The sequence below is a fragment of the Pseudorasbora parva genome, chromosome 18 (assembly GCF_024679245.1).
Source record: "Pseudorasbora parva isolate DD20220531a chromosome 18, ASM2467924v1, whole genome shotgun sequence".
Classification (NCBI taxonomy): Eukaryota; Metazoa; Chordata; class Actinopteri; order Cypriniformes; family Gobionidae; genus Pseudorasbora; species Pseudorasbora parva.
The window spans coordinates 44405902-44477990 of record NC_090189.1 but is presented as its reverse complement, the minus strand read 5'-3'; the positions used below and the strand labels follow the sequence as shown (position 1 = coordinate 44477990).

Below are 72089 nucleotides of genomic sequence, written 5' to 3'. Positions count from 1 at the left end.
TTAGATTGTACAAGTACAAAACCTACCTGCCACCACAAACATGTGGCTGTCCAGGAGAAACGGAGATGTTGATGGAGTCAGATGGTCTGGCTCGCCTTCAGACAGTTTTGTTACCGCTGTGTTTCCTGTTCAGAAACAAAAAAACAGTTGGTTGACACATACAAAGTATTTAATATGATTTACATCTGAATGGTCCTGACATCACTTCATGAATTAGATATTTTACCACATACAAGGAATGTTTATACAATAAAGGGATAGTCTGCCAAAAAATGAAAACTGTCCTTTACTCATCTGAAGTTGTTCCAAACCTGTCGGTGTTTTCTTCTGCTGAACACAAAAGAAGATCTTCTGAAGAAAGTGAATAACCAAACATCTGATTGGTCCCATTGACTTATATATGATGATTTGTTTCGTACAATGGCTGCCGTGAACGGTTTGGTTACTAACATTCTTCAGAATATCTTCTTTTGTGTTCAGCAGAAATAAAAAAAGGATATAACTTGTATATGACGAGATGCATACACAACTCAGATTGAATTGATAAATCTGTGTTGATACCCAGCCACAGAACACCAAGCTATTTAACAGTTTAAAAGTGCATTTATAAAATAATTAGACAGTATTATTAATAAAAAGTTAGCTAAATCATTATAACTATACCAAGATTAAGATGAAATCCGCACTGAATTAATGATAGGCACTTTGAGAAGAACAATCTGCTCACTCCTTCCCCAATTGCAGTATCTCCTGTCAAATAATGGACATTTTAGCCAAACATACAATCTTCAAGAAGTCTGGAATGCATATGTGATCACAATTTAACACCAATTTAATTACCATGAAGTTTGCATTCCAAAGGGCAGGCCCATTCCATATTCGATGGCTTATAAAAAGATATCAGGTGTCTTTCCTGATCTCGGATTTCGTCTCTTAGGTCCAGAGTCGGGACTGATGGCTTCCCAAAGTCATGAGAGGATGGCAGCTCGGTTCTGAAAATATGAACTGCCTTTCTGGCATCTTGTTCTGTCTTCCAGTCTAAATAAGACAAAAAGAGAGAGTTAAATATACACAGTAATTGGATAGTAATAACACGGATTGGTTTTAAGTCTTAAGATACGGGCAGTAACAAACAAAAGGAGAAAAAATGACGGGGTTAGAATCATTCGCCTCCCTTCGATAGCTAGTTAACCCAAAAAATTGCACTGTCATTGTCATTAAATTCCCCCAACTGGGTATTTATTAAATGCTTTCTTCTGTAGTCATGTGGGTTTAAACTGCCATAAATGCCCCTTTTTTGTGAACTCTACTTTTAACAGTTGTGAACTTCTGTCTCTTCTTATACTGTCGGAGAAAGAGTAAACATGCTGATGTAGCATTTAGAGTACGATTGAGTAGAGCTGTCCAATAACAGAGACCGCTGAAATGGTATCAATCAACAGTTCTAATAGAAATCAAATATGAGTTAGAAATACACACTTCATCATTTATTGGCACATTTTAGACTCCTATACTTCAGAGCCATGTTTGATCCACAACACTGCCCTGATTTATTCCTATTCCGTCTACCTGAAGCAGTTTCTAAAGCAGCATCTCTTTGAGTTGGCCATTGTGATGAACATGATGGTCCCTCAGAAACCTGTCCCTCAGGCTCAGCAGTCACGTCTGATATCTCCTGCTCTGATCAACTCAAAAGGGTCATTGGGTAATAAACTCTTTTGTAACATAGAAACAGGAAAAACAACAACAACCACAAACAAGCAAACAGAATAGACCTGCACAATTATTTGGTAAAGATCGCAATCTTCATTCAAAAACTGAAAGGGTTAGTTCAGCCAAAAATGAACATGTGATGTTGATCTGCTGACCCCAGGGCATCCACATGTAGGTGTGTGTGTTTCTTCAGGAGAACACAGATGAAGATGTTTAACTCAACCGTTGGTGTGTGTCGGTCATATAATGGGGTGAATAGGGAACAAGTCTATGAGAGCAAAGCAAACAAACAGAAAACATGCTTAGATAACGCGCACAAAAACACTGCTGCTCCTATCTCTGACCGCACCCGCTTGACCTCACTAGACGGAAGTGACACCCGATCAGTGTGTCGTCAGGAGCAGCAGGGGTTTGTGAAAAATGTATTTATAATATATTTACGCTGTAAAATGTCATTAGATGAGTGTACTTAGAAAACTAAAGGAAAACAATCGCCTTCATTTCTCAAGGATGTTATTCTTAAAGTTTCTAATCTAGAAAAAAATACAAAAGAGTGTCGGGACAATGACGGTGTGCATTTATTTGTGTTTATTAAAGTGAAACTTACCTGAATATACCAAACTGATATATGAATAATCAACTTAAAGAAGTTTCTAGAAATGACTGCAGGATATTTCTGCGGTTTAGCTCAAGCCTCCGGCAACATGAGCAGTGTGTGTGTGTGTGTGTGTGTGTGTTCTGCAGACTCCCAGAACTCAACAGAGACACTTTACATCTCAACACAACACTAAACACCAACAGATCTCTCCAGAGCTCAGCAGAGAAAGATTAAACACAAACCGCATTACTAGCTTCACGGATTGAAAAGAATCGAGCTTTAACCCGTTATGCTGAGCTCTGGAGAGATCTGTTGGTGTTTAGTGTTGTGTTGGGATGTAAAGGTTTTCTGTCGAGTTCTGCGGCTCAGCATTGAGCTGAAGATCAGAGCCTGAGCTTCAGTCCAGCAGAAGACCAACACACACTGCTCATTAAGCCGGATGCTTTAGCTCAAAGCCATGGACGACAGACATTTTTCTTTGCTTTTTAAAAATGTTTATTGTCTGTTCAGTTCGGTTTCACACATACACAAAGTATTTGCAGTTTAATAAATACAAATAGAAATACAGTCTATCGTTGTTCCAACACTCTTTGTGTGTCTCTGCATTAGAACAATTGGACAGAGCGGCAATTTCTTCTCTATTATTCTGAAGAGAGTAATATATAAATGCAATATTATTTCACATATCTTTCAGTATATTTACACCATATAATAATATTGATCATACATATATGGAAATATATTTTTGTTCTGCTGTTCATAACATTTCTGCTGTGTGAACACACTAAGAAAATGCAGATTTGACTAATAATACACTAGTAAAATACTGGGGTTTGGCTCTTGGTTAACATATTAAAACTGCCATAAACAGCAGTTCAACTAGAGATAGCAGAGTTGGAGAAAAGCACAAGCAAAATCCCTTATGATTGTTCTGGATCTGTCGCCGTTTATCAAACTGGGCCGATATAATTCATGCATGTGTGCAGCTTTAAATAAAGACCTACAGGACCGGCCAAACGTTTGGACACATTACTGTAATGTTTCTGACAGAAGCTTCTTCTGCTCATCAAGCCTGCATTTATCTGATCACAAATACAGAAACAAACGGAATATTGTGATATATTATTACAATTTAAACTATTAGTTGTTCAGTGTATTCTCCTTTAAATGCTGATGTGTTTGTGTGCTCAGAGCTGAATGTTCAGGATGGTTCCTCCAGTCTTCAGTGATCATGATCCTTCAGAAATCATTCTCAGATGAGGATTCATTATGAGTGTTGGACACAGTTCTGCTCACTAATATATCTGAGGAAGAAAAGGCTCAGAAGAACGGCATTTAGTCAAAATAAACACATATTCAAATAATATAAATCTCCTTTACTATCCATTTAACACATCCTTGCTGAATAAAATTATTGATTTATTTCAAAAAAAGGAAGAAAATAAATGCCTGACCAGTGGAGTATATCGCTGTTACAAAAGATTTCTAATTTATTTTTATCTTTTTATTCGTCAGAGTCTTCTAAAGTCTTCTAAGTGTTCTAGCGATGGACTATTATAAACTCTTGATAATAATCGCACACCCATGATCAGTGTATTAGTTGTAGCTGTGCTGCTGACATCATGTCTGTCCGTCTGTCGTGTTTTTATCCTTATACAGTTTTTAATTGTAACAGTAGCAAACCCACAAGAGTGCTCAGCTGTTATTTGCACTTTAATATTCAAAGTCTTACAGTACCGTTCAGACTGGGATATGTGGGATATATATACGCTTTTGATCAAATAGTGTTCAAAGAAGTCTCATGCCTAAAATGCTCACAGTTTTTAACCCCAAGAGTCTCTGAAGAATAGAAAGTTCAAAAGAAGAAGATTTCTCTAAAATAAAGAGCTTTCAAAGAATCATAGCCTACTTTTTATTTTATAACATGATCATAAAAAGGAAAGGTTTCTTGAGCAGCCAATCATCATGAGAATGATATGTGAAGGATCATGTGACTCTGAAGACTGGTGTATTAATGCCAAAAATTCAGCTTTGATTACAGGAACACAATGGCACAATTGACTTGATATTCATATCAAATGACTATCATATATATCATATACTATAGCAATTTAAAACAGCTGTTTTCTCTGAGCGATGATCTACAATAGAACTGTTTTCTCTGTATTTTTGATCAGATAAACGCAGCCTCGGTGAGCAGAGACTACTTTTAAAACAAGAAATGTTGCTGGATTTCTTTCAGACAATAAAAAGAGATTTTATTTTGCCTGAAACACACAGGAAGACATTTGTACTTCTATTTGTTGACGACAGCATATTTATAAATGATTCTCATTATGAATTTGGGAAGGCTTTTTGGGAAGAACGAATTTGCATTCCCCAAAAAAAGTCTAATTTAGAGCGCCTCAAACATCGGCTAAAGCACTTACAGAGAAGCCTTTACTGTGAGCTAAAGCATGATGCAGCGTGCCAAAGAAGATATCTGCGCTAAACCAAATCACATTCGCAAATCCATCCCTTCAGAAAAAGGTTACTAGGGCAACTGACGAGTATCGCCACTTTTTTCCGGCGAACTTTGAACCCTGACGAACACATTAGTCCCGCCGATGGCACCGCAAGCTCGTGCAGCGCTGTCAGAATCGATCCGTGCATAGATTAGAAAACGTTACATTCTGTCGTTTATTTAGTAATTGTTCAAGGCCATTTGGCGATTTCAGACATAAAGTAACATGCAGCAAGTGATTTCATGTGCTCTTAGGGCCCCCTGGTGGCCAAGGGCCGAGTTCGCGTATGCCTTGGGCCGGCCCTGATGATGTCTATGGTCCTATCACTGCACATCAAGATGTGATTGGCTGATGACCCACACCAGTCAAAGTTATGATCCAATAGAAAAGAGCATCTTCAGTGGAAGGCGAGCTGTTCTACTAGCGCTGGTCCTCAGAGCTGTGATGCGTTTAGATGATGACATGTGGAAAATACGGCTCAGACTCACAACACACAACCACATCCGTAATCATTTAAAGATGTCCTGAAGGCCAACAATAGAGAACAGCAGCTTGAAAACCATGGCACTGGGCAGTAGATGATCTGTCTTTCTTATCTCCACATCTCTCTTTTCCTCTGTTTTTATCTTGCCCTGTTTCTTCCCCTCGTTTGACTGATATCGTTTCTCCATTTTCCTCAGTGAAGAAAGTAAACATATGGTTTACATATTAACACACTGATTATGCTTTAGGAATCATTTTCTTAGACACGTTCATTTACTGTTTATTAAAGTTTTAAGTTTCTCTCACTTGTCGTCGAGTTGCGCTGTTAAATGTGCTCAGCCTCAGCAGTTTCTGTGTCAACATAAAGCCCGCCTTTACTCTGATTTGATTGGTTTCAGCAAATATTATGACATTGACGAGCGGTGACAGACCAATGAGGCTCAGATACACACACACACACACACACACACACACACACACACACACACACACACACCTCTGCTTCTGACGTGCTGTGGACTGAAGAACACACTGACTAAAGACGGCCCGAAGCCGAAGCTCCCGCCAGTTTCATATGTTTTAAAGGTTAATCTCATATTTTTTAAGCGGGCTGTGAGGCAGAAGAAGTTTGTGTGTGTCGTGTTGATGCGAGATTTACTCAAATGGGTCTGAAGGGATGACCCTTTTTACCCCTTTCCCCCTCCACCACCATATTCAGTGATATAAATGCAATATCCCAGTGTCATTAAATGAATTATACCTGCTGGAAGCAGCCCAAAGTGTCTGCAGGGTCCTAGAGCACACAGGGCCTGAGTTACACACTCTCACAAATTATAACAGGGTTATAACAGCTTACACAACATATACTCACATGTTTATGACTTTTAGCGGTGTTTTATGTAACTTTAAAGGGTTTCCTGTAAAATGACACCCCCATTTTGAACCTAGACCACTGTGTGTGTGTGTGTGTGTGGGAGGCTTTTCAGTTTGGGCCGGCCAAATCCAGGCGGAGACGACACCAGAGTAATTTAGAGTAAATACATTACTGTGTGTGAAACAAATGCCAAAGTGAAGCATATCTCCAGAAAGAAGAGACTCTAAGCTTTCAAATGGAGCCACATATGAGCTCAGAGCTCCTCAAGAAGAACAATAAAATCCCCATTTAATATAGCCTAGTTTTATTTTATTTCTGACATTGGTTTAAATGATTGGACTTCCATCATCAAGTTATCACTCAAACACAACAAGCACATCGGTGAGGACACTCGTTTAACCCGCACACACACACCGGGACATTTGACTGCACATCAGTTTTCACATTGTTGATCTTTCTTGCAATCACAATGCAATGGACCAGGGCCGGCATTAAACCTTTTAAAATGGGCTATTGAGCTGTTCACACTGTCATATACAATAAAAGAGCCTGCACAGCGACAGGACATAACGCGGAAAACCCGCCGCCCTTACCAGAGCATGATGAGAGCGAAGGTTTGGAAGGAAAAATGCTGAAGCAAAGGTGAAATGCATGGTTTTTATTTTTAGGTTTACTAATTTAATATTGCTCATAGAGTCACTTTACACACTGTTTGACATTTGGAGGTCAAAGCCTTCTTAAAATGACTAATAAAATATATATCATTTTCATAAGAAATGTACAGATGCATAGTGATCCAGGTAAATATGTTGTGAACAATTATATTAACTTATTTAATGAGCTTTTTCACTTCACCTGTATTTCTGTACGGCTAAACCTTACTGTTTATGGATATATGCAATATAAATGCTACATGTACAGCATTATCTCCTGTGTGTACAAACTGTATTCGTAGTTCAGGGGCTCTCAATAATGCACACTCATATTATTAAATGAATTAGAGCTTTCCTTTGGGTCGGTTTTTATTTCTGGATAACATTTTATCCATATTTGATTACCATGAGAGACCAGAACATGTTTGAACTAGTTGGATTTTGGCACTCTGTGAGGTCCGTGAGGTTAAATAAATCTGCTCACTTCCCATCATCCATTGACTAATTTATCAGAAAAACCTTTACATAACTATCAAAACCTCTCATCTAAACATACAATGGGATTAAACCACCAAACGTTCTTACACAAGAGTTAGCCTAACTTGCCTCTTTTACATTTGTTACATCTACTTCTCCGAAGACACTAAAACACTTTTATAAAGTAAATATTCAACAGAATCGTTTCAATTAAAGGCAAGAAAGGTGTCAGGAACAGTAATGTGTATTACTTGTGTGATTTCATGACTAAACTGACCTGAAAGCAGCGAAAACAACAGCGAGAGAGGAAGTTTTACTGCGTGTTTGTTGTTTCCCAATACAGATGCAGAAGCGGAGCTCGTAGGTCGATCTAAAGACGGACATAAAGGAATGCGCATGCTCACGCCGCAAGCGCCTACGCCAATAAGATTCGCTGTATTATAAACCAATGAAATGGGCTGGATAGAAACGGCACTGCTGGCGACGTTTATAGACTAAAGCTTGGAACATACTCTGCAAGAACAAAGAAATGTGTTCATTTTCTCGAGGTGCCAAGAACAAGAGCAAAGTTCGCTATGGCCAGTACATGTCATACTTCACGAGAAAAGCAGGAGCCGGTCATCTGCGTTTCTCCGCATTAACCACGCCCACTTTAAATGTCTGACCAATCACACAATAGTTCTCGGACACCCGCAAGAAGAAAGTTCTGCTCAGGCGATGTGCCGAGAACAAGCTGCGAGAACTCCCGAACCAGGGCTGAGAACAACAGGACCTCATTTTGTTCCTGGGAGCGGGAACTTTTTTTCTCTGTTCTGGCGGCGTATGTTGCAGCCTTAAGTAGCTGACGTTTGTCCAATGAAGTCGCTAGGGAGTTGGTGGTGGATGGGATGGCCAGACGATGGGCTCCCAAGATGGTTGGCCACAACTGGACTGCGGATGGGCAGGAGTATGCAGAGGAAGGGACGAATCAGGAAGGGAATTAGGAGAGATGGAAGGAGGTGGCGGTAGTAATGGCAAATGGAATACGGTTAGAAATAATAAACAGAAAAATAAACGACAGAATAAAACTGATGAAAGTGAATCCGACAGGGGATCAAATGGAAAAGAAGCGAAGAAAGAGGAATATAAAGTGTTTGTAAAACTTACACATAAAGGAGACTCGTTTTTTTTAGTTTTTTTTTTTTTGCATATCTAATTCTCTGAAGACACTTAAACATTTTTATAAAGTAAATATTCAACAGAATCGTTTCAATTAAAGGTAAGAAATTACCAAAGTAGATTATAGTGACCGTCCATCCGAACTGATCCGTCCAATGGTGAGATACGCAATGATGAAACTCGTCCTGAAACACTTACCTGGAACCGAATCTCTTCACCATAGTGACAGATCATTCCACTCTTCAGTGGGTCATGAATTCTACCAAAATCACGAGACGTCTAATTCGTTGGGCTCTCCGTTTGCAGAAATTTGACTTTGTGGTGGAGTATTGAAAGGAGAAACTCAATAAAGCCCCAGAGGCTTTATCCCGAATGCACTCCGCACCTGGATGGCACTTGTACTCCACTCAGAAGGAGGAATCTGGATTTCCAGTTACAGCAGTGGACATCTGGGAAGAACAACACAAAGATCCAGTAATTACCGAGATAGTTCACAGATGAAATATCTAGCAGAAAATGATTCTTCAGTGCAAGACCAATATAAATTGGTTGATGTCAAACTCTACCATCAAACCCATTTGACAAATGGACAATGCATTATAGAACCTACGTCCCTGCTACACTTGTCCCAAATATTCTTCAACATTAACATGCACATCCCTTAAGTGGTCATTTAGGGATTTATAAAACTTACCAGAGAGTGCTTCATGTCGCTTTCTGGCCAGCCATGTGGACATCTGTATGTACAGTATGTAAAAAGATGCATGAAATGCCAAACCTTGAAAAATGAGAACCGCAAAACAGCTGGGAAAATTCAACAGACCACCACCTGTCGTCCAAATGAGATGTTGGGAGTAGATATCATGGGTCCTCTGCTACGCAGCCCCAATAGACATGAGTACCTACTAGTGTTTGATTACTATTCCTGGATTACTATTCCTGGTGGTTGGAACTATTTCCCTTGCGAAAGGCTACTGCTCAAACTGTTGCTTCACATCTCAGGGAAAAAATCCTCACTCAGTGGGGGGTACCAGATTTCATCCTGTCTGACCGTGGCACACAGTTCATGTCAGCTGTTTTTCAAGACATCTGTGCCAAAAAAGTGGAAAGTCACCCAGAAAATGACTACAGCATACCATCCTCAGACAAACTTAACAGAACGAGTCAACAGAACATAAAACAGATGATTTCAGCCTATGTTAATGACAATCATAGAAAGTGGGACCAACACTTACCTGAGCTAAGATTTGCCATTAATTAAGCGGTTCAAGAAACCATTGGTATGTCTCCAGCCGAGCTTCATCTAGGGAGAAAACTACAGGGGCCAATGGACAAGCTGCTGCATGGGCAAAATCTTTCTCCAACTGCTCCATCCTACGAGTTCACAGAACAGAACATCTGTCCATGTTGCAAACTAGAGTCAAAGAATGCGCAAAGAAAGCATCCGAAAGACAGAATGTCTCTTAAAGAGATGTCACCTATAAAGACAAAGACTGTGTATGGGTGAATCATTTTCCACAGTCAAGTGCACTTCATTATTTTAGTGCTAAACTTGCCAATAAAAGGAAAGGTCCCTACCGGATAATCAAACAGTTGGGACCACTGAATTATCGGGTGGCACTGAATTATCACAGAAAACACTGGTGAGGATGTGCGTACTGTTCACGTATGCAACCTGAAGCCATGCTTTCCCAACCTTGAGGAGTTAAGCCACCTGGAAAAGTCAAAACTTTTGGAACTCTTCCATGAATCCACTGACGAAGAAGAGGAGTTTCTTGACTTCTGACAATGCTGCAAAGCTGAATTTATATATATATATATATATATATAAAATCTTCACTCATTTCCATTTAATGGAGGGGAGTTTTGTTTTAGAGTGGTGGTTGAGATTGTGCTGGAGTGCGAGAGAGGTGAGAACCTTGTAGCCTCAATCCATGTGTGCTGACAAGCCAAGAACTCCTCATTAAATGGGAGAACTGTTTCGGTGTTCACTTCACGAAAAGATAATAGGAAATGTGAAGGTGATCATATTTCCCCTGACCTGGGCGACTTACTGACTTAACTTCAGAGGACTGAATGCTAGGCCATTGCTGGAGTGGACGCGGGAGTATACTCACACTCCCAACGTCAAGATGTTTTCCACGCTGAGCATTTTCAACCAGCTGGATTGACGATCATCTGATCAAGTCTCGCCATTGCTGAAAGTTGTGGCTTCACGGCATACACACCAGCTGGTCTTTCCCCACATCCACCCACATAATTCACCTCAGCACTTTCCACACTTCCCATTTGTTGTTACTTTCAAAGTAATACGTGAGTAGTATTTCTCTATTGTCAGTTTATTTTGTCATCTGCTTTAATTGATTTATTTCTTTTTTCTTTGACTTCCGTTTGTTTCGCCATTACTTTTCTTTGCCCCAATTTTGCCCTAGTTTCTTAGGTGTTTGTGAGAAATCAGGAATCTGTGACTTTTGAAATGAAAATTAATTTGAATTCAGTTGGGTACTATGTTCGATCAGCTAGAATTGAGAGTGGATTTTTTTGTGATAATTATTGTTTAATTTTCCTTTTGTGAAATACATTGTTTATATTGAATTTAATCTTTACTCTGAGTTGATTTATGTAACGTGTGGCACTTATGCCAGCTTTCCTGTTGCTCAAACAGGGGAGCACGGCGCTAGCAACGCCAAGGTCATGGGTTTGATTCCCAGGGAAAGCAAGAACTGACAATAATGTAAAAATGTGTACCTTAAATGCAATGTAAGTTGCTTTGGATAAAAGCGTCTGCCAAATGCATAAATGTAAAATGTTATGCAATCTGGGTTATTTGCGTTAGAAACTATTGATAGGGTTGCCTGTCTGGCGCCCGAACTAACTGACCTTAATCTAAACAAAATAGTTGATTTTTGTGAATTTATTTATCAGGCCGTCACCGTTACACTGGGCATTAGATGATTTGTTTTTCTTATCTCCACATCTCTCTTTTTCTCTGTTTTTATCTTGCCCTGTCTCATAACGCTGAGCTTAGACTGATATTGTTTTTCCATTTTCGTCAGTGAAGAAAGTATGGTTTACATATTAATATACTGATATTTATATGTTTTAAGAATAATTTTCTTAGACACATTAATTGACTGTTTATTAAAATTTTAAGTTTATTAAATGAATTCACAATATATACTAATATTACTAATCGTATGCCCAATACAGGCTATTTTTTTAATTTACTGAAGGTTACAAATGGAATGATATTAATTTACAATATACACACATTCATTATCAATCTTATGCCTAATCTGATGGAAATGGCTGTGTTAATATTTCTTCTTCATTAATTAGGCCTACATTATGAATCACATTGGCATATTTGCCGTTTAAAAAGGCGAAATTAGGCGAAAGTGTATTCATTTGCCTGAATATTTGTGTCTTGTGTTTAGCGTTTCTGACTTAAAGCAGCAGCTGTCAAACATGAATGTTTAGTTCGTCTGCTTCATTTCTCTCACTTGTCGTCGAGTTGCGCTGTTAAATGTGCTCAGCCTCAGCAGTTTCTGTGTCAACATAAAGCCCGCCTTTACTCTGATTTGATTGTTTTTTTTTAATATTATGACATTGACGAGCGGTGCCAGACCAATGAGGCTCAGATTTACGCACACACTTTTGCTTCTGACGTTCTCCGCTGTGGATTGAAGAACTCAACACACACACACAGGCTAAAAGATGGGACGAAGCCGAAGCCTCCTGCCACTTTCATATGTCTTAAAGGTTAATCACATATTTTTTAGGGTGGCTGAGGCATAAGACCCTAAAAAGGGCCTAGTGACGCCCATGCATATGGCTCTTTAAAGTTTTCTGAGATGACTGACTTCTTGAACAATCTACTATTTTCGTATTTTTTATTTAACTTTTAAATGTCTCTTTACAACAGTTGTTTTTATTTTCAAAAAATATTCTTATTTCTTATGCATATGTTACCACTATTTTAATTCATTTCTATGTAAAGCACTTTAAATTGCCATTTGGTATGAAATGTGCTATACAAGTAAACATGCCTTGCCTTGCCTAACTTTTCAGAAAATTATAATTGGATTTGTGGTGCTCAAACCTTGTTTATAGCCTTTATGTAACTATCTTCTCTCCATTAATGGCTCTACTCTTAGTATGCAGGAGTAGGTGGAGAGTCATTGGAAAAGTTGCTGAAGCGTGCCACTGCCTCCCTGACCTACAGCGCCCTCTGTCTCCCCGATAACATCTCTGAGAGAGGCCTGGAGAAGGTTCCCAACTACTACTACAGAGATGATGGGATGAAACTGTGGAATATCATCAACAAGTAGGACTACCCGAGGAGTTTAATCTAGTGTTTAAAAAAGTTAAGCTAAAAAAAGTAACAAAAAAGAAAAACATCTGACTGTGAGGTTGCTTACAGGTTGGGTGCGGCTCTCTTGTCACACTACTATCAACACGATGAACACGTGCAGAAGGACACAGAGCTACAGCGCTGGATCAGTGAGATATTCACCAATGGCTTCCTGGAAAGAGATTGCTCAGGTCTGCTATCAGTCGTTATCAGTGCTGCTGCAGTTTAAGAGGCAGCACGTCTGATTTCTGGTGGAATATAATGTGTCTAGACTAGGGGCTGCACGTTTTCAAGTTTTTCATTATCCGTTAACCGAGGCCCTTAGCGGTTAATACTCGGTTAACCATAGTGTGCGTCAGGGTTATTATTTTTAGTTTATTAATTTGACGACCGCCATCTCCGTAGTGAACGCGCCTATAGAGAGAAATTCACATCATGGATTACACAATCAGAGAGTAGCCTATTTCTTTTCGTTTTAAATTGTTAAAAGACATTTCAAGCTTTCTTAAGATCTATGTCATGTCTGTGAGGCGTACGCTGAGTTTCGTTAAATTAGGATGAGATGCGCTCCAGTTCACGAGCAGTGCGAGTGGCCGCGAGGACGCCGTCATGATTAGGGCATGTAGTAAAATATGCAGCGGAGAGCGATTCCCACAGCGTTCGTCTCGCGCGGCTGAGCCTCTCCCGGCAGAGAGTTCAAGCATCTGTGGACTCGTCCCTTCAGCTCTGGCCATCTTGCTTTCAGTCCGCGATTAGCTTTTTTGTTTTCTTCATTACAGTTAAAGTAACGTCTGCTTTTCTCTAGTCCCTCACAAGTTTCTCACTTCAAACTTTCTTTCTTCTGCTCCGTTATGCCCAGCGCGCGGCTCCCGCTCTGCTTCTGCCCTAATGCGACTTATAGTCCAGTGCGACGTATGTTATTTTCCTCTTCATGACGCATATTTTGACTGATGCGGCTCATACTCCGGAGCGACTTATAACCTGAAGAATGCGGTAAGCACTGCATTGCAATACTTGCATTTTGCCCCGTCACTCTCATTTTTAAAGTGCTCCCACACTGTACTTTTCTTTGCCTGGTTCATGTTAGAAAGCTGGTCATGACTTCTTCTTGTGGATATTACAAATGTCTGGGAGCGCTCTGGCGGTCTCTAGTGGTGCAAAAATATATTACAACTAAATTCAAAGCACGTCATTGACGCCACTTAACCGAGCAAAATGTTCTACTCAGTTACACAATTTTTAACGGTTAATCGGTAAACCATGGACACCCCTAGTCTAGACCAATGAGTTTGCATTTCCAAAGGAATTGTTGCCATATCAGGACATTTAAAGGTGCACTATGTAATATATTTGAAGTAAAATATCCAAAAACCACTAGGCCAGTGTTATATATTTTGTTCAGTTGAGTACTTACAATATCCCAAATGTTTCCAACTATTTGTAAATCGTGAGAAAATTGCTATTTTAACCAAGGGGCCGGGATGTCTGATCATAGCGTCTGAGCGAGTCGCCTGTCAATCGCGTCATATCTGCGCTACCCTCGGTTTCCAGTGTTATTCTGCAGAAGCGCTTTACTTTAGCAGTGTGAAGAAGTGTCACAGCAGCCGCCGAGCGAACGCACAGAGTAACGCCATAGCATCCTTTCCAACACACTCAAATGTATCTAATATGATAAACAGAGCTACGTTACCTCATACTCATTACCGGAAAAGCGGAAACAGCGCCGGCAACTGTGTCCCATCATAATAAAAGAATCACTCCAGTGGTCTCGCTCAGCTCCACAACACTCGCTCCTGCTCTGCTTCACACTACAGTAATGTAATAACCTCATCCATCAATTTGATTAGGTGAAGACCACATGTCCCAAGATTCTGAGATCAAACTTTGCGTCATCAAACTACACCTTTGTTTTGAATAGGCGCCCTCTAGTGGACAGAAAAGTTGCATAGTGCACCTTTAAACAAAGGTTTCCTTTTGTGTGTGTGTGTTTAACCCAGTATTTAGACAGTATAGGATATACACTGATCATGCATAACATTATGACCACTGACCTGTCAATGAATAGCAATAGTCAAACATAGTTTATATTTTATGGTTCCACTCTCAATTTTTGTGTGTGTGTGTGTGTGTGTGTGTGTGTGTGTGTGTGTGTGTGTGTGTGTGTGTGTGTGTGTCTGTGTATGGTTCCACTCTCAATTTTAGTGTGTGTGTGTGTGTGTGTGTGTGTATGGTTCCACTCTCAATTTTTGTGTGTGTGTGTGTGTGTGTGTGTGTGTGTGTGTGTGTGTGTGTGTGTGTGCTTGTGTGTGTATGTAGAAACATCCTAAGCTGAGTCCCTTACAGAAACAGCCTTTCATTATATTTCCCAGGAATACCTTCATCTTTTCAGACATTGGAAGAGCTTATCAAGTTTGTTACCATGGTGATCTTCACTGCATCAGCCCAACATGCCGCTGTAAACAATGGACAGGTCAGTTAGAAGTCAATTCCCTTCCAAAGCTGCAGTCTGTGATCCTAAAACAAAACAAAAGATGGAAAAACCTTTCCATATCAACTTTCTATGGTGTGAAATTTTAATGAAATGCTAAGTGATGTTAATCATGTGCTTATTATTCTTTGTGAATATATAAATGTCCCTTTTTTCACCAATTCGTTCCCGCCAGTTTGACTTTGGCGGCTGGATGCCCAACTACCCCACTGCCCTCAGAATGCCCCCTCCCAAGGAGAAAGGCCAGACCACTGAGGGCATGATCCTGGAGACCCTGCCGGATGTGAGCACGACGGTGAACGGGATGGCTGTCCTGAAACTGCTGAGCAAGGACTCTGCAGACCATGTGAGTATGGCCCTCATCAGGGCACATGGGAAAAGAACAATCTCAATGGCATCCGTGTGTGTGTGTGTGTGTGTGTGTGTGTGTGTGTGTGTGTGTGTGTGTGTGTGTGTGTGTGTGCGTGTGTGTGTGTGTGTGTGTGTGAGCCTGTTTAAGTGGTTTATGAGGACACAAATTTGTATAACTACATGGGTATTACACTGGTATTACACTATAAATGTGGTTTATGAGGACATATCAAATGTCCTCATAATTCAAATGGCCTTAAAAACATACTAAATGATTTTTTTTTAAGAAAGTAAAAATGCAGAATGTTTCCTGTGATGGGTAGGTTTAGGGGCAGTGTGTGTGTGTGCGTGTGTGTGTGTGTGTGTGTGTGTGTGTGTGTGTGTGTGTGTGTGTGTGTGCGTGTGTGTGTGTGTGTGTGTGTGTGTGTGTGTGTGTGTGTGATGGGTAGGTTTAGGGGCAGTATAAGGGGATAGAAAATACGGTTTGTACAGTATAAAAACCATTACGCCTATGGAGAGTCCCTGTAAACCACATAGACCAACATGTGTGTGTGTGTGTGTGTGTGTGTGTGTGTGTGTGTGTGTGTGTGTGTGTGTGTGTGTGTGTGTGTGTGTGTGTGTGTGTGTGTGTGTGTGTGTGTGTGTGTGTGTGTGCGTGTGTGTGTGTGTGTGTGTGTGTGTGTGTGTGTGTGTGTGATGGGTAGGTTTAGGGGCAGTATAAGGGGATAGAAAATACGGTTTGTACAGTATAAAAACCATTACGCCTATGGAGAGTCCCTGTAAACCACATAGACCAACATGTGTGACTATGGCTTACTTACACTGCAAAATTTGCACTTAAAATTTGTGGCTGACCTTATTGCATATGCATTTGTAGATTTATATGGCAGGAGAGTATTTCAATTAAGCATACGAGGTGATTTACATAGGTTTGCACTCGTCAATTTACTGATGTTTGATGACCCAAAAAAATCTTGTCTTAAACAAAATGCTAACTGGTAGATTACATTGATTACTATTGTTATTGTTTTTGCACATAGTCAGTAGATCACATGGCAAACTTTCCATTCCCATCTGAGGGCATTTGAATTGTGCTCTTACGCTAATTTGCCCTGTTTAGAAAAAAATTGTGTTAAACATTATTATCAACATGTTATTTACGATAAAAATCTTGATGTCCTGTCCGTAGTACCCTCTGGGATATATTCCAGAAAATCTGTATGATGAAGACGTCCCTTTCAAACTCAATGAGGATTTCAAAAAGGATCTGCGGGAGTTGTCCGATCTCATCGAGGAGCGGAACAAGAAGTTGGAGCTTCCCTACACCTATCTGAAGCCCGAAAATGTGGACAACAGTGTGGCCATTTGAAAGGATACAACAGTCCTTCTCAATATGTTTGTCTTTCTATTAATAGCGTTGTCAATAAAAAAATATTTAGTTTGTTTCCTAATTTGATTGGTCTGTGTTGTGCAAACACATAATACTAAGGAAAGGAAGCACTTTTGGTTGTTAGTTTTGTATTTTCTTTTTTTTTTGTTGCATATCCTGCATAATCATGCTCTCTTTTTTTTTTTAAAGAGAGCATGATAGCATATAGAAAGGCCATAAAAACTGCTAGATCTGCTTATTTCTCAACTCTTTTAGAAGAAAACAAACACAACCCTAAGTATTTATTCGATACAGTGGCTAAATTATCAAAAAATAAAGCTTCAGCTTCTGATGTTTGTAAACAACACAGCAGTAATGACTTTATGAACTTCTTTACTAGTAAGATTGATAATATTAGGAATAAAATTATAACCATACAGCCGTCTATTACAGTATCACTTCAGACAGAGCGCTGTAGTGTCACTGATGAAAAATTACACTCATTCACTACTATAGGCGAACACACACACACACACACACACACACACTCATTCACTGCTATAGGAGGAGAAGAATTGGCTAAACTTGTAAAATCATCAAAATCAACAACATGTATGCTTGACCCTATACCGACTAGGCTATTAAAAGAGATACTTCCAGAGGTCATAGATCCTCTGCTTAATATCATTAATTCATCTTTGACATTAGGATATGTACCCAAAACTTTTAAGTTGGCTATAATTAAACCACTTATTAAAAAAACGCAACTTGATCCTAAAGAATTAGTCAATTACAGGCCAATCTCGAATCTACCGTTTCTATCAAAAATACTAGAAAAGGCTGTGTCTTCACAATTATGCTCCTTTTAGAAAGAAATGGCTAAACTGTGGAATAGTCTTCCTAGCATTGTTCGGGAAGCAGACACACTCTGTCACTTTAAATCTAGACTAAAAACACATCTCTTTACTATGGCATACACACAGAACATTTTTAACTTTCATTATTCAGATCAATTGACTGATTGTTAGGCTGCATTAACTAGGTCAGCCGGAACCGGGAACACTTCCCATAACACCTGATGTACTCGTTACATCATAAAAAGAGTGACATCTACGCTAATGTTAGTCTCTCTGTTTATCCCGAGGTTTATCCCGGATCTGGGCCCTGTCCTGATCGGATGGTGGACCTGCCTGGACATGACCAGCTCATCCTGGAGTGTCTGCTGAGCCGTGTCAAATGGTGTCTCCTCCGAATTTGCCTCACCGGCACGACATGCTCAAAACCCGTCTTCGGCGCAATAACTCCGATCTTTCATGTATTCATACTCTTGTGTAATCGATGCCCCATCCTAAATAAATCTGTCTCTTCCGGGATAGCCTGAAATTTTGATCTAATATGATTTCTGACCTGTAAGGTTGCCAGAATAATAATCTTACACGGTGTGTTAATAGGCCAGAGGAGAACTGGCACCCCGACTGAGTCTGGTTTCTCTAAGGTTTATTTTTCTCCATCATGTCCTGATGGAGTTTTGGTTCCTTTGTTCGCCTTTGGCTTGGTGAAAAAAACTTGTGGTTTGTAGCATTACGCCTCTGCTTGTCCCTTTTCACTTAGTAGTAAACTTAGTAGGGGGAAATCCCAATGCTACAAATTACATTTACTTGAGTACAGTACTTAAGTACAATTTTGAGGGATCTGTACTTTACTCGAGTATCATTTTTGGGGAGTACTCATGACTTTACTCAAGTACATTTGAGAGGCAAATATGGTACTCTTTACCCTGCTACATTTCTGTCCATAATCGGAAGTACTCGTTACTTCTAAAATAAAAAATAAAATAAAAAGGAAAAAATAAATATCTCAGAAACCCTCATTTTGTTGTTTCCCTCTCAGACATGATGTGATTGTGCAGGTGCCACTGATTGGGTCGGCCTATCAGCTTCAGCTTTCTCCAAAGTCAACTCCATGGTCAGATTTAGATAAGAGACCAAACAATGGATGAAGATGCTGCAGGTCAATCCTGGGAATGTGCCAACCCGGGATGTTCTTGAGTATGCAGTGTGTTCAACACAGTCAGGTTCAAATGTGATCCATCAAAACTCTAGCTGAGGTTTGTCAGAGCGCTGCCATTGTGCTATTGCCTTGTGGGCAAGTGAGAAATGTTAAATAAATCAACATGTTAAAAAGATGAAAATGACTTGATTTTACTTTCAATTCTTTTTACATTCTCCAAGACATTAACATTAACATTTTTCATAGCTCCATGTAGGACGTTTCTGTACATAAATGTAAGCACTGTGGCAGTAGTAATGTAATATTTAGTAAATGTACTCTTGACACCCATGTAACAGCCAAATCTAATCACATAAATAAATGAGGAGGGCTCAATCACCATGTAACGAATCTTAAATGGGAAGGAAGGAGGCGGGAACCGGCGAACGTTCAACAAACTTTAATATACAAATAAATAAACAAAACGAAAGTATAACCGCGGGCAGCCCCTCACGGATGACTGCCCACAAACACATAATAAACCTTAAACAAAACTCAACATAAACTCCAGGCCTGGTCCTCTCTCGTCTTCCGCAGCCATTGCTCCTCCTTTTATGCTCCCGTCACATGACCGCGAGACGAGACCGGTGTGTCGCGCAGCTGGCACTCGTCAACACTAATCACCGGCCCGCTCTCGCGGTCCCTCGCCCCGCTGCCTGTCACACCACAGTACACCACTTATCTAATATTAAATTCATAGGATGGGTTTTTATTAATATAACGTGACTGGGTCGTATAAGATCATAGTGAGCAAACTTCTAGCCTTTAATGATAGATCTCTCAGCAAACACTGATTCAATACCTTGCATGTCTTTTCAAAAACTGCAGTAAAATTGAAGTGGCACCAAGTCTTATCATCTTTAATTACCGTAATTCCTCAAATGAAGACCGGGGCCTTTATTCACCTGAACTGCCGATGGGAACCGGCTTAAGCAGGCTTTTATTAGAGGCAGGCCTGTATTTCTCATTCCATCTGTTTGAAATATAATTGCTTTATGTAAACCGTTTTCAATTTAAAGTGATCGTTCCAGTGGACAAATATCATTGATTTTTTTAAGAAACATTTGCAAAAATATCACCATAAAACCAAATAATAGGCATTTATTGTAACTCCGCGCGCAGCTCCGCATCCGAGGATGACGAGTTCAGGCGAATCTAGCCGAGCATGACGTCTCATCACACCGGCCCCCAGTTTGCACATGAGGTGCTTATATTCACTGAATGAGCCTACGAAAGCAGAAATAGCCATCTTACATAAAGATCCAGGTTTAACCGAATAAATAAATACATCACGACATTAAAGTTTAGTGAAATTAGGAAATATTTAGGAGATCGTTAATTTAGTGCATATTTTGTTCTCATGTCACAAATAATAATATCAAGCCAGGGTTTACTGAGTTTCACACGATTCTTTATTAGTGTGGTTTTTGGTGAAATGTACTAAAATAAATATCATCACCTGTGCACATTAGCCCACTTCTTCTCGACGCGTTGGTTACTCCGAATCGTTTCAAAGAATAGCACAATGTCGAGCGCGTCGAGTATTAACGCCTCGTCCGTTTGGGGAGGAGCGCGCAGTCAGCGGAGGCTCGCGCAGCGGAGACAGGCGAAAGCATAAACAAGGCTTGAGACGGGACTGCGCGGAGCTGAGCTTCGAGGCTTGGGTGTGACTCCCTTAAGAAGACATAAAAGAGACGAGAGGCTAATATTAGGTGCGTCTTAATCAGCTCCCGAGTTCAGTAGTCAGGGCACTGATCAGGACACACCGGTAAGTCAATGGGCTGATCCCTGATCAGTGCCCTGACTACTGACGGAGCTGATTGAGACGCACGTATTGTGAAGATCGATATCTGTAGCCTGCCTGACATGGTATTCTCACAGACGTCGCATCTCTCATAGACTACAGTAGCCTATTTAAAATGGCACATGCGTCCGTTATATTCTCAATTTCATTTACAAAGCAATCCCTGTAAAGTGTTTAGGTTAACTATAGAAGAGACCAGGATTAGTGTGTGTCGCACTGGCAGGACTCGCAGCGGGGCGCGTGGCATCAGGACGGTTTCGCATTAAATTAACGGCATTTAGGAGATTATCCACTCATTTCCCCCGGCCTTTATTAGAGACCGGCCTTTATTTGTTCGTGCTGACCTCGCCCCCGGCCACTATCAGAGGCCTGGCGTTTAATTGACTACAGGCTTTTATTTGAGGAAATACGGTATTTTAATCCCCCAGTGGGCACACTTTCTCTTCCAGGAATATTGCAGGACTAGCAGCAGCTCACATGTCATGATATCGAGCTGACGGCCTGAGGCTTTGGAGCAGGGCTTGAGAGTTTCTAATGCTATAGCTACAGGATAAACATCCCTCAGAAACATCAGCTAAATTACTTTTTATCACTTCTGATAACACTTCACCATTAATGGTGATTCCTTCTAAAGGGCTTTTTTCTGGTATGTACATTTAGAAGCTGTGTAGCTGTTAGCAATACATACATAGAGATTGGGTATCCCTGAAAAACTCAGCAAATCTTACAAAGGATCTGAAATAAAAATTTATGTTCTAAGAATCAAAAGCTTTATAATAGTCCAATAAAAGGATGCAAGAATAATCAGAAATTAAATCGTCAAAACTTTATTTTGGATAATACTTATTATTTATGATGATTTTGAATGTAAAAACCACACGAACATCATTAGTTGACATCAGACAACAGTATAAAAAAAGACAAAAGCCAGTTCATTACACCCTTAAACATTTGATGTCATCTATGTTTTATTCTGAATAAAATATTGAAATTTGAAACTTCCTCATCATAGCATTCTGTTTTTATTCACAATTTGTACAGTGTCCCATATATATATATAATTTTTTTTTTTTGTTCTGAAACAAAAGTACATAAAGGAACGAAGGTGTGCATCTGAACAAGCTGGTTTGTGACCTGCCATGAAACACACACACACACAGAGAGAGAGAGAGAGAGAGAGAGAGAGAGAGAGAGAGAGAGAGAGAGAGAGAGAGAGAGGGGGGGGATTGTTTGGGGGATTTAATGACTGAAATCTGGCAACCACACAAATGCAAGCTCTTTCTCGCCCGTGGATGATCTTAAAACACCAAATAAAAAAGTAAGCTGCATTTTATCAAAAGAGAGAGAGAGAGAGAGAGAGAGAGAGAGAGAGAGAGAGAGAGAGAGAGAGAGAGAGAGAGAGAGACATACAAAAGAAAAAATATATTATATAATAAAAAATGCTAACAATTCACAACAAACTACAAAAGGAGAACATAAATAAAACATAACATGTGACAGTTAATAAGAAATTGTACTGCATTAATGAGAGAGCAGAACGGGACTTTTATTCTGTTCTGGTGTGTGACGTCATAAGTCCGCGCCTCGCTTCAGCGTGGACAAGCATAGACCGTAAAAAAGCGTTGTGGTGTGTTTATGCATCTGCAGTGTATGAGTCGCGCACCGCATTCAGTGTGTGTGTGTGTTTTAGAGGGTGTGAAGTGCAGCGTATGCCTGTGTTATTGTATAAGTAAAGCCGCATGTGTGTTGAAGCAGAGCTCGGGTCACGGGTCAAAGAGTTTATGTGTGTGTGTGTGTGTGTGTGTGTGTGTTTGTTTGTTTATCTCTTATCTGTCCAAACACGCAGAGCAACTCCTGAGGTCCACCGATGGCTTTCATTAAAGAGGAGAGTGAAGACCTGCTGATCGGCGAACAGGAGGAACACACAGGTCTGTTCTTCTCTCTCTCTCTCTCTCTCTCTCTCTCTCTCTCTCTCTCTCTCTCTCTCTCTCTCTCTCTCTCTCTCTCTCTCTCTCTCTCTCTCTCTCTCTCTCTCTCTCTCTCTCTCTCTCTCTCTCTCTCTCTCTCTCTCTCGCGCTCTCTCTCTCTCTCTCTCTCTCTCTCTGTATTCATCAAACATCTTAGAATTACTCACAAGAACACTGCTAAGAATTGAAGTTAAGAGTAATAAAATTCTTGCCTCAAAGTTGCGCTCAAAAGTTAGTTATCAAGCGTCCCAATCATACTTTAAGTAAAGTGTAGGACTAAATCTTAAGTGTCAGTCTTAGAGTGGATTTACGACATTTTGCTGTGCCACAAACAGGATTTTGGATGATGCCGTAGGCATGAACCAATCACTTAATAGATGTCCTTATTTAAGAATATTCCCAGATAAATTCACATCGAATGGTGAGTTTACATCCAATACACATTTGACAATAAAGAGTTTTCAAGAGAATACATTATAATATACACATTTGAAATTAAAGATACACATGTTTTCATCCATGTCTTAATTACAATGTTTAAGCTGGTGTGCTGTTAACTGACCTGCCTATATATCGCCTCTAGATGTTTTTATATGATCAGCCACCATGGATTCCAAAAGAAAACCGAACTGGTGGGAGGAAGAAGTGATCGCTACTGCGTGCTGAATTAGTCGAACAGCGTTTTTTATTATTATTATAAAACCCAACATTAACCAGTGCTGAAAAAGATGATGTCTGCTCTGTCCAAACGATACTGTTTGATGAACTATTTGTCATCAAACATTTCGAACACATTCTCCCTCTATTGAAAGATTTGCGCACCTCTCTGTCTCCTCAGCGCCATCACTGCCCCTACTGGACACTCCTGACCACTGAGAGACCTCTCGAGCTGTCTTTAATAACTGGGAGAGTAAGAGGGATTCTTAGCTTTAAGAAATTTGATAACTTGCTTTTATACTTAAGTTTGACAGTAGGAGTACATTTCATGAATTTTCAGCACTTAAGACTAAAATAGCACTTTACAAAGCTTGATAAATACGGGCCCCGGGAACACACATGACGATTTTTAACTCCAACCGTTGCTGGTAACAATTTTATGAGAGCAAAACAAACAAACAAAAAAATATGCACTAGGACAGACCCAGCTGCTCCTGACGACACATTGATGTCTTAAAAGGCACGAACCGATCGGTTTCTGTGAGAAACACAACAGTATGTTATATTGTTACCTCCTATCTCGACGAGTCTCATCGAGTTTTCCCATCGGCTATAACTTCCGCTAGGGGAGGTCAAAAACTGGTGCGATCATAGCTATATATAGATTCCTCATTAGTGCCTGCGCGGGTCGGTTGAATGATGCATCTACATAACGTATGTCTATGATCGCTCCGCTATTTGACCTCACCTAAAGGAAGTTATAGCCGATGGGAAAACTTGATGAGACTCGTCGAGATAGGAGGTGAAATATAACATAAATACTGTTCCGATCATTTCGTGTCTTAAGACATCAATGTGTCGTCAGGAGCAGCAGGGTTTTTGTGCACGTTGCCTAAGCATGTTTTTTATTTTTTGTGTTTGTTTGTTTTGCTCTTATAATGATGTGAATGGGTAACAATTCTATATGACCGACACACAGCAGCGGTTGAGTTAAAAATCTTCATTAGTGTTCTCCTGAAGAAACACACACACCGACATGCTGGATGCCATGGGGGTCAGCAGATAAAAGTCAAATTGTCATTTTTGGGTGAACTAACCCTTTAAACTTGAAGTTACTTATAGACAGTATATTTTATTTGTAATGGCATGTTTTTATGAATGAAGTCATTACAATCTTATTGAAAGCTATCAATTTCAACATTTATCAGGCTTTAAAATAACAACTTTTAGTTTAAGTAACTTAAATCAGTCTTGGCATACCCATGATAATACATTTCATGTTAACCAGTGGCTTTCCAGAAATATATAGAAATTGATAGGGAAGCACCATTACAACTGCGGTGAGAAATGACCCTATAGGGGTGATTAACAGATGGTCAGCGAGTAGATCGTTCGGATGTAAAATCAAATGTAAAGAGTTTTATCTCTAAACACAGATTAGCTTATAACGCTTGTCTATGGGGCATGGAATAAGAGAAATTAAACCGCTAGTTAATACCACTAACAAGACTCAAAATAACCTCACACTAACACGGCAGCATGATGAGGGTCCCTACATGCAAACCGAAGCATTGAGAACTTTGTAAGAGTACAAACAGTTTAATAAGAAGATACTTTATAAAGACAGAACATTACACGTTTACAGACGGCAGCCATCTTGGAAAACAGTCTCGACGAGTCGAGCCACGAACGTGATGAGCCCTGAGGTGAGGGCTGTGTTAGTCGATGCTCCGAAAGGGGCGTAATAGTTCAGCTATAAGCTTATTAACTTCATGGAGTTACATTTGAAAAAACTTGTGCTATCTCCTGGAACTTCTCAGGTGATCTCTATGGCATGTCCCATTTCAGACGCGGCCAAAATCTGAATTTGAGATGGACTGAATAGAGCAATGTTGCCTTCAGGGCTGCAAACATGTCCCCTTTTTGATCAAAAATAGGTAATTATTGTGATTCGTCTAGATCGGTTACGGTTAATGACATCCACAGGCGTGTGCCGTCTGGACAGATAAGAGCTTTATACACACACACTATCACGAGAGGTTGCTGTGCTGTATTTGTAAGCATTGCGATGTAAAAACAAGTAATTTTAAGTAGAGATGTCCTGATGCCACATCTTTGGCTATTTGCCGATTCCGATATCAATTCGATATTTTTATTTTATTCTGGAACTAATAAGCCAAAATTAGGGATACACGATATTATCGGCACAACATCGGAATCGGCCAATAAGCGCTTAAAATATAAAAATCGGCATCGGCCAAAATGAAAACATTATGCCGATATGCCTTGCCGATGTGTTGATATGCGCCTGCAATAACTCACGTGTGCAAAGAGTGCTACAGCGATGAGACCATGTCAGCACTGCGGTCATTCTTGAAGTGAAAACAACCTAATACATTGCATGTACAGTGATTTATATTGACTGTTTTTAAATGCTGCCTTAAATTTGTGAATGCACGTGACCGTCAGCAGCAGATTTGCCTGGTATTCACAACAACTAGACCAAAACAAGCCCAAAACAAGCCCAATCGCGTCTCCCCACTCTCTAGCGCGTGCGGCAGCCTCCACAGCAGCAGAAGCTCCTCCAGGTCCTAGTGCCCTCCCCCAGACCGCTATATATTTATACATGTAGTGGGGGCGCTGTTGTTACAGTAATACAATGAAAAGCAGAGAACACAAATAAATTGAAGTTACTTCTTGTTCTGAATAAACAAATCAGTAATGATGTCATAAATCACAAGCAAGACACTTGTAAATTAAATACTTTTATATACAGTGTATTAATCTGTAATAAAATTTTAGGAAATGGATGATGAAAAATAATCCAAGGAGCTCTACAATAGGTGTGCACAAATGCTAAATCCCAAAATACAATATTTAGGTTACAGCTGCATCTGGGGTAAAAAAATATTTTTTTATTTTATTTATTATTGTTATTTTCAGGGCTTTTAATATACTCTTATCATACAAAGAACTTTATTAACATTTATTTATCTTCAACAAGAATCCTTTTAGTAAGGATACCTCAGAAATCTGAAACCAGAATATGAAAAACAAGTTTTTGCTCAAAATGGTGTTGTTTCCAAACAAAGGTAACAAATAAACATATATCGGCATCGGCCAAACAGAGCTGAAAAATATCGGCATATCAGATATCGGCAAAAGTCTAATATCGTGCATCCCTAGCCAAAATAAGGGACTTTATCCATCCATCCATCCATCCATCTAATCACATTTTATATTATTTTAAATTTGAAGGGATAGTTCATGCAAAAATAATTTACTCTCCCTCATGATGTCCCAAACCTGTATGAGCTTCTCTGTTCTGCTGAACACAAAAGAAGATATTCTAAAGCAGGGTCCCCGCGGAGTCTTAAAAAGTCTTAAAAGTATTAAATTTCAAAATCAAAATTTAAGGCCTTAAAAAGTCTTAAATTCGCGGAAGCATTGCGTTCTAGGTCTTAAATAATGTTTAACAGGTCTTAATTTTCCTACGTCCATGTAACGCTACCTCATTGAAACTCTCTCGCCTCCCGCAGCACGCGCGCACGTGTGTGTATGTGTGTGTGTTTGTTCCGTGGTGTTTGTAGTTCTTTCTTTCGGTAGACCAACTATTGTTCGCTCTATTACAACTACAAATTAGGCAAGCATGCCACGTGTATTGCAGCAAATCAGCGTTCGTGTTATTGGCACGAGCCTCTTTCTGATCGTAGCCTACCCCACAGACGCATAAAACGGATTTTATTCTTCAGTCTGACGGTTCCTGCAGTTCCGCGATCGTGAACGCGAAGGCGAATCTTTCTCACCATCTTGCTTAATGACCAAATAAAAGTATAATATACCCGATTGCACTAAAGAGTTAATAACAGTGATGTAAACTCCGAACTCCGATGTCAGGCTGCGTGTGTTGCCTGTCAGCGCTCGCGCGAGTTTATTGAATGTGTTATTTCTAGGCTCATTACCCTAAGGTTACTCTTGAACGATCAAATATACACATTATGCATATGTCTATATCCTGATTTGAGTTAAAAAGTTTGGGACGTGTCAGTAAGCACTGGATCTGCACATTAGTAAGCTCTCAAATAGAAAGCAAACTAATATAGCTTAACAACAACACAAACGGGGAAACAGCATTTACACTTAAAGGAACACTCCAACTGTTTTAGAAATAGGGCTTATTCAACTTTGGTACTTTGCTACATTTAGATATGTGGGGAAATGCATTTTAAGCTAAGCTAGCGGCGACCCTGCCGAACTAAAACAATGCATGCACTGAGATAAATGCATTTGCCAAAATATCTAAATGTCTAAAGAAGTTAGGGATGGCTCGATACCACAATTTTGGATTCGGTACGGTACCACAATCTAATACCGAAGTACCGATATTAAATCGATACCACACGGTCTGATATTAGCACGGGTATATTGCAGTCGAATGAGAACAATTATGTTTTTGAGTTTATAAAGTGGGAAATTACCACAAATGTTTATTAGTAAATTAATCAGCAAAGCTTATCACATCAAATCAGTCATTTGAAAACTTTCTTGTGAGAAATAATTTCAGCAAAAATCTCTCAAAATGAGCAAATTGCTTCTGGTTTCAAAAGACATCGCACGACACTAAAGCAATCTGCAATCCGATTCAACATTTCACGTTCGTCTCGGGATGGATAACGGAAATCATTTGAACACGCAAGAGATTGTATAGCATTTCGTAATAACAGTTACAGGAGATATGAGCTCATACGACACACACACACACACGCCTGTCACTTAGTCACGCTCGCACATTACACATTAAGTTTCCTTAAACAGTCAAATACACAGAGTTATGTACAAATGTCCGTCTTTAGTGAGTAAGTTATTCACATAAACACAGGCGGTTGTGTCTAACGGGAATATAAATAGTATAATAGTACGCGTGCAAATATAATGAGATCTAAATGTCATTGGTTGAAACGAACGCTGGAGATTGTGATATTCGATCTTATGTTAGGCTGTGTGTGTGTGCGTTGATCAGTGTTAAAGGAGAATAAATGTCTAAATGAGATGGTTTGAATGATCACTGACCTGTCGATCTCTTCAGAAGTCTTAAAGTCAGAATAGTGACAGATGCTTCTTGGCTAGGTTTGATGGTTCTTCATCAGTTTTATAAGCAAAGTCATTACAAATGTCACTTCTACTCCTCTCTTTATTAATTCGTTTTGGGCATCTTGAGTGAGATTCAACTGCTTTATCCATTTTGTCCGTCTATGTTGTTGTCACATTTGCCGGTTGTTTCGGGTCAGTTTGTGTAGTGCGCTGCCATCTAGCGGTGAACTTCGGAACAGCAGCATATACCGAAATGTGCCAAATCATGATATCGTACAGTTTTAAATAAAATATATACCGGTATTTTTCCAGTACCGGTATATCGCGCATCCCTAAAAGAAGTTGAATAAACCCTATTTCTAAAAACGGGTGGGTGTTCCTCTTTGTAGATATGCATCTTTATGTTGTATTTATTTGTCCTATTGTCATTTGTTTATAAGTATACATTTTATTACTGACCGATTACTTGATTACGTAATCACTTGAAAACTTTTTACTTATATTAAGCAATCGATCCCCCCCAAGCGATCGTGTTATTAAAGATAGATCGCACACAACTGAACCAGCCTTTTTTGATAATAACAAAACAAGATTCATGCATTTTGTCAGTTTTATTGCCAAGGATGACTATTGTGCATCTAACATAATAATATGGTTAATGTTGCATCCTAATTATTTAAAAAAAATAAAAATGTTTGCAAATCTATGGAAGTGACCACCACAAAATAAAAACTAATTTTGGTCAATTTATATATATATAAATAAAAGGGATGTCCCGATCCGATCACGTGATTTCAGACTCGATCGGAATCGGACGTTACATCCCGATCAGGACTCGGATATAATGTATATTCTGGGGTGAGGTGAGCATGATGACGCATCAGTAATATGGGTTGTAACTTGAAAATAATGCTTTATGTATGTTTCTGTAGATGGATACACGTGCTGGCTCCTCGGTGATACATTACAACAGCGCTAATATCACCCGTGTATATTCGCCAGAAGACGCGAATGAGAACGCGCACGCTGATCTGTCTCTGTGCATCATCCGAAAGCGCGCACTCGTCTCACAGCGCGCAAATATTGAGTTCTCTTTCAAGACTCGCGCTTAAATGGACCAACTCACACAAGAAGTGTCAGCATGTCCATCTTGATGAGTATCCAAGCAGACATAGTCTGAATATGCCTTAAGAGGACTTTATACAGTCGAGGAAGACGACGCAGAGCCTTCCATTAGGTCTTAAAGGGGCAGTAGCCTTTACTGCTGTCTGTTTAATGTCAAAGAAAAGATAAGGAATCACTCACTGCTCTTGATTAAATAGCTTTTGTAAGCATTAGTATTTAATTTAAACAGTTAAATATGCAGCTATTTTACATTTGATTAGCCAACTTTATTCAATTTCTCGACCTAAAAATAATGTTAGACCTATAAAAACCTGAAAAGCATTGTTAATTACACTTCAGTCAAATTACACTTCAAATATTTTTTCCCCAAAGTTAATTTATGTCATTGTAGGCAGTTATCATCACAATGATTTCATTTCAAGTGTTTTTTTTTTAAATAGGTTTAGTTTTAGTTAGTTATTTGATGCTATAAAATCGGCTGTGTGATGTCATGATTGACAGCTGAGATCGACGTCTTCTCTGAGTGAAGTTGTCACTGAGGCACTAACAGATTTTTTCAGGATTTTTGGGAGCAGATTATTTAATTTAATTTAATTTCCATAACTGTTTATTTCCCACCAACATAATTAATTGTTCTGCATCTGTGAGAGTGTGGGTGTGCTTTTCATATCGCCGTTGTACTTCCTGCTCTGCGCAATTCCGGTCCCGGACTTTTTTATATTTACTGTAGCACTAAAATCCAAAAGTGAAGAATTTGTTATTTATTACTTGATTGTTCAATCTACCCCACAGAAGTGCTCTGTTTGTTAGAGTTGTTGAATGTTAAAATAAGGTGAATAAAATAAAAAATAAGGAACATCCTGGTTCGTTTTTTCGCTCCTCTTTATTCTTTTTTTATGTATTATAGAAGAATCGGATCGGGACTCGGTATCGGCAGATACTCAAAATCAAATGACTCGGACTCGAGGGCAAAAAAACCTGATCGGTACATCCCTAAAATATATATATATATATGCGCTAATCCTGGTGGGATTGAGCTATGAATAATAAGTTTACTAATACTTTGTTCAATTTAAATAAATTAAATAATATAATTTTAAGTAGCCTAATTGAGTGGTTCTGCATTTCCTATGCATGTTTTTTATTGCGTGATATAGGTCTTAAATTTTATTCATAATGGTCTTAAAAAGGTCTTAAAAAGTCTTAAATTTGACTTGGTGAAACCTGCAGATACCCTGTGAAGAAAGTTTGTACCCAGGCTGCTTTGGAGGGATCAATGACTTCTATAATAGGAGTTGATCTTCCTATTTGTTCAACATAACAAAAAGAAATGTATGCGGGTTTGGAAGAGCTTGAGGGTGAGTAAATACACTGACAGAATTTACATTTTTGGATGAACTGTCCCTTTAAGCAGTCATTCTGAACCAGTAATCACTTTACTGACCATTCTGAAGTTATAGTAGTTGTTTAGTAATTTACTTAAATTATTACCACTATATTATCATTTAAGTATGTGTCCCATTTTTATGTAGATGTCAAACTTTATATGACAGAATTATTTATTATGTATGATTAGTATAGGCCGAGCCTAGCCAAATTATAAATAGTTGATTATTGATTCTGTCAGCCAAGCTCTGATAATGTATGGAATATTATATTAATACATTATTCATTAAAGGGGGGGTGAAACACTCAGTTTCAGTCAATCTCATGTCAATCTTGAGTACCTATAGAGTAGTATTGCATCCTTCATATCTCCGAAAAGTCTTTAGTTTTATCATATTTATAAAAGAAATATAGGCTGTACCGAGTCTTTCCGGAAAAAACCGAGCGCCTGGAGGCGTATCGTGTGGGCGGAGCTAAAGAATGACAAGCGCGCAAAGCGGTGACGTCCTCAAGCGTGGAGAAACCCATCTATCTCAGCTAATACAGATAATGATCCACAATCAAATCTGAGGGAGAAATAAATTGAACAGGAGAAACGGCAGCATCAGGACGTCCGTCTCTGTGGTATGTAAGTTACTGTATTTAATGGCCTCTCCACATTTCTGTGTGTTTACTCGCAGAGTATGAGGACATGATTCGGTTTATGGACTATTGTATGCGACTAGACCTTAGAAGTAGCAAGCAAAACGGTTTTGCACGTCAGAATACTGTAACAGAGAACAACAATGGAGTAACCGTTAGCGCATTTGAATGACGAAGCACGCGATCGTGTCTACTGATGTTTACTCATGCGACGGTAGCCAATAGCAGAGACATTTGAAGCAGTTTAAGTTAACTCACCGTCGAAGCTTTATCGCTGGGACCGCTCCGTCAGAAACACACTTCTTTGGTATGATTTGGTAAAGTCCTGTGACAGCAGTGGCGTGTAAATCCATTTTGAGACGCAACTGAAACGATGTTGTCAAGCTTCCCGTCATTTCTGCGTTCAAATCGGTTCAAATGCAGCGCTGCCTTCCCAGAATGCTGTGCTGAAGAGTTGAAGTCGCTCGACGTCACCCATAGGAATAAAGTGGAGCGCGGCGCCGTTCACGGGAGACTGGATCTGCAGCTGAGAGACTGTTTACAGCGTGCTCTAGTCACGCGCGCGCGCACCCTACCGGGAGAAGAGCCCGTACGGCCCATACAAGGACCTTCCGCTCTTATTAACGTCAAATAGACCCATACTCGAAAAAAACTCGCCGAAACTTGTGAGAAACCGGAAGGAGTATTTTTGACACAGAAATACTCCATCAAACGTCCAACATTAGTTTTTGAAACTTTGTCTATGTTTAGGATGGGAATCCAAGTCTTTAACAGTGTAAAAAGCTCAGTATGCATGAAACAGCATTTCACCCCCCCTTTAAAAAAACTGGATGCGCGAAGAAATCGCAAGTGAAATAGACGCGCGCTCCATGAGAAATGTCACAAAACACCACTCTACCTCTTTACATTTTCATTAAACAAAATATTAAGCATTAAGAGCCACACAAATGTGGTTCAGCCCAGGCACTGATGTTACCTGGATTACCAGTGGCGATTTCTTTAAGACTGCAAGGGAAGCTCGGCTTCCCTTATAATGTCACAAAATTAATGGTCAAATATGTACTATTATATTAACATTGTATTGACTAAAAATGCGTTAGAAAACGTTCATCTCAAAGACGGGTTCGTTCAGAATCAGTTACATATAGCAGGTCGGCTGACTCGATTTCCTTCTCATACATTCCCGCAGCGTCAGTGCATTTCCCTATTGAAGCCCAGCGTCCGTTGACTTCAATGGGGCTGCTTTGAACGGTTATTTTTCCGCGCTTCGAAACTAGACGGTCATTGGATAAACGCTGCGATTATGTCCCGCCCACGGACGCTCAGCGTCTCTGGGAGTGAATGGGGAGTGGGCTGGCCCGGACTCCGAGCTTCTGCGTGATGATTGGAGGGTCTGCATCTCCTTTTGACTGACAGCGATTCTGTACTATAAGGAATCACTGAAGCGCGCTCAGTCCCATCGCGGATTTCTCAAGTTCAGTCGAAATAAAAACTGCTGCAACCTATTTCTTTGATATTTGCTTGGCGAAATTGCTTGATTTTCATCATACATTTCACACAATTATTCACCACATTCCTTGTTTCAGTTTTACAGAGTTTAATATTTTTTTAGATCGTTCATTCATTCACAGGGTAACAGACCATTGTCTTGAAAAGGAATATAGGGCAGAATTTACTTTTAAATAAATAAGACAATTGGCCGAAAATGAGCTTCCCCTCTCTGAACGACCAGTAGCCGCCACTGATCTTCACTGTATGTTTATTTTTATATCCTTGAAAAATATAAAGTTATGAAACTTTCCCTCAGTCAAAAATGATTTGGTATGCAGCAATAGATTCATGAGACCAAAGCTCTAGCGTCCGCTGATCGCCTGGCTCTCACCACTCCAAAAACGTACGTTTAAAAAAAAAAAATAGGCGCTGTATTTATAAATAAACCACATATTTAGGCTTTAAACAACTACATTATCAACTGAAAAGCATTAAAACTACATTTAGTGACATAGTAACAGTATTTTTTAATTATGCAGGGTTTCTCATCCATCACTTCACCACGTGACAGCAGCAAGCAGGATCCTCATTGGTTAACACGGTTCCAATTGACGCCAAAGTTCAAACATTTTAACTCGTGCGTCGACGCGAAGTCACTTTAAACGCGTAAATGCACAAAAAGCACCACTAGTGCGCAACATGCTCAGTTTAATTCAAATTCCTGTCAGTTGTGCAACTGGGCGTGCGAATGATGTGAAATCGTGTCCATTGTGCCACAGGACCTCCTGACGTGCGCGACTTAACCTGGAAATCACTCGCTCTAGACGCTCGGTTCGCATTCGGTGTGAGCGTACCATGAGACTCTGAAATGCTTCTGCAAAGTGTGCCGTTCGCCTGAGGTTCACCACGAGTTACTGGACAGACCAACTGATACCTTTTTAATATTTAGCCCTATGTCTGGTAGGGCTGTCGACATATTCTAAATTCAAATATATATTCTAATAGTTAAAAAAAAAAAAGCGAATTTCGAAGGTGAAAATTTATATTAGAATTAAAAAGTGGGAAAAAACCCACGGTAGTAGAGGCGTGGCTGTCTGCTCAGGCATTACTAATTCATTTTCAGTAATATTTCACTCGGTACATTTTCAGTAACGTGCCAAACTAAAGTTGGGTGAAGATGATCGAATACGACTACTGCACACCATCGTTTGGATTTTTTATAGTAATAAAGTAATTTAGTTCAGTTAGAGAACAGGCCGTTAAAATAAAAACTGAAGGTGTCTGCTGAGCAACGAGTGAGGAGTCAGATCTTGAGCTGACAGACAAGATGATCGCGGAAGATTTGGCGCCTATTAAAGGGAGTTTGTTGTGTTTTTCATTAAGAATAATAGGCTAATTCTAAACCGAAACTAAAATCTGCTTGGCCGCACAGAGTCTGGGACACCATTATTACCGGTGTGGTCACATCACACTTTGATTAACCGGTGGGAAAATGTCCACACCGTCACATCTCTACTGTACATTCGTGAGATGGATGCGCATTGCTTAGAGTTTATCACAGATAAGGACAAGAACATAGGCTAATAGTCAAATGCAACCTTTGTCTAAAATCGAATAACTCAGTCGTTGCAATAAATAACTTATTGTCGCAACAATAAGAAAAGAACAAATGTGCATATTGTCATAACATTGAGTTTACACACAGATCTGTTGTGTCTATGAACAGACCTAAGATATTCCCAGATATTGCCAGATAATCTTTACCTCTACAATACTGATAACAGAATTGATCATTTGTGATTCTGTCTGTCATGATTTCTTGCAGCTTTCACTTTTTTTTCCTCTATTGTTAGCCTGGATGGCCCACAGTCATTACGCTTCATCATATTTCCTTCTGCTGGATGTAAAATGCTCTCTGGTAGCCCACATTTGAGAATGTTAAGAGCTACTTCTGTCGTTATTTTGGTGAAAGTAACTCAAGAGTAATACAGGAGTAATTAGATAAATATAAAGATTTTACATTTATCGTTATATTTAATATCAATAAATATAACGATAAATGTAAAATCTTTATTTCTTTAAAGTTTAAAGGAATATTTTTTTGAGTGAAAGATGTAGAAAACAGACAGTTTTAAACTATCATTTATTGTCGAAACATGACAAACACTTCCCAAACAGGTGAACAAATATATACCTTTTCCGTCTTTCGGATGAGACGTTAAACCGAGGTCCTGACTCTCTGTGGTCATTAAAAATCCCAGGATGTCTTTCGATAAAGAGTAGGGGTGTAACCCCGGCATCCTGGCCAAATTTGCCCACTGGCCCCTGTCCATCATGGCCTCCTAATAATCCCCATATCCTGATTGGCTTCATCACTCGGTCTCCTCTCCACCAATCAGCTGGTGTGTGGTGAGCGTTCTGGCGCAATATGGCTGCCGTCGCATCATCAGGTGGTGCTGCACATTGGTGGTGGTTGAGGAGATTCCCCCCTTCAATGTAAAGTACTTTGAGTGCCTTGAAAAAAGCGCTATATAAATCAAACGCACTAATATATACCTAATTGTGTAAGTAGTAAAACACAAACGGGCAAAAAAATGCGTTTTAAGTTAAGAAACATTTTGAGTACCCCCTCTCTTGCCTTACAGTGGATTGGATAGTAAAACAGTCAAACTCAGATAAGATTGCTGATAACAGTTCTTTAAAGTCCTCAACAAAGGCTGGAAAGTATTTTGGAGGTCTGTAAATAATAAGTAGAATGCGTGGAGCACCGTTTAACACAGTACACAGGTATTCGAAAGACAGGTAATGACCAAATGACACTTGCTTACATCGATAGATTTGTGATTAAAGGTACCCTAGAATGATTTGAAACTAGTTAAATTGTTCTCTGATATCTACATAGAGGGTATGTGGCTTATATAAGGGGGGAAAATTGTCCAGGTCCATTTACATCCCTATAAATTGTCTTTAGGATGTAATGCTCTGGTTTTGCCTTATTTGGAAGAGTCATGAATATTAATGTTGAGCTCTGCTCTGATTGGCTTATTTCAGCAGCTCACAGCAGTTCAGTAGAGCGGCTCGTGAGTCCTGACAGAACACAGACCGACTGAACGACACTTTAAGCAGAACATCTCAAATGGAGATTGATAAAATGCAGCTTACTTTTTTATTTGGTGTTTTAAGATCATCCACGGGCGAGAAAGAGCTTGCATTTGTGTGGTTGCCAGATTTCAGTCATTAAATCCCCCAAACAATCCTCTCTCTCTCTCTCTCTCTCTCTCTCTCTCTCTCTCTCTCTCTCTCTCTCTCTCTCTCTCTCTCTCTCTCTCTCTCTCTCTCTCTCTCTCTCTCTCTCTAAAGAGATGTTCTGCTTAAAGTGTGTCGTTCAGCCTACATTTTAGACTTGTCTTTTTTCGTCAGCGATATTGCATGTTTATATAACGTTAGTCACAATGTAGGCTAAGGTTACGCAGTGACTGTGATGTCGCCTAATCTGAAATACAAATAGGCAAAAACATCATAGGAAACACCATACTTCAGTTCTCAAAAATATAAATATATGACTTATATATTTACAAAATGTCGTTTTAACTTATATGGTGGAAAAGGTGACGTTTGCAAAGTATCTACGGTTGTATTTTGTAATATAAAATAATATTCCCCTTTGTCATCAGACACACTGTTTAGTTTGGTATGGTACTGGAGTCTCCTGTTGTTACTGTACTGGCATCTTCCGTTATCTAGACAATGCGGTCTCTCTAAGAAACTCTCAGTTTAATCAGAAATGGTTTAATCAGTCAATAAGAGGATAAACCGCTGCTCACTGCGGCAGGAATACAGTCGGCCCTTTCTTCAGTTTAAGACGCTGAGTGAAGCTTGAAATTGGCCGAACAAACGAACGATCTTGAATTGTTGTGGTATCGGATTATAAACATCACCCATGACTGTTGACATGTTTTATCTGTGGGAAGGGTAGAAGTCCTCACGTCTCCTGCACAGCCTGAACATGACGTGTGTCCATGAGAGCAGCTTGTTTTGATGATTCGGCTCCGTCATTTCCGCCTGACAATGAGCATGTTTGGACAGATGCAAATGCTGGTGACGTGCATATAAATGATTCCCAATGCTTGCGTCACGGTTGGGTTTATGTTGAGAAGCACTTTTTTTTTCCGTGGTGTTTTTGATTCACGAGATTTCCATCAGAAGGAGGAGGCGATGGTGTTTGAGACTCACAGTATGTGATGTGCATGGACTGAACTCTTATTTCAGCATGGCAAGGTTAATTCAATTTTTCATTCTAGGGCACCTTTAAGTTGTTGACTAGAAATTATTTAACTAAGCGGATGTTTAAAAGTGCTAACTTAACAGTCTTACTTTTTTTCCTCAGTAACATTAGTTTGACGGGTAATAGGTAGCAGATTATGGGTTTGCTATACAGCTTGAGAACGCCTTAGACTTTCTATCGCATAATAAAACCCGAATAGAGAAAGCTACATGCACACTGGGTTCCTGCTTGTTCTGTAAACATGTGATAAATTTACTTTTATTATAGCAGGACCCAATACACATCACTGAGAGCTGGATTCAGCTGTTTTTGGTTCACCCACAGCAGATGGAGGAGGGTGTGGGCCCTGGTGGAGGCTGAAGAGCTCTCACATGAGGAGGGGGAGCTGGGCCCACAGGCTTAGGTGCTTGTGTGGCTCAACACTTTTTGGTTGATATCTGGGGGCTCTCAGTGACAGAGTGTGATAGTTTGTTTCCAACATACACCAGTTCTCCCATTTTTCTCAGAGAAGCTCAGAAGCGAGCATGCTAGAGAGAGGAATACCATGTCTGGTGAGAGGGGCTGTTATGGTGTTACGGGGGGCTGTAATATGTTATTCTGGCTTCCCTGGCTGTTTTCCAGAGCAAGTCATCCTTGCTAGTTTGTGAAGCATTCCAGAAGAGGCATTTTCTTTTTTTATTTTGAATGTTTGAATGGCAGTAGGGATGCACCGATACCATTTTTTTCAGAACCGATCAGATCCAATATTAAAAATTCTGAGTACCTGTCGATACCGATACTTAACCGGATCCGATACCAATGCAGTTTTGTTTAAAAATTATATGTAGAATTTCTAAACCTTAGTGTGTTGAATTGAAAATCCATCTTTTGTGAGTTTAACACAATCAACTAAATACAGACTTTGTTACAAAGAAAAACAACAAATAAAAAAAAAATGACAAAAATAGCCTACGACTATAGATGGTGAATAAATTAGATTAGTGAATAATTCAGCAGCAAAGGTTACAAAACGACGAGTGCACAATAATTGTATAAAATCTACACATTTATTTGGGGAAAACTAAAGGAAACCACATAAGTGAATAAGTGTAGCTGTAAATCTGGTAAAATGTTACACAAAATACATTCATGAAAAACAAGTAAATATATTTATAGAAATAGGGCCTATACTAAGAAATTACATTTTTTTTTAAATGTGTAGTGCATTTTTTTAATGAGACCGCAACATATAGATAGGGCAGAACAAGAAAGGCTAGTAATAAGGCTTTCATAGCGCAAAAGTATTATAATATAGAGCGGCACAAAGTGCGTATGCGCATCCCGTGCGCAGGATGATCCGCTTGAAGCAACACGGAGTCCCATGCTCACAGCCATAGACGCTCACAGCACACCGCGCGCCGTCCGCATTGAGAAGTTTAAAACAAGATATATCGACGCTTAGTGTATCTGTGCAGTATTCTTATAAACCGTTTATTTTAACAGTTTAACATTTCAGTTACTGTGTGTGAAGAACAATACAATAACTAGTCCAGTGTTGTGATCTAACAGACACCCGGTAGAAAGTAACACGGTTTACAGCAATAAACGCCAGCAGATAGCCATTTTTTGAGAACCCAAACCATAGAGCGTTATCTACAGATCAAGCATAATAATCTTGGAGAGAGTTTCATCGCGTTGACTGTCGTAACCGGACGCGACACACAGTTTGAAAGCTGAATGGGAAGTGACTGACAGCCGCAGCGGAGGGAAGCCCTGACGTGAACTTGAGTTTAATGACTTAAATATTCATTTGTACCTCACATTAAACTATGGAATGGCTAACACTTCATATGGAATGAATGAAACTAACACTTATAATATGGTGCACGAATCATTGATGATGCTTTATAATGTTTCTGTGCCTTTTGTGGGGCACTGGGGCTTAACAAAAACACAGAATATTATTCGCACCGTATCAAATTTGGATCGGTCCTGTCTGTCCGATACCCCATCCGGCAAATAATGGCGGATCGGAGCCCATACGGATCCTGAGTATCGGATCGGTGCATCCCTAGTAGGCAGCTGTGGTACCGTTTGGAACAAACAATGTTGAGAAAATGTTTAACCTTTTTAAGACATGTAATACCCCTTTATTCCTCAAAATATTTGAAATACACATGGAACTTAATTTAATTTACTGGTTTTCTGCATAACATTTTCTATTGACTATTGGCGTTTAAACCCCCAAACTGTTTTTCCTAATGACAGCCCACTCACTGTATTCTCCTGGATGCATATTCTAATCAGCGCAGCATGAAATAATTTGGAAAGTTCGACAACCTTTTGTAAACCTTTTCAGTAACCTATTTGAATGATATATTACTTTTATCAGTATAACCAATGATGACAATGATATCGCTCTCCCAATAGTTTTTTTCTCCATTCTGGCCTTGGAGGAGTTTTGGTTCCTTGCCACTGTTGCCTTTGGCTTTTGGCTTGCTCAGTTAGGGACACCTAAATTTCAACTATATTACTGATCTGCCGGCATTGACCCTATATGATAACTGAAATTAGCTGGACAACATCACTATTTTCACCAGAGCATCTGTACAGCCGAATCAAATTCTGTAGCATTCTTTCCCTGTTAACACTTTACAATGCCAATTGTTTAAAAACAGCTTCACAAAGTGCCATATAAATAATGATGACTTGACTTGACTAAGCATGAAAAAATGCAAGTGATCACAATGGTGACTCCGCTGACCATTGAGGCTCAAACATATTTAAGCAAATATATTTGTTGTTTATTTGCTTGTGAACAGTAGTAGAACACTGTAGCTGTTAAAGGCACCACTTCAGTTGAATTATGATTCAAACAAAGATGTTACACACATGCTGCATGAGTAGTGTTTTTTTATTTAGATTGTATAACTATGAGATTTAAAGCAAAAATAGAACAAGCAGAAATTAGATTTGTGAAATTGTTACATGATACCTGCACAAAACAAAATTAGCTCATGGACAATGAAAATGCACATTCGTTCTCTGCCACTTGGTGGCACTTATAAAACAGCAATGATAGAGCATTTTCTCTGCTTAACACTGAGCACAAAGCAGTGCTGTACTTATAAATACTACTAGTTTATCTTCTGGCACTTCTATCTTCTTTCTATCCTTATTCAGCTTGTTCCATATCTGGCTTGAGTTAACATCCTTTTTTTCAAAACTGAGAATATTTCCACACATTGAATATTTTGGGAAATTATTGCAATGCAGTTTGTGTGCTATTCCAGTATAAAGATCAGCCAAAACTAAAAAATGGCCAGTTCACTGGTGCATCTTTTTTAAAGCATAGTAGTTATAGGACAGGGTTGTCCAAACCTCTTCCTGGAAGGCTATTGTCCTGTAAAATTTCTAAAATGTCTAACCCCAGTTTAAAAACACCTGACCAACTAATCAGTGTCTTCTGGCAACTTCAGAAACTTCCAAGCAGGTGTATTGGGCCAAGTTGGAGCTAAACACTGTAGGACACCGGCCCTCTAGAGCAGATATGAAGTCTAGAATAGACGTTTTTGGTTTTGATGCATTACTTATCTGAATGTTTTGATGTATGTTGCCATTAATGCCATCAAACTGAATTTGACTTTACTGTTTTTTGTTTGTTTTTCCACAGCAGACCTAATGGCACTGAAAGAGGAGAGGGAAGTGTTCAATGAAATTGAAGAGGAAAATCAGCATGAGAATCTTCTTGATTTCACAACTGGAGAAAAATCTTTCAGTTGTTCACAGACTGAAACGACTCCCACATGGAAAACAGCTCAAAATACAAGCACAAGTTATTTCACTCATTTGAAGTTGGGTAAGAGTTCCAATCAACATGGAAAACTTAAAGTCATCAGACCTGGAAAGGGGCAATTTAGCTGCCAACAATGTGAAATACATTTCACTCTAAAAGGGAGCTGGAACAGGCACATGAGAATTCACACCGGAGAACAGCCTTACACATGCCAACGTTGTGGAGAGAGTTTTGCTCTACATAGAAACCTTAAAGTCCACATGAGAGTTCACTCTGGAGAGTTCCCTTACACCGGCCAACACTGTGAAATAAGTTTTACTCAAAAAGGAAGCATTAACAAGCATATAAGAATTCACACTGGAGAAAAGGCTTACACATGTCCTCAGTGTGGAAAGAGTTTTGATAAGAACGAAAACCTTAAAGTCCACATGAGAACTCACACTGGAGAGAAGCCTTACTCATGCTTACAGTGTGGGAAGAGTTTTAGTACTCATGGAAGCCTTAAAGTTCATATGAGAGTTCACACCGGAGAGAAGCCTTACGCCTGCCTTCAGTGTGAAAAGAGTTTCACTAATCAGGGAAACCTTAATGTCCACATGAGAATTCACACTGGAGAAAAGCCTTTCACATGCCCTCAGTGTGGAAAGAGTTTCACTCAAAAAGTACGCTTTGAAGCCCACATAAGAATTCATACTGGAGAGAAGCCGTTCACCTGCGAACAGTGTGGACGAAGTTTCAATCAACATCGAACCTGGAAAGACCACATGAGAATTCACACCGGAGAGAAACCTTTCACCTGCCAACAGTGTGGAAGAAGTTTCACACAAAAAGGAACTTTTAACAGGCATTTGAGAGTTCACACCGGAGAGAAACCTTACACCTGCCAAACGTGTGGAAAGAGTTTCTGTCAACGACGAACCTTAAAAAACCACTTGAGAGTTCACACTGGAGAGAAGCCTTACACCTGCCAAACGTGTGGAAAGGGTTTCTCTCAACTTCGAACCAAAAAGAACCACATGAGAATACACAATGGAGAGGGCCTTTTTACCTGCCAACAGTGTGGAAAGGGTTTCAACAGAAAAGGAAACCTTAAAGTCCACATGAGAGTTCATACTGAAGAAAAGCCTTACACATGCCCTCAGTGCGGAAAGAGTTTCACTCAAAAAGTACTATTTGAAGCCCACATTAGAATTCACACTGGAGAGAAGCCGTTCACCTGCGAACATTGTGGACGAAGTTTCAATCAACATCGAACCTGTAAAGACCACATGAGAATTCACACCGGAGAGAAACCTTTCACCTGCCAACAGTGTGGAAGAAGTTTCACACAACAAGGAACTTTTAACAGGCATTTGAGAGTTCACACTGGTGAGAAACCTTTCACCTGCCAAACGTGTGGAAAGAGTTTCTATCAACATCAAACCTTAAAAAAACACATGAGAGTTCACACTAGAGAGAGCCTTTTTACCTGCCAACAGTGTGGAAAGAGTTTCAACAGAAAAGGAAACCTTAAAGTCCACATGAGAGTTCACACTGGAGACGAGCCTTACACATGCCCTCAGTGCGGAAAGAGATTTACTCAAAAAGTACTATTTGAAGCCCACATAAGAATTCACACTGGAGAGAAGCCGTTCATCTGCCAACAGTGTGGACGAAGTTTCAATCAACATCGAACCTGGAAAGACCACATGAGAATTCACACCGGAGAGAAACCTTTCACTTGCCAACAGTGTGGAAGAAGTTTCACACAAAAGGGAACCTTTAACAGGCATTTGAGAGTTCACACCGGAGAGAAGCCTTTCAGCTGCCAAACGTGTGGAAAGAGTTTCTGTCAACTTAGAAGCATAAAGAACCACATGAGAGTTCACACGGGAGAGAAACCTTACACCTGCCAACAGTGTGGAAAGAATTTCACTCAAAAAGTACTATTTGAAGCCCACATAAGAATTCACACTGGAGAGAAGCCGTTCACCTGCGAACAGTGTGGACGAAGTTTCAATCAACATCGAACCTGTAAAGACCACATGAGAATTCACACTGGAGAGAAACCTTACACCTGCCAACAGTGTGGAAAGAATTTCACTCAAAAAGTACTATTTGAAGCCCACATAAGAATTCACACTGGAGAGAAGCCGTTCACCTGCGAACAGTGTGGACGAAGTTTCAATCAACATCGAACCTGTAAAGACCACATGAGAATTCACACTGGAGAGAAACCTTACACCTGCCAACAGTGTGGAAGAAGTTTCACACAACAAGGAACTTTTAACAGGCATTTGAGAGTTCACACCGGAGAGAAACCTTACACCTGCCAAACGTGTGGAAAGAGTTTCTATCAACATCAAACCTTAAAAAAACACATGAGAGTTCACACTAGAGAGAGCCTTTTTACTTGCCAACAGTGTGGAAAGAGTTTCAACAGAAAAGGAAACCTTAAAGTCCACATGAGAGTTCACACTGAAGAAAAGCCTTACACATGCCCTCAGTGCGGAAAGAGTTTCACTCAAAAAGTACTATTTGAAGCCCACATAAGAATTCACACTGGAGAGAAGCCGTTCATCTGCCAACAGTGTGGACGAAGTTTCAATCAACATCGAACCTGGAAAGACCACATGAGAATTCACACTGGAGAGAAACCTTTCACTTGCCAACAGTGTGGAAGAAGTTTCACACAAAAGGGAACCTTTAACAGGCATTTGAGAGTTCACACCGGAGAGAAACCTTTCACCTGCCAAACGTGTGGAAAGAGTTTCTGTCAACTTAGAAGCATAAAGAACCACATGAGAGTTCACACGGGAGAGAAACCTTACACCTGCCAAACGTGTGGAAAGAGTTTCTGTCAACTTAGAAGCATAAAGAACCACATGAGAGTTCACACTGGAGACAAGCCTTACACATGCCCTCAGTGTGGAAAGAGTTTCTCTCAAAAAGTACACTTTGAAGCCCACATAAGAATTCACACTGGAGAGAAGCCGTTCACCTGCGAACAGTGTGGACAAAGTTCCAGTCAACATCAAACCTTGAAAGACCATACCGGTATTCATACTGAAGAGAAGCCTTTCACCTGCCAACATTGTGGAAGAAGTTTCAAACAAAAAGGAACTTTTAACAGGCATATGAAAGTTCATACCGGAGAGAAACCTTACACCTGCCAACAGTGTGGAAAGAGTTATAATCATCTTCGAAACATGAAATCCCACATGAGAACTCACACCGGAGAGAAGCCTTACACCTGCCCTCAGTGTGGAAGAAGTTTCAATCAACTTCGAACCTTAAAAGACCACATGAGAATTCACACTGGAGAGAAACCTTTCACCTGCCAAGAGTGTGGAAGAAGTTTCACACAAAAGGGAACCTTTAACAGGCATTTGAGAGTTCACACCGGAGAGAAGCCTTTCAGCTGCCAGCAGAGTGAAAAATAGTTTCACCCAAAAGCTGTAGGACCTCAACAGAGTTTGGCTCAACATGGAAGCCTTCAAGTCCACATGAGAATTTACACCTGAAGAGTCTCTTCACCTTGCCAACAATGTACAAAACGTTTCAACCGAAAAGGTCATGTTAACCCTCTGGGGCCTGAGGACATTTTTGGACCCTGGAGGTGTTTTGTCATGCTCTGACATTTGTGTATATTTTAGTTACTTATAATTCAACGGTTACAAAATGTGCAGCATGCATGTAAAAATTTGCTTTTGGCAACATTAATACTGCAGGCTAAAATCAGTCCCTCCAGGAATTCGCGGGCCTTTTTTGTGATTGTTACGGCCTAAAATGCCTGACGTTGCGGCCACTTTTCTTACAAGTTGCGATGAAAGTTGCAATGTTTTAAAGTGCCCATATTATGCCTTTTTGCGCTTTCTCTTTCCTTTATTGTGTGTTTTTTTTAATATCTTTTTTGTTTATTTTATAGTTGTCCCGCAGAAAACACTCATTGTAACACACATTATAATGCTTGCCAAGCTGCTAGCATGAAACACCCTCATAATTTATAATTATCATAATTTATTTGAATCGTTAAATCATTACAAATTAAAAAGGATATTGATAAGGAGAACAAAACTAACCTTTAGTAACCTTATAAAAAGGCAAAACAAACGATTTAAAGTCACAGCAAAAAAGAACAAACTAAGCTTTATTTTTAAACAAGATCTGCACCTGCAAAAATTTAAATGTCCATTATAAACAGAAAAGTTGAATCGAAAACAAATAATGTCTGATTATATAATAATCGAAAGCAGAGATGTATGGAGATGTGTCTGCAGCCGACACTGATTTAGAAAACACTTGTTTATTAAGTTTACCTCTTTATTAATCAATTCTTGCACCACTCCTGTTTAACCTGTATATGCTGCCACTGAGCCAAATAATGAAAAACAACAATATTGCTTACCACAGCTATGCTGATGACACCCAGCTCTACTTAGCACTGTCACCTAATGACTACAGCCCCATTGACTCCCTGTGCAAATGCATTGATGAAGTTAACAACTGGATGTACCAAAACTATCTCCAGTTAAACAAAGACAAAACTGAACTCAATGCATTTGGAAAATCTTTGGAAACAAAGATGAAGTTCTCAAAGTGAATGCATGCCTTGAGGCTAGAGGCAAAAAAAAAAAAAAAAAATCAAGCTTAGTTTAAGTTGGCATGTCAAAGCAAACACTAAATCATACTATCATCTGATGAATATTGCAAGGATTATATGCTTTGTTTCCAGGCAAGACTTACAGAAACTCCTTTATGCTTTCATCACCAGTAGGGTGGACTATTGTAATGGACTTCTCACCGGCCTTCCCAAAAAGACCATTAGACAGCTGCAGCTCATACAGAACGCTGCTGCCAGGATTCTGAGCAGAACCAGAAAATATGACCATATCACACCAGTCCTCAGGTCTTTACACTGGATGTAGCATTTTTATTCTTTAGTTAGTCTTCCTACCAAAATAAGTAACATCTTAGTGCTTTGTTTACGGTGCTTGGGTGGAAGAGGTAAAGAGAAGGGACAGCGATATGGCCATGTAGATCTGCTCTGATGGACAAGAGAGTAAAATTGGAAAACCTGACTCCATTCTTCCACTCCAGATAGGGGTACTCCCAACAGGTTTTTTTCTTTCTTTTTTTCTTATGCATATGCTATTACTTTATGATTATTCATTTTCTGTGTAAAGCCCTTTGAATTGCCATTGTGTATGAAATGTTCTATAAAAATAAAATTGCCTTGCTGCAAAAGATCTATGTGGACAAATGAATCTGGAGGTAGTGTTTAAAGCAAAAAGGCACTTCATCTGTGTGGCTTCAGATAAACCTGTAAGTGACACTGTGAAGAATCTTGAACTGAACTGATGGAACTGTTGATCCTGCTCTGAGGTTTCTCTTTCCCAAATGAAGACTAAATATGGTATTCTGCCAAATGAGTTGTTAAAGGGGTGATGAACTGAGAAATCAACTTTCCCTTTAGCCTTTGATATATAAAAGGTCATAGTAAAATAATATCCTGTAAGTTTCAGAGCTGAAAACATCCTTGTTCGTCAAAGAAAAGCTTTTATAGACACAAGGCCCAGAAAACGAGGCTCTCAAATCAATGACGTATTCGAAGGGGAAACACCGCCTCTACAGATAAATATGTATGCAATAAACATGTCAAAGATAGCAAGATAATGGTCTGTAAACAAGACACAGGTTGACACTGGATTTGCAGACATGGTGAGATTAAAAAACAGTGCTGTGCTTCTATATTGGATCCGACAGGAATGGTGCAACACACCTATGTGAGTAAAACTTGTTTTTATGTGATAGTATTGCAGTTTTACAGATTGTATTGATTATGTGTACATTTCTAACTTAACATACCTTAGCACGCTGTTACAGGCTGGAGAATCTGTAATTTTTTGGTTCATTGCGATTCAGGATGAGACTCCCAGGGCTCGCAAAGCTCAACGTCTCGGGGCTGTGTGTTTTCCAAAAGGGCTACCAAAACGTAAGCACCTTGGCATGCCAGTGAATCTTAAATAGTGAAATAACATTCATTTCTGGATCTCAATTGTTTTTGAAGAGCATGCGTCCGTGTGTGTGCGTGCGTGTGGATGAGGGTTAAATCATTTTGTTTGTTTGATAAATAAGTCGAGACTGAGCCCTGGCAGAGAATTATTCAAAAACAACTTTCAAAACAATCCCTCTCTTGTGTGAACTCAACTGAAAGGGGAGCAGAAGCTTACCCAATCCTAGACTTTATTTTTTTAAGTCAATTTACTTCCAAGTCTCCAGTGACACGCTCCTTCAAAACCCATTGTTTTGGAGAGAGCCTCAAAACCACTGTAGAAAGTAGCCTTATACTTATTAGTTATGTTTCTGAATGTAAAAACCATGCAAACGTCATAAGTTGACCTCAGACAACTGTATATATTGTTTTTTAAAGCCAGTTTATGACGCCTTTAAAAGAGGATCTGGGCATCTTTGTGATTTAATCCTGTTCGAATCTGCCAAGTCTGTGTTTTTCTTCACACCTCAACAAACATTCCACACCAAATTACCTACAGTTTACATTAATTTTAAACTCATCCAGGTTCAATTACCGAGCATACAATCTTAATTGAATAAATCAAACAATGATTTTACAAGATATCATACAATTTCTGTTTCAATTTTTGATATTTTTTTAGTTCCTCCCCATGGAAACACCTTTTGAGATATCAAATATCCGTTCACATTTTAGCATCTTCCATATCTTTGTTTCATGTTGACTGAGTTTGGAGGCGATTGAATGAATTGCCTATGAGGAGAACGTAAAAACCCAGAGCCTGTTTAATCAGTCTTCTCATCTTCAAACCAAATTATCTCACTTCCTATTGGTGAGAGCTAATGAGTAAATTAGAAGGTTGTCCGGCTCTAAAAGTTCTACCACAAGCAAATCTAGCACAGGTGACCTGAAAAGTGGAATTAAGAAAGCCAACGCGGACCACAAGAGGAGCATAGTGTCCCACCTGTCCAGCAATAATATACGGGAGGTGTGGCAGGGCATACAAGACATCACAAACTATAGAGGATGCGATGCGAAAACAGGAGATCTGAGTGCACCGCTGGCAAAGGAGCTAAACTACTTTGCTTGCTTTGAAACATCAAAAGAGCAGCAGAGTGAGCTATGGGTCGGTAGGTCGCTTTCCCCTCCAGCTCCCGCAAAAAAAATTATAAATTGACATCTGTAACAATATTTTCAGCATAAGTTGTTTCTTGCAAGTTATATTAGCTCAAGTCTTGGTTACACTCTTTGGTTACAAGATGAAAGCGAGCTCGAAGACACAATCTTCAAAAAGCAAAATGAGGTAGACCCTATCGCACCGGCCTCCCCTGACGATGATGTTCCGCCGGAAGAATCTTCGCAACGGTCGGCAGATACCACAGTTCTGGAAGCTATTAATTCGCTTCGTTCCGATCTACGAGCCACTAAGGTGGAAATTTGCCAGACGATTGACACTCGTATTGAACAGATGGCCACAACTATCAGAGGTGAAATTTCTGCTCTCAAATCTGAAACTCAAGTCGCTATTTTGGCCTTGCAGAGTACGACCCCGCAACACAGTTCTTCTCTTGCCGACCTAGAACGCTCAGCAACTCACTCTTCGGATGCCATATCCAAGTTTCAATCGGAGGTGAAACGTTTAGGTGCTGAAGTTAATCTACTCACAGACAAGTGCACGGATTTAGAGGGACGATCTAGACGACAAAATGTGCGGATATCCGGGCTAAAAGAAGGATCGGAGAGGGGCAAAGACATCAACGCATTTGTTTCAGAACTTTTGAAAGGCGCGCTGTCACTAGAAGAATGTCCGCTAGTCGATCGAGCCCATAGGGCTCTGCGAAGGCGCCCGGATGACACCGAGCCGCCCCGATCACTTATTGTGCGACTTCACTACTTTCGAGATGTGACAACAGTCCTCAAAAAAGCCGCTGAACGAAAGGATCTTACTTATGATGGTCAGAAGATTCGTGTTTTCCCGGATTTCACTCCTGATGTGGCAAAGCGCAGAGCTGCGTTCAACAGAGCCAGAGCAATGCTTCGGGATAAGCCAGGGGTACGGTATGGGACATTATTTCCAGCGAAGTTGAGAGTGACTTTTAATGGCACAGAGACAGTGTTCACGGACGCGAGGAAAGCTGAAGAGTTTGCAGAGCTTCACTTTGGTACGGGCCGGAAGGATGCTGAGGACCGGTAGCTGTTGATAAATACCGCGCTGGGTAATGAAAAGCGTCAGAGAGGTCTAATGTTTAAGTTTACGGATTGTCTTTAGTTATGTTCATCACTATTGAATCCGTTTTCTGTCTATTTTTTTTAGCAAATAAGTTAGGATTACTCTTATTGAAGTATTTTCTTATTAGTATCATTTTCTTCCATAGTTCTAAATTTGGTCTGAAGTTATTTATACGTATTTTTTAGTTCTCAATATTTGCCTTTTGCGGGGCTGTTCTATACTTCTTTTATTAGAAGGGTTTAGTGAGGGAAGTTAGCATAGTGAATGTCTATTTCTTGGTTTCTTGTTATTGCTGTTCCACGTTTGTTTTTGTATTTTGTAACTTCCTTAGTGGGGTCGCGCCTTACTCCGAAGCTTTCTTGTAGTATAGGCAAGAGTTTGTTGAAGGGAGGGTTGTTTAGGGACAAGTATACTCAAGATTTGACTACACATTTCGCACTGATGGGTTTTTTAATCATACTAAATAAGTCTATGCCATGCAGGATAATTTAACGCAGCAGGATAAGGGGAGAAAATTTACTGTGGTCACTTGGAACGTTAAAGGGTTAAATCACCCAGTCAAAAGGGGCAAGGTTTTGGCTCATCTAAAGGTGTTATCTAGTGACATAATTTTTCTCCAAGAAACGCACCTAAATAAAAATGAATACATCAAGCTAAGAGGTAGATGGATTGGTCAAACCTATCACTCTACATGTGCAGTTAGATCAAGAGGGGTGGCCATACTCTTCAGGAAGGGCACTCCATTCACCCATAGGACAACTATTGCAGATAAGGAGGGAAGGTATTTAATAGTTATTGGAGATTTATATTCATTACCCATAACATTGGTTAATATTTATGGTCCTAACACAGACTCACCTTCATTTTTTAAACATGTTCTCGCTCAGATTCCTGACATTTCGCAAACAAATTTACTCATTGCAGGTGACTTGAATTTAGTTTTGGATCCATATCTGGATAGATCGTCATCACGTAGAGCACCGCCTTCTAATTCCAGCATTTTTTTAAAAGAGTATTGTAAGAATTCTAATCTGTTTGATATTTGGAGAATTTTTAACCCTCAAGACAGAGCATACTCTTTCCATTCCAATGTTCATAATGTATATACTAGAATTGATTATTTTTTGGCTGATGCTAAATTGGTGCCACTTGCTAGTAAAGTTGCGTATCATGATATAGTGATTTCAGATCATGCTCCGCTTTCATTCTCTTTAAATTTAGCTGACTTGCCCCATTGTGACAGGATATGGAAATTAGACCCACAGCTTCTAAAGGAACCACAGTTTTGTAATTTTATAAGAAAACAAATTTCTTTTTTCTTTGAAATGAATGACCTTCCCGGAACGTCCCCCTCAATACTGTGGGAAACCATGAAAGCTTATATTAGGGGGTGTATTATTTCGTTTCAGGCTGCGAGAAAGAAAAGAAAAAGGGCTGAATTGGCAGATCTGGAACAACAAATTAATAGATTGGATAAAGAAAATGCTGTGTTCCCATCCATGGAGATCTATAAGAAAATCCTTTTATTAAGGTTTAAATACAATCAAATTCTTTCAGATCGCATAACTGGGGGATTTTTATTTACACAACAATTTTTTTTCGAATTTGGTGAAAAACCTCATAAATTATTGGCTAGACAAATTAGAAAAGTGGAAAGTGATCATACTATAAGTAAAGTTAAGTCAGAAAGCGGTGATATATTAACGTCTCATAAGGACATTAATACCAGATTCAAACAATTCTATGAGGATTTATACTCCTCTAGGGCCTTAATCAATGACCTGGCTGTCAAAAACTTCTTGGATAGATGTGACCTCCCTACTCTAGCTCAGAATGATCGTGACTCCCTCAATGCTGAACTATCAGTCTCAGAAATACGAGATACAATCGTGTCAATGAAGAGTGGTAAGGCCCCTGGCCCTGATGGGTACCCCAGTGAATTTTACAAAGAATTCACTGATCTTCTTTCACCTTATTTATTTAATATGTATACACATGCGAATACAGTGGGCATTTTGCCTCCTACTTTAAATGAGGCTACCATAACAGTATTACTTAAAAAGGGTAAAGACTCAGAAGAAGTAGGTAGCTATAGGCCAATTTCACTTTTGACATGTGACCAAAAAATTTTGGCCAAAGTTTTATCCATCAGGCTTAGATCTATAATTGGTAAACTTATTCACCCTGATCAGACAGGTTTCATTCCAAATAGGCACTCCTTCTCCAATCTTCGACGTCTTTTTAATATAATCTACTCCCACAACACACATACAGATGATCTTGTTATTGTCTCTCTTGACGCAGAGAAGGCTTTCGACCAACTAGAGTGGCCTTACCTGTTTGCAGTTTTGAGAAAATTCGATATTGGTGATAGTTTTGAAAAGTGGATAAAAATTCTTTATTGCAAGCCATGTGCAAGAATTCTTACTAATAAAATGCTCTCTTCAACGTTTCAACTACATAGGGGTTCAAGACAAGGTTGCGCTTTATCTCCCTTGCTCTTTGCTTTGGCACTTGAGCCCTTAGCACATGCGATTCGGTCAGATCCCAATATTCATGGATATAATATAAAAGAACACTATAAGTAAAATTTCATTATATGCAGATGATATCCTGTTATATATTACTAAACCTCAGATTACTATCGCAAGAATCTTAGAAATTATTTCTCATTTTGGTACTTTCTCAGGGTACAGGATAAACTGGTCTAAGAGCGAGTTAATGCCTATAAAGGTACAAGACCTTTCTGTTGCACTAAACTTTTCTTTTAAAATAACACATCATAAATGTACTTATTTAGGAATTGAAGTTACAAAGGATTTTCAAGCAATATTTAAAGCGAACTCCCCCCCCCCCCTAATGTCGAAATTGAAAAATAATATTCAGTTTTGGAGGTCACTCCCTATTTCCTTGATAGGAAGGGTTAATATTATTAAAATGATTTTTCTACCTCAAATTCTTTATCTTTTTCAAAACATCCCAGTATTTGTACCTAAGATTTTTTTCAAGCAGCTGGATTCAATTATTATCCCTTTTTTGTGGGATTATAAAGCCCATAGAATAAGCAAATCTCACCTTTGTAAATCCAAAGCGGAAGGTGGGTTGGCACTCCCCAATTTCTCTCTTTATTATTATTCTTGCGCTCTTCATACTATCATAATGTGGTTAGATCACAACTTTACACATTCTACTTGGATCCCAGGGGTGGTAAAAGTACTCAAAAGTTATACTCGAGTGAAAGTCTATATACCTAAATAAAAAAATACTCCAGTAAAAGTAGAAAGTCCTCCATTCAAACATCACTTGAGTAAAAGTACAAAAGTATCAGATTTAAAACATACTCAAGTACCGAAAGTAAATATTCAAATTAACTGTAAATATCAATAAGCAGATAAAATCTTTTGGGACTGATATGCAATGCTTTAATTGAACAAATGATAAGATTATACTGCAATTAAGAATTTGTTAGATTTGCAATTAATACGAGACAATGAAGCACCTTAACGCAGTATAGGGGTTAAACTTAAAATAGACATGCTCCATAACATTAGCTCCATAAAACAGATGAGGAGCAAGATACTATTAACTAATTCAAAATTTATTCAAAAGCCATAACCACAATGGCATATTACGTAACAATTAGTTAATAGTCATGTGCCTCAACAAGTAAAGTCATACTATAATTCTGCCAATTGCTATGATTAATGATTAATTAAACAGACAACTGAGAGTCGGAATGCATGGCTTTGAATACATGAATTTACATTATTAGTTCATGTAATGTGTTATTAGGGAATTAATGATGTCATATTTAATTAATAGCAATTCATATATTACTTAATCTATTAATCATAGAGAATGTTCATTAGTTGCTGATGCAGTAATCATTAATAAATGGTTTAATTCTTCATTAGTAATACATTAACTCTGTTTATCTGTGCATTAGTTAGGCATGAATTATAATAGTGCACCTGTATTGTAAAGTGTTAGCGATGTTTTCATAGTAAATAGTGTGCCGCAAAATAAAAAAGTTGGGGAAACACTGAGCTAACGTTAGTGTGGCAAACCTGACATGTCAGCTTTTCCAAGTCTATACCCGACTGGATCATCCATGACCGACCAGACCGGTTTGGAAATCAAGAGTAATAAATACTTAATACTTGGAGCGGGCATGGGGAAATGTATTGGAGTAAAAAGTAAACTTTGCCTTTAATATTGTAGTGGAGTAAGAGTAAAAGTAGATGCAAATAAAATATACTCAAGTAAAGTACAGATCCCCGAAAAAAATACTTAAGTAAAGTATCAAAGTATTTTTACTTGATTACTTACCACCCCTGTTGGATCCAAATGGAAAGAGAAGCATGTAGCCCGTATGATATTGGGGCGGTGATCTTGTCGCCTACAAAAATAGCTAAATTGGCCTATAATAATAATTGTATAATCCATAGCACTATTCGTATTTGGAAGCAGATTAAATCAAAATTTGTTATAAAGTCCTTATCTTTCCTCTTACCAATTGGAGGGAACCCCTCATTTACTCCTTCTACTATGGATTCTGCTTTCATAAAGTGGAGAGACTTAGGTATTCAAACTATTGGTGATCTATTTATTGACGGTTCTTTTGCCTCCTTTAGTCAGCTGTGCAGGCACAATACGGTTTGCATAAAAACAATTTCTTTCGTTATTTACAACTCAGGGATTATGTAAGTAAGCATTTGCCTTGTCTTAATGAGGCTTCTTCTGCAAAGTTTGATGAGCTCTTAAGACTTGGAACTGGGGTTAGTCACTTGATATCTTTACTGTATAACTCTCTACTATCCACTACTTCGCCTTCTACGCAGGGTATAAGATCACAGTGGGAGAAGGAAGTAGGGGGTGAGATCAATGACGAGCTTTGGGTTAATGCATTAGAGAATATTCATAAATGCTCCGTTAACTCTCGCCACTGTCTTATTCAATTTAAGATTATTCATCGACTCCATTATTCTAAAACCAGGCTGAATAGATTTTTTTCAAGTGTTTCCCCAATATGTGATAAGTGTCAGACAGAGGAAGCCACTCTCCTGCATAGTTATGCTCTTTGCTCCAAGTTAACCCCATTCTGGACTAATATTTTTCAAATACTGTCAGAAATGTTGCAGGTTGAATTAGAGCCTGATCCACTTGTGGTGTTATTTGGAACCTCAAATGACCTCACTTCTTTTCAAAAATCTCAAAAACAGTTGTTGTCCTATGGGCTTATTGTTGCAAAGAAACTAATACTAAAGTTTTGGAAGAACCCCAAAGTCCCTACTGTTAAATTGTGGTTGGATGAAATGGTAAGGTTATTACATCTGGAAAGAATCCACTTTTCTTTGATAAACAAGCTGGATCAATTTGATAAAATTTGGTTTCCCCTTCTCCATTACCTCGATAGCATAGCTTGAGTAATTGTAGCACTGACTGTCCCATTGGTGTGAAGTCCCTAGGGTGGGGTGGGTGGAATAGGGATTGCTTTGTTGTTGTTTTTCCTTTCAGTTATTGTATTTTTATTTTTGTTTGTTTCTTTCTCATGTTTATAATGTGGAATCATAAAAGCTATGTACAATGATTGTCAAACTGTTGGATTCCCTAATAAAAAGATTTAAACACAAAAGAGCAGCACTCATCTGCTCCAACCCTGCATTCACATTTACCCCCATCTGGTTCCTGCACCAATCCTATTTCTGCCTGGCCTCTGCACCACTCTGCTCACTGTGAAAAAGGGACTTCATCGCCCTGTTTATGCTGTATTACGGTTTTCGGTATTCCTGGCAGTGAACCCCAGGAAGGCTACTGGCCCAGACGGAGTTCCTGGCAGACCGTGTTCCCACCAGCTCGCCCGCTCCCTGGCTCAGGCAGTCATCCCGTCCTGTTTAAAAACAGCCTTAATCATCCCAGTGCCGAAAAAGTCTCCCATTACCAGTCTGAATGATTATCGAACCGTGGCCCCCTAACTCCGGTAGTCATGAAGTGCTTTGAGAGGCTGATTCTTCATCATATTAAAGGCTTACTCCCCTCAGACTTTGATCCCCATCAGTTTGCACATCGTGTGAACAGATCCACAGAGGATGCCATCGCCATAGCTCTGCGCTGAGCCACCTAGAGTAGCAGCAGAGCTACATCCGGATGCTCTTTGTGGATTATAGCTCCGCTTTTAATACAATCATCCCAGACATTATCATAAATAAACTGGTCATTCTCGGCCTCCCCCTCTTACATGTGCCTGGATAAAGGACTTTCTCACCAACTGGCTCCAGATGATGAGACTTGGTCCCCACCTCTCCTCCACTTGCACACTGAGCACTGGCTCCCCCCAAGGCTGTGTGCCGAGCCCTCTCCTGTACTGTCTCTACACCCACAACTGCAGTCCCTTCCATAACAACAAATTGATTGTCAAGTTTGCTGATGACACCACAGTGGTCGGATTTATCTCAAGGGGAGATGAGGAAGCATACAGAGAGGAGGTCCTGAACATGTCACTCTGGTGTTCAGAGAATAACCTGGCTCTGAATAACAAGAAAACTAAGGAGATCATTGTCAACTTCAGGAAGAGCAGTACCGACCTAGCCCTGCTTAACATCAGCAGTGAGTGTGAAGAGAGGGTCCACACATTCCAGTTTCTTGGTGTCCTTATCTCTGCTGGCATCTCCTGGACAGACAACACCACAGCGGTTATAAAGAAGGATCAACAGCGGCTGGACTTTTTGTGGGTTCTCAGGAAGTGCAACCTGGATTCCAACCTGCTGCTGACCTTCTACCGCTCATCCATTGAGAGTGTACTGACGTACCGTATCACAGTATGGTACTGCACTGTGGCAGATGGGGAGAGGCTTCAGAGAGTAGTAAAGGCAGTGCAGAAGATCATTGGCTGCTCTCTCCCCTCCTTGATGGATATTTACACCACCCGCTGCCTTAATTAAGTAGAGTGAGAAACATGATTAAGGACAGCTCTCACCCTGGCTTTGATCTGTTTAACCTGCTGCCAGGGGCGTAACTACAGACAGTGCAGGCAGGGGGCCCCGCAGCGCACACGGGCCCATGCCCACATTGCAAACAGGCCCCTGGCGACAAAGTGACTCCGCAGAATATTGTGACACTCACATTTCAAATGAAAAGCACTGGTTTTAGATTTCACACGGCTGTCATGCTCTACCGTCACGCTTAGGATACTGACCACCTTTTCATCAGAGCATGTCAGAGGAGCACAGTCGCGTGACGCTCCGCTAGATATTCCGCTCTATGCCAGTGAGCTCCACAATTCACTATAACATGTGAATTATTTGATTTAAATCTAGCGATTTCAATCTTTCTTTAGACGTATGTTTCGTGTTTATGTCATGTATTCACAGAGTTTCAGATTCTCGCAGATAGAAAGCGCACCTTTTTTAAATTTATTTTACTAAAGCACAAAGTTTTGTTGTTATGTGAGTGTACACAAATAAAAGTAGACAATTAATAGTTTATAATTATGTCTCACATTTATCTGTATGGCCAAAAATGACGGAGTATTGCGAGTTATATCCCCCGTCATGATTCGTGAGGGGAAAAAACATCAGAACTCGACGGTGCGTTCTTCAGCCAGAGGGTTCAAGAAACCGTATCAATCAATCAATCAACTGTATTTGTATAGCGCTTTTACAATCACGATTGTGTCAAAGCAGCTTCACAGTGTCAAACAGGATAATATTGCGACAAAATTAGATTTGGCTGTACAGTCCTACTGGAGAAAACAGTGATGTTATCATCAAACCGTAGCCTATTTAGTTTCATATTTATGTTTAAATAATAGCCCATAATATAATTTATTATTATTATTCATTATTTTAATTAGGGATGCATCAAATATTCATCCGAAAATGGACCGTGCATTCTCGGTGCATTCTTGGCTGAAAGACTTTCATCACCGAAACAATACGTCTGAAATGTGATGATGATGCGAACAGAAACCGCGACCTGCGTGCTGGTCTAAAGATGTGGTTCATCTCACATCTGATGACGCATCTATGGGTTGTAACCATAGGGTTGTAACTTGAAAATAATACTTTGTTTATGTTTCTCTTGATGCGCACTGGCTCCTCAGTGATACACTAACACCAGCGAATATAAAAGAAAAACGTGGGCAAAACGCTCTCTCTTTATAAACTTTGTTCAATGCATGCGGGTGCTGCCTTAGGTTGGAATATGGACAATCATTTTCACCATCATGACCCGCGTGTAGTGCCAGAAGACGCCAATGAGAACATCTGTCTCTGTGCACTCATCCGAAAGCGCGCAGTCTCACAGTGCGCAAACATTGAGTTCTCTTTGAAGTTTTGCATTTGAACGGACAAACTTACACAAAAAGTAGCCTATGTCAACATGTCCATCTTGATGAGTCTCCAGTAATATTGTTATCTAACTTTTTTAGCCTTCAGAACATCTTAAAATGCACACTTGTAGATCCTAGAAATCTAAATTTTCATTTACAACATTTGGAATCTTAGTGATTATAAAACAGTGTGTTTTTTACGATTAAGGGATGTAGGCCCTACATTATGGTTACACAGAATAAGCCATTAATATTGGATTCATTAATAATAATAAACAACCGATATCCTGATATAGAAATGAAACCTAAACCTAAAGTGTTACATAGGCTAGGTTAGGGTGCAGCCCAGGGGGCCATAGCCTGCACTGGGGCCCATCATTAGTAAGTTACGCCACTGCCTGCTGCCCTCATGAAGGCGCTACAGGTGCATTAGAACAAGGACCAACAGATTTAAGAACAGTTTTTTTCCACAAGTTATATGTGATATGTGAGTTCATAATCACGTTGAACTCACTTATGCACTGATTTCACAGTCTAACTCCATGACTTACTGTGCAATATTAAAATATTTGATCTTTTTGATAATATAGATGATAATTACCTCTCCTTGCACTGCTATTTAATTCTATGTTGTTATATTTCTTGCTGGTACTGGAAATGAGTTGCCCTTATTCTCATTGTACATGTGTCCAGTTTAGTTTCATTTTATTAGAGGATAACCCCTTGAGATGAAACACCTCATCTGTGAAACATCTGTGTATAGTGACAATAAATGACATTTCCCATATAGTCACATTTTAAAAAAGTGCAACTACAGATTTTGGTCTGTACAGTGTTTATTTGATACACAAGTGAATACAAACTATAAATCCGGCAGATCAGCTCAGGATCTTTGCTCTCTGGCCTCGCTCTGGGTTTGACCTTCTCCACTGAGTTCAGATCAGCTGTTATTGGTCAAATAAGCTCAGACTGAAGCAGATACAGGAGAGCTGGGAGCTCTTTAATGATATTAATGATGGAACAGAGAGAATACAGGACAATCTCTGACTCGATATGCTACAGTGACCTATACGAAACACTTTTATAAAGACACAACAATATTACACACAACTCCTGGGTAATATTTACAGTATTGTTCAAAATAATAGCAGTACAATGTGACTAACCAGAATAATCAAGGTTTTTTGTATATTTTTTATTGCTACGTGGCAAACAAGTTACCAGTAGGTTCAGTAGATTCTCAGAAAACAAATGAGACCCAGCATTCATGATATGCACGCTCTTAAGGCTGTGCAATTGGGCAATTAGTTGAATTAGTTGAAAGGGGTGTGTTCAAAAAAATAGCAGTGTGGCATTCAATCACTGAGGTCATCAATTTTGTGAAGAAACAGGTGTGAATCAGGTGGCCCCTATTTAAGGATGAAGCCAACACTTGTTGAACATGCATTTGAAAGCTGAGGAAAATGGGTCGTTCAAGACATTGTTCAGAAGAACAGCGTACTTTGATTAAAAAGTTGATTAGAGAGGGGAAAACCTATAAAGAGGTGCAAAAAATGATAGGCTGTTCAGCTAAAATGATCTCCAATGCCTTAAAATGGAGAGCAAAACCAGAGAGACGTGGAAGAAAACGGAAGACAACCATCAAAATGGATAGAACAATAACCAGAATGGCAAAGGCTCAGCCAATGATCACCTCCAGGATGATCAAAGACAGTCTGGAGTTACCTGTAAGTACTGTGACAGTTAGAAGACGTCTGTGTGAAGCTAATCTATTTTCAAGAATCCCCCGCAAAGTCCCTCTGTTAAAAAAAAGGCATGTGCAGAAGAGGTTACAATTTGCCAAAGAACACATCAACTGGCCTAAAGAGAAATGGAGGAACATTTTCTGGACTGATGAGAGTAAAATTGTTCTTTTTGGGTCCAAGGGCCACAGGCAGTTTGTGAGACGACCCCCAAACTCTGAATTCAAGCCACAGTACACAGTGAAGACAGTGAAGCATGGAGGTGCAAGCATCATGATATGGGCATGTTTCTCCTACTATGGTGTTGGGCCTATTTATGGCATACCAGGGATCATGGATCAGTTTGCATATGTTAAAATACTTGAAGAGGTCATGTTGCCCTATGCTGAAGAGGACATGCCCTTGAAACGGTTGTTTCAACAAGACAATGACCCAAAACACACTAGTAAACGGGCAAAGTCTTGGTTCCAAACCAACAAAATTAATGTTATGGAGTGGCCAGCCCAATCTCCAGACCTTAATCCAATTGAGAACTTGTGGGGTGATATCAAAAATGCTGTCTCTGAAGCAAAACCAAGAAATGTGAATGAATTGTGGAATGTTGTTAAAGAATCATGGAGTGGAATAACAGCTGAGAGGTGCCACAAGTTGGTTGACTCCATGCCACACAGATGTCAAGCAGTTTTAAAAAACTGTGGTCATACAACTAAATATTAGTTTAGTGATTCACAGGATTGCTAAATCCCAGAAGAAAAAAATGTTTGTACAAAATAGTTTTGAGTTTGTACAGTCAAAGGTAGACACTGCTATTTTTTTGAACACACCCCTTTCAACTAATTGCCCAATTGCACAGCCTTAAGAGCGTGCATATCATGAATGCTGGGTCTCATTTGTTTTCTGACAATCTACTGAACCTACTGGTAACTTGTTTGCCACGTAGCAATAAAAAATATACTAAAAACTTTGATTATTCTGGTTAGTCACATTGTACTGCTATTATTTTGAACAAGACTGTATACTTCTAATATACTTCATGCACTTTAAATCAAGTATTTTCTGGATAGTTTACCCAAAACTGTCCACTAACCTTCATGTAAGGACAAAACATCTCCAAATATTGTCTTTTATGCTCCACAGAAGAAAGTCATTCAGCTTTTGATCTACATGAGGGCAAGTCAATTATTTAAATGTTTGAGTAAACTATCTCTTTAATAGTGTGAGTTGTGATTATTTGGCAAATGTACATGCATTAGCAGCTGACCAGCAGGAATATGACATTAACCCACTGATAGTGTGCATCTGTCAGTCTAGCGCAGGGGTGTCCACCCCTGGTCCTGGAGAGCTACCGTCCTGCATATTTTAGCTCCAACCTGAATCAAACACACCTGAACCAGCTAATCTTGGTGTTCAGTGTGTTAGATCATTACAGACAGATGTTTTGGAGCAGTGCTGGAACTGAAATCTGCAGTATGGTAGCTCTCCAGGAGCAGGGTTGGACACTCCTGGTCTAGCGGAGGAGCTGAAGTGAGAATAAAGCTTCTCCATGAGCATGTGTGCGTCTGCACTGATGTAGTAAGCAGAACTGATGCTGAAAGCGCTCGTTCCTGGAGGATCCAGCAGACGGTTTGGCCTGTTTTACTGCAGGGGAACATTGTTCCTACAGCGTTTCCCCACGACTGCAATGCAGACGTTCTTTATGAAGGCAAGCGTTTGCTCTGGATTATAACCTTCTCTCCATCGGATGATGAATTACTGCTGCTACAGAGAGCCAGCAGAGGCATCAGCGGTAAGTGTACACAGGGCCGCGTTATCCTAATGGGCAACATGGGCTGCAGCCCAGGGCCCCGAACACCAGGGGGCCCCCGAGACTTCTCTTTTTCTTTTTTTGATCGAGGTGATTATGGGTACATTGAGCATCGTTGTCACACACCCGAATCGAATCACAGTGGACACCCAGTACATCGTCACCTCAACATGTCGAACGAAAATTTAAGAAAATATGACCGTGGCAGGGGCGGATCTACCGGGGTTTCAACTGCCACCCTAAGAGAAAGACCATTGCCACCCCAGCAGGCAAGCTGGTGTATCCCAAATTCGCAATGTATAAAATATAATTTGTTCCTCTACCAATTTACATTAGCTACATTAGCACTACAAATGTGATGAGATAATAGCAATAAAACATGTCTTTCTATTATTGTGTAATAAAACAAAGGGCCCCACCAAAACTTAGCCCAGGGCCCCGCAAAGGCTTAACACAGCCCTGAGTGTACATCAATACATGGTTTATCTCTAATAAACCTAAATCCCATAGAAAGGAAGTGTGTGTGATGAACGCAATGACATTAGGTTGATTTATTCAGTGCTGGTCTATTTTAGCTGTTTAAACTGAACTGCAGGCGGTCTGTGAACGAGACACAGGCTTTTGCACTGAAACACAGCAGGCAAACGTGCCACTGCTGCCTCGGGAGTGTTCGTCCCGGCTGTGTGTCGAATTCTGCCGTGTGTCCATTCTATAACAGCAGTGAACAGACTTCATTAAACCACCAACATCAGGCCTCATGAACAAATACAAGATACAGTCAGCCAGTGGGTTCACATACATGAGGTTAACAGAAAACGTTACTACTTTAAGAAGTAATGAACTGGAGTTAAAGTAATTATCTCTAATAAAACTCAGGATTGCACCGGGCAGAATGATAAATGTGTAAGTCAGCAGCACCAGGAACAAACTGCCCAAAATTAATTTGCGCTTCAGAGGAGTTAGAGATATTGCGTGTGAAAGACCGCGATAAGTGCCAACAAAACACAGAATGATTATCAGGTAGGGGATCAAAACGATGATCAGGGCGGGCAGAACTTTAAAAGACAGCAAAGGGTAGAGTACATTTAAAAGGATCAGAGGAACAAACCATGTGATCACAGAAATAACACAGCAGACTTTCAGTGAATGATGAGTTTTGTACCAGATAGGATGAGAAACCAGAAGATATCGTTCAACAGCAACACATGCCATAAAATACAGACCCACAAACAAACTATATATATATGCAAGGAGCAGTTCGACTGGGTCTATAAATGTCAATATTAATTTACAAATGATCTGAATTAGATCTGAAAGAATCAAATTGATAACAAAAACTGGAGCAGAGTGATGAGATTTGATAAGAACACACAATGCAAACAGAGTTACGATCATGATGGGGATCTGAACGACTGAAATCATCCAGACAAACACTTGTTCAGCAAGATCAAGTCTCTCGTAAAGTTCCCTTTCCCCAGCTGACACACTCTGATTATTTCCTCCAGCTGATCCGTTGATGCTGGCGTTTCGTTCTGCCATTGTTTCTCACGCGATCTTGAAAGGCAGCACTAAATAACAAACCAGTCATTAGTCATATACAGTGATTGTTGAAATCCAGTTTCCCCAGTTTTCTTTACATTTTCTTTAGAGGAGATTCCCTCATGTCTCCAAACCCGTCAGACCTTCGTTCATCTTCAGACACAAATGCAGATATTTCTGATGAAATCCCAGAGCTCTCTGACCACTCAATAGACAGCAATGTAATGAACATTTTTTAGGTCCAGAAAGGAAGTAAAGACATTGTTAAAACAGTCTTTGTGACTCCGGTGGTTCAGCCTTAATGTTCTGAATGAAGGTCTGATGGGTTTGGAGACATGAGGGAAAGGACTTAATGACAGGATTGACATTTTTGGGTGAACTGACACTTTAAAATAAGCAGAGGTGGGTAGTGATGAAGTACGTTTACTTAAGTACATTTACTTGAGTATTATTTTGGAAAAATTGTACATTTAAGAGTAGATGTTTTTGTGGGTACTTTTACTTTAAAGCTACACTGTGTAACTTTTTTAGTTTATTCTTAGCTAAAAACACTTAGTTCTTTCAAAAATATATGTGCTCATTAACAGTGCCGGCCCGAGAGATTGTGGGGCCCTAGGCAAGATCATAAAAATTGGCCCCATTGGAGTAAAAAAAAAATCTTAACATTGAGGGGCTCCCCAAGGTAAGGCGCCCTAGGCGACCGCCTATATTGCCTAAAGGCGGGCGTACACGCCACGGTGCGATTTTTGCTGTCGTACGAACTCGCAGACAATTTTTTTTTCTCGGGAGAAATCACGTGGACATCGTGGATGCTCGTATGGTCGCGGCTCGCGCTGTGTAAAAGGAAATAAGAGACGAGCCGAGCACGTTAAGAGCACCTCCCGACCTTACGATCATTTTTAAACATGTTTAAAAAGTTCGGGAAGTCAGCCCGATTTTTACTAGCACATGACTGTCCGCTATTGCCAAATCATGCACAAGCACATCACATAGGCTCAATCTATGAGCATTATTAGCTCAGTGGCTGAAAACATACAGCGTTCACACACACACACACACACACACACACACACACACACTTTCGATCTTTCACATGCACCCTTCTCTCTCCTTCAGGTTGTTTCGGTTAAAAGGAATGGCTACTGTTCTCTGCTTTTCAACAAATCATTTGCACACATATTTTTTATTTATTTTTTGTATCTGAAGCTATAGCAGCAACATTGAAAGCTCCGGTGTCTGTGTTTAAACACGAAAACTCGTGTGATCGCGGCCGGCTCGCGGTGCAGAAACAGTCGTGCCGTGTACCAGCTGATTTGATGCGATGATCAAATTAAATGACTCGTAGTGTCTGCAATATCTCACGACCTCCCGAGTGTCCGAATTCGCACAGTGTACGCCCGCCTTAATGGAAAGGCCGGCTCTGCTCATTAATGTATATTTACTTCTTTCAAGTAATAAAGTATTCTCGTAAGTTTATAATATGCCATTGAAAATACATACAGGTGAGGGGTTCGAGTGCCGGTCGCCATGTTGCTCCTCCATCTTGAAAGTACAGTAGCCAAAGAGGGACATACCCGTAAATTCAACGTTTTAACACTCGATGGCACCGTGTCGAATGTGATGAGGGGGATTGCCATATTAATCTTGGACTAAATCGGCCACCGTAGCCGTAGGGGTTAAAACGAAATCGGAATTGAGAGGAACTGAAACGAATATTCATTGGATGGTCATAAACCTTTACACCGCTAGATGGGGGAAAATATCACACAGTGGAGCTTTAACTCGAGTAAATTTCAAATAAAAACTGTACTTTGACTTCATTACGTCTCTCTCTCGTTACTTTAGTTTAATGCAAAACATTAGAAATGCACAGTCTCTTTTTTCTGGGACATGAGCTATGCCCTATTCACAAATGAATCATTCTTTTGAGTCGATTCTCTTCAAAGACTTGATCAAACAAGTTGGCAAAACTGTCTAAATTGGTTTAGGAATCAGTTTGAATGATTTGTTCAGTTCAGTTCAATCTTCTGAAGCGGTTTCACTCTCGGAGCATCGGACGAAGTGGCAGTGAACCTATAGTCAATTAAAAGCAAATCTGCAAATGCATCCTTATCAGCGTCCTTATCATAAAGATATGTATTAGTTGAACTGCAGGAGCTGTCTGTGAATGATTCCACAGGTAAGCCTATCATTCAATTTACAGCTACTACATTTTCAGAAGGAAAAAAATCCTATAGTAGTCAATGGTTGCTTGGATCTGCTTGGTTACAAACATTCTTCCAAATATCTTCCTTTGAGTTAGGCAGAACAAAGAAACTCATACAGGTTTAAAACAACTTGAGCGTGACTAAATGATGACAGAATGTCTTTAACTAGTTTACCCGTGCCTGCAGAAATACACATTTGATTAATTTTGGAGAACAGACGAAAGAAGGTCTGTCAATGAGCATCTGATCATTGTTTGTGTTCAGATGTTCAGGAACAGTTATGAGCATGTAGCTGTCGCAGATAAAGTATTTTTATTTCTGAATATTTTGGTCACTTCTCGAAAGATTTGTTTGTGTTTGTTTTAAAATTTTGTAATTTATGAATACTTATTTGAGAATTGTATATTTGTTTTGCATGATAATTTGGCAATAGTGACACCTACAGGAGAAAATGAGTAACACGTACCAGTCATGTGATTTGATTAGCATAAACACAGAAAACATGAGGTGTTGCGCACACGAATTGAGAGTTGCAAAGATTGAAAAGAGTGTTTGATAAGATGTCTCCTGAATCCTGATTGGAAAGTTTGTTTACATCTTGGTTGTTGTTTGTTTATTATTTCATGTACTATGTGTATTAATTTCAATTTCATAAGCTATGGTCTTAATCGAAAGACGCCATGGAAAAAAACAACTTCATCATGAATTTGATTGTAATTTTTATTTATTTTCAGTTTTTTTCATGGTGTCAATTTGATATGTGTGATGTGGATTGTCCTGAAGACAACACATTTGAAGACATCTGAGGCATCAGTTGAAGCGTGGTTTTTCTGTTCCGGAGAAAACATTCAGGAGCTGTTATAGAGCATGTCAAGAGTTTTCTCTTTCTTCTTCTCTCTTTCTTCTGTCAAATTGTAGCTGTACATTTTTTGTTTAATTATATACAAAGTACATGCAATGATATTCAGGTTACAGATGCCAGAAATGCTTGTTGCAAAGATATCTAATCATGATTTTATATATATATATATATATATATATATATATAGTGACAAGGTTTACTAGTAACTAACTACTTTTTACTCAAATAACTATTAAGATTGTTCCATTCACTTTTATCAAGTACTTATACTTGTACTTTTACTTGAGCAGAGTTTTTGGATACTCTACCCACCTCTGAAATAAGTTAGCTGTAAGATTAAAGTTGGTAAATCCTCCATTTGAACAATATCACACAAGCAAGAATGCTGTTGTTCTGAATATTCAGCACAACTGTAAGTGTACGGTGGTTTATTAAACAAGGAATAAATATTGAAGAACTTACGTTTCGTCTGCAGGTCAAAGCGAGTCAAAGCAGAAGGTTTGTGGAGCAGCTCACAGACGTTTGAAGAGCTCTTCATTCCCTGCACTGTAAAAACACATTTTAAAGATGTGGATCTGATATAGAAAATGGCTGACATTACAGAAAATCAATTTGATCCAATGTGTTTAACTGTAATGTCCTGGAAAGGACACAATTAACTAACAATGGGAGTTTGATTGAAAAACACGTTTTAAAACTGGTTTGGCTCAATGATGACTGAAGTAAACTGAAAAAAGCTTTCATTGAGTGTCACTAAGTGTTTTCTCATATCCTCAGTAAAATAAGAAACCCATGAATGATCGACAAGAGAAAGCACAAATGCTTTGATCTTCCTAAACATTTCTGCTGTTTTTCAAGCCTGTTTTCCGTAAAAAAAATAGAAATCTGTGTCGTTTTTCCATTGGCTGCCAGTGTACTGAAATCACACACAATGTTAATTAAAGGAAACTAGTTTAACCTCTCATGATCTGGTACCATTTTTGGGATTTCGGCCTGGATTTAGCCTAACCAAATTGAAAAGCTTCTCATACACACATACAGATGTCTAAATTACAGCTCAGACAACCTATACTTTAATATTTATGACTTTTAGCAGTGTTTTATGTTACTTCAAAGGGTTTCCTGTAAAATGACACCAACATTTTAAACTTAGAGACCACTGTGTGTGTGTGTGTGTGTGTATGGGAGGCTTTTCAATTTGGGTCAGCCAAATCCAGGCGGAAATGGCACCAGAGTAATTTAGTGTAAATACATTACTTTGTCTAAAACAAATGCCAAAGTGAAGCATATCTCCAGAAAGAAGAGACTCTAAGCTTTCAAATGGAGCCACATATGAGCTCAGAGCTCCTCCACAGACATTTAACATTAAAGTATATACATGACGATGTCATTCCTGTACAGGGTCCGCAGATCATGATACCAGAGGCTAAAATACAAAGATAGTTGACAATATAAACTCCCAGATCTCATGATCTTACCTGAAATCACAATACACATCAAACTACAAGACAGATGATGAGGTTTCTGAGCCGATCATATTGTTATCAAATTAATCTCAAGAACATAAAATGGAAAAGACATGAAAGAAAACTTCCAAAGGGGCATTTAGCATATCCATTTTAATTTCTTCTACACTGTTTCTCATAAACAAGCGCTAGAGAGTCAAACTGAACAACATGTGCTGACCTCTGACTAAAGGCTGAACACAATGACACAATAATTCACACGGAGACGACATGATCTTACCGGGAATCAGACTGAAGACGCTGCTCATCAGAAGATGATGGTGTTTATGAGCTGCTCAACGCTCTTTTATAGCATGAGTTAACTCCAGAAACATCAAGCAAAGATGCATTAAACATCACTTACACTTAATGCACACGCAACCGCATCAGCAATCAGCAAACAAAACCAAACATCAGAACAGAAGAACACTTAAAGAAAGAGCCCAGAGTGTTAGTTTGATTCTGAACTACGCTTTAATAATGTTCTGCCTCTTATTATAAATATTGACACTTTATTTAGAGATAAATATAAAGTATACTGACTGTATCTACATGAGAAATTGGCACAGATTTACAGATCATTACAACATGTGCGTTCCAAATGTTAAATTATGTGAGTTAACATTGGGGAAAACCTAATTCATGTTCAAATATGGTGAACATATTTGCTGCCATTCACAATACAGCACACTTGAAGAATAATCAAACAGCATCTTAGCTCAATGGTGAATAATGACAGTATTTCACATGTTGATAGGGAACACAAAAGCCATGTAATGCATATATTTCACATACGACGATTTACACGATTATAGTAGCTTAAATGATAAACAATGGTGTTGTTATGCATTCTTCAAGGTTTGAGTCATGACGGATTTAGCACTTCTACTGAGTCTCATAATGGCTTTGGTTTCTGCCATTATAAAAAAAATACTTCCCTGATTGAGTGGATGTGGGGGAATTATTCTCTCCATTTTCAAAAGCTTGTTACCAAGAGATTCAGTCGTGATTGCACTTTTCCTCATTTCCCATCAGCATTCATTCATTATGTATATCACACACCACCTCTAATATAGCACTAATGTTTACTGTGTAGCAAAATAGCTCAAAAAGAAATATTATTGGCAGTTATTATTTTATATAATTGGCAGAGGATCACCAATTACCCTTCAATGCTGTGGCGGACAATAGTGGAGCAATATCAGAAAGGAGTTTCTCAGAGAAAATTGCAAATAGTTTTAAGTTATCATCATCTACAGAGCATAATATCATCCAAAGATTCAGCGAATCTGGAACAATCTCTGTGCGTAAGGGTCAAGGCCGGAAAACCAAACTGGATGCTCGTGATCTTCAGCCCTTAGACGGCACTGCATCACACACAGGAATGATACTGTAATGGACATCACAACATGGGCTCAGGAATACTTCCAGAAAACATTGGTGAACACCAGTGTTGTGCAAGTTACTTCCAAACTGTAATATATCATAGATTACGTATTACTGCTATTTAAAAGTAATTCTACATTACAATATTTCTGTCTCAGAATTGTAATGCGTTACATTACTCCTGTATTACTTTTGAGTTACTTTCACCAAAATAACGACAGAAGTAGCTCTTAACATTCTCAAATGTAGGCTACCAGAGAGCATTTTACATCCAGTAGAAGAAATATGATGAAGCGTAATGACTGTGGGCCATCCAGGCTAACAATAGAGGAAAAAAAGTGAAAGCTGAAAGAAATCATGACAGACAGAATCACAAATGATCAATTCTGTTATCAGTATTGTAGAGGTAAAGATTATCCGGCAATATCTGGGAATATCTTAGGTCTGTTCATAGACAACAGATCTGTGTGTAAACTCAATGTTATGACAATTGTCGTGGCAGATTCTAAGTTCTTGATTGCCTTCAATTCTTTAAAGAAATTCTCTCAGAGTCGAAGTTCCAGGTCTCAGAAGAAATTAACTTTATTGTTGGGACAACAAAGTGAGATGCAGCTGTTCATCTGACTCTTTCATGGTAAAGCTTAATTTCTTATACTCTTTTCTTATCACCTTTTATCCAATTAGCGCCCTTTTTCTTTTTGGCTCCACCTTTCAGTTTCGCCACAATTATACGCAAACTTTGTCACGTACCATATTTATTTGTGGAAAATTCCCAGCTTTCTTATTTTTTAAAAAACACTTATATAACCGTTTCCCAGCAATATATACCAGTAATATGACAGTTTCCCAGCGCTTCACGCCAGTTTTTCCCATACAACCAATTTAATATCTCTTGTTTCTCATGCCTTGATGTTTTTGACGAGCGACAGACCTTGAAATTTGGTACACAGCCGAGGCCCGCTTATACTGCGGCTAAGGCCTAGTGAGGCCTACTAAGGCCTAGTGAAAATGAATTTTTTCTACACATCCCCCCTTTGGGACTTAGTCTGAGTCCCACACCTATTCCCTTATACCTGGAGTATGTCCCCATAAATTCAGCCTTCTTTCAGTTAGTCTGTCTATGGCTAATGATCAGCCATTCCTGCCTTTACTCCAACAGACCTCCTTCATGTGAACATACTCCAGCTGGATAATGAGACCAAACATCTCCCCTCTGTTTTGGCTAGAAGGGAGTAAAAGATCTCATTTCCCTAACTAATACAGTCATGGGGAACTTGATTGTGACAAATCATTCGATAAATCAGTGCACTATATTCATTTCAGTGATATACAATTTCACAGCTTCATTAATTCAGTGGATTAACATTTTCAGTGATATTATCATAAATGTATTAGCTACACATATCCCTCGATGCCAGAGGAACTCTCAGACGCTTCCGGTGGTCTGGAGCGCTATCTGGGTTGCTCCACCATTGCCATGTGTACTCCGGCCCAGCCTAAAGTGCTACCTGGTGTTGGGGCTGACAGCGGGTTTTTAAACCTCCAGTAGAGTCTAGCCCAGTTGCTAAGCACTGAGGTGCTCGTCGATCCCTCCTTCTTTGTTCTCATGGGATTTCACAACATACTTTAAACTGCAGTAAATGTAAAAAGTCTCCCCTTTTCTATGCATATATGTGTATATGTATATATAGTGATTATAAAACCTTTCTAAACATTCCCTTTTATTCTGGTTGCACCATCTCGTACCACGGATAATGACCTGCTTCAGACCCTTAGTCGTCCCCTCTCTAACACAATTTTATGAATAAATGCGTATATGAATAACAGATAAAAGTAATAAATGATAATAAGTATACAATATGGGAAGGAGGAATTTTCTCAAAAATAACAAACAGAACCCCTCCTATCTTTTCTTCCTATTCTACCCTCTTTTAGTAAAAATTTTCTGCTTCACCCAAATTAAAGTACAGAGTGGGATTAACTCCCTGATTCTTGAAAAACACAGTTCCAAAGAAAATAAAATGAACATTCAATGAACAACTCTCCTCCCCTTACATCACCTCTGGTCTTTACAGAAACTCATCCAGCTCATCTATTCCCGGGCCTATCGGATAGATTCCAGAGCTAGTGCCAATGTCCACTCCTGATCTTTTTACTGATATGTTGACCATCTGCTTGGCAGCGGCATTGGCCATCATTGATCTGAGAAAGGGCATAACACAACAAAACACCAAAGCAAAAGCACCAAGTCCTATTGCTAATATTATTCCCACCTTTATTAACCAGTCCTTCCAAGAACCAAGTAATGAGTCAAACCACTCTCCAACTTTTCGCTGGCTGCCTGCATTTTCTGCAACCTCTTGTCTGAGTTCCTTCAATTTCTTCATGGCTCTAGTAAATGATCCGTCTGGGGCTGTATTATTCGGAATAAAAGTACAGCAATCAGCTCCAAACATTACGCACACTCCTCCTTTTTCGGCCAATAACCAATTCAAAGCCTGTCTATTCTGCCAGGTCATTTTGCTCGTATACTTTAGCTGATGTCCCAATGCGTCTAGGGCCTGATCCGTATAATTAATAAACCTCTGCTGATTATAGTAAATGTAATTTATCCACTCAGCGTTTTTATTTGGGGTTATCCATACGAGTATAGATTCAAATCCTGAGGCTACTTCATCTCTCGCTTTGTACTTATGAGGTATTCCTCTTGGCTGTCCTACAGAGTCTATTTTTACATTGGGATCTGGTTCATATGCTCTTTTTGCTCTGTGGCCTTCAACAGGAGGCTTACTAGGTTGTTCTAGCGTTATTTCCTTGTCTGTGTCCCACTCTACTATCCCCACTTCTTGGGCCAATCTTACTCTTATGCATAGCTCCCTCCACCCTATAGGTAAGGTTGGTCTTAGTTTCCTTCCTCCACATATCCAAAAATAATCCGCTACTGCCTCACTCTGATCTTCCAATGGTTCAATTAGTGGAAAATGTAAAGTTGCATTGTCACAGTCTTCATGATTTTGGATCACTTCCATCTTTTTGTTTATGGTTGCAGTCGCATATATTATGCTGGTGGGCTTATACACGTACGGATCCCCATACATATTTTGATCTAAATGCCAGATTATTGTGCATTTGCCTCTAAACCTTCCTACATTTATATGCCCTTCAGTTTTATTGTAGC

General features: G+C 39.5%; 2 protein-coding genes across 3 annotated transcripts; both read left to right on the top strand.

Annotated features, from left to right (window-relative positions):
* The first annotated feature begins 12297 nt into the window (after positions 1-12297).
* Positions 12298-17099, top strand: LOC137046775 (hydroperoxide isomerase ALOXE3-like). The gene is made up of 5 exons (XM_067424175.1): positions 12298-12787; positions 12884-13005; positions 15184-15284; positions 15478-15648; positions 16843-17099. The coding sequence occupies exons 1-5, from the start codon at positions 12762-12764 to the stop codon at positions 17020-17022; spliced, it is 600 nt and encodes a 199-aa protein (XP_067280276.1). The 5' UTR covers positions 12298-12761; the 3' UTR covers positions 17023-17099.
* Positions 17100-22408: 5309 nt separating this feature from the next.
* On the top strand, positions 22409-46522 carry LOC137046752 (zinc finger protein 721-like). Of its 2 annotated transcripts, none has more exons than XM_067424137.1 (2): positions 22409-22803; positions 41175-46522. In XM_067424137.1, exons 1-2 carry the CDS (start codon positions 22743-22745, stop codon positions 44714-44716), a joined length of 3603 nt encoding a protein of 1200 aa, XP_067280238.1. In that variant the 5' UTR covers positions 22409-22742; the 3' UTR covers positions 44717-46522. The 2 variants fall into 2 exon arrangements, with proteins under 2 accessions (XP_067280238.1, XP_067280236.1); XM_067424135.1 differs by having other exon boundaries at positions 41172-46522.
* Positions 46523-72089: the final 25567 nt, after the last annotated feature.

What these genes read in the sequence shown, in the direction of transcription:
- LOC137046775 (XM_067424175.1), top strand. Translation starts at nt 12,762, where the DNA reads ATGAAACTGTGGAATATCATCAACAA. An exon ending in CCTGGAAAGAGATTGCTCAG is followed by an intron (nt 13,006 to 15,183) that starts GTCTGCTATCAG and finishes TATATTTCCCAG; the next exon opens with GAATACCTTCATCTTTTCAG. An exon ending in CCGCTGTAAACAATGGACAG is followed by an intron (nt 15,285 to 15,477) that starts GTCAGTTAGAAG and finishes CGTTCCCGCCAG; the next exon opens with TTTGACTTTGGCGGCTGGAT.
- LOC137046752 (XM_067424135.1), top strand. Translation starts at nt 22,743, where the DNA reads ATGGCTTTCATTAAAGAGGAGAGTGAAGACCTGCTGATCGGCGAACAG. An exon ending in CGAACAGGAGGAACACACAG is followed by an intron (nt 22,804 to 41,171) that starts GTCTGTTCTTCT and finishes GTTTTTCCACAG; the next exon opens with CAGACCTAATGGCACTGAAA.